The sequence below is a fragment of the Mesoplodon mirus genome, assembly GCF_964341445.2.
Source record: "Mesoplodon mirus genome assembly, chromosome: 14".
Taxonomy (NCBI): domain Eukaryota; kingdom Metazoa; phylum Chordata; class Mammalia; order Artiodactyla; family Ziphiidae; genus Mesoplodon; species Mesoplodon mirus.
The window spans coordinates 19,929,795-20,001,883 of NC_138990.1; the positions used below are offsets into that span (position 1 = coordinate 19,929,795).

The window sequence follows — 72,089 nt, forward strand, 5'->3', positions numbered from 1 at the left end:
AAATTGATGACTAATAAGAACCTGCAGTATAAAAAAACAAATAACAGCTTGAATTTTACATCTGCTTTTGCATTTGATCTGGTGTATTTCCACATATCACATATCCTCTGGAAAGCCCTGCTGTACACTTATGAGACGAGAGTAAAAAAGGAAAATATCACCTTATCACCACAAAAATACTTCTAATCTCAGGCACCTCCTGAAAGTGTCTATCTCCATGGGGTTCTAGACCACTCTTCCCAAACTGTTTATGTGTAGGATAAAAGAAGCAAAGGAGTTATCACCATTGGATAAAGCAAAACTTTCCATGTGTTTAACCAGTACTGGCTGTTTAACCTAGTATTTAAGCAGTATAACAGCCAGACTCCAGAACTGAGGTGGGTGGGATAGCCAAAACCTCCAAGCATTGAACTGGGAGTCAGTTCCAGTTCATGTGCTTTTTAAAAGTAGTTGTTGTTCAGTGTTTTTGTGTGCTATTGTTAACCAGAGGGAGAAGAAAGTTGAGCCGTATCCCTGGGGAAGAACCAAAGAATTTGAGAGAGAAAAATGACCTTTAAGAATAATCTACTCATAACATTTTAGACTTTTCAGAATTAAAAAGTACCTGAGAGGTCATCTAATCCAATCCTTCAGCTTTATAATAATTATAAGTAGTGCTTGTGATGTACAGCCTAAGTGCTTTACATACAGTCAGCCTCTCTTTCTCGTGTTATTTTGATCTTTACTGTTTCTTTTTCATGTTTTTTATAGTAGACAATGTCAAATATGTACCCCATCACCCACCTAGTACTAGCCCTACTCTCTCCAGCCTCCTCCCTAGATTATTGGATGCAAATTCTAGACATTTTATAATATCATCTACAAACATGTCCATATACATCTCTAAAAGATAAGGGCTTTGAAGGAATAAACATAATTCCATTCTTACACTTAAAAATTTAACAATAATGCTTTAATAGCATCAAAACACAGCGAGTGTTTGCATTTCCCCAATTGTGTTATACATACATATATTTATTTTCTAGTGTGTGAATTGGGACGCAAATTAATTTGTACAGTTCAGTTGGTTGATTTATCTTTTAAGACTGTCTATCTCTCTTTTTTTCTTTCGTAATTTTTTCATGTACAAACTGAGTCATTTGGCTTGTAGAGTCTCCTCAAGTCTGAACTTTGCTGATCACATCTCTGTGGTGCCTTTTAGCATGTTCCTTTCCCTTCTGAATTTCCTTTAAACTGGTGCTTAAATTTAGAAGTTTGCTCAGACTTCTTCAAGATTGATAAGTACTTCTATCAGGAGGTACTGACTCTTTTTCGTGATGTCAGTAGCTATTAATGATCTTTGCTGAGATCCATTAAATCATTAAGAGCTGCAAAATAGTGATATTCTAATCTGTTATTCTTTATTTATTAGATGGAATACTCCTATAAAGAGAAACTCTCCCTTATCTACTATGTGATTACCCAGTGGTATAGTTCATAGAAGAAAGTCAGGATGAATGCTTGATTCTTTCTTTTGATTCATCAATTTTCAGAATAATGAACTGGTTCACTAGCATTCGCCAGTGGTGACCGGTTAGGGTTTTAGGTTTTGCTTTGTTTTTGGTATCATTATGAATGCCTGTGTTTAAACATTTTTTAATATGCTTCAATACATTGCTGTTATCATTGTACATTCTTACCTAGTAATTTTACATGTTTGTTCTTCTAATAGAGTAAGCTTGAAGATGAGGACATGTCTTAGTCATCTTTGTGTCCCTGGTGCCTAGCACATGGCTTTCAATGTTTGTTAAATGAAAAAAAAAAAAGAATACAACCTCCTACAATTATGGGATGGTTTTATGTGGTTAACACCAGGCTATGGTCATTGAAGTTTAAAGCCTCCCTTATGTTGGGAACAATTAAACCACACTAAGGATAACCAGCCTAGTAACATTAGGATATTGGGCTGGGTGCCCTATGGACAACGCCAATATATAAATTCCCTTAAAGATAAGCATTGGTATAGAGCAGACTAAGTCAGATGACCTGGGATATACTGAGCTGCACCTGATGGAAGTTCTTAAATTGTTACTTATGAACTTACCAGATATATTATTTGTAGATTTTTAAAATTTGTTTTACAAAGTTGTTGTTTCTTGCATTACCAAATGCGTGGCTGAGACCTCGATAAAAATAATGATGACTAGGTGACTTGAAACAGTTGATCAGATATATAGTTCTACGTAAGATTAGTGATTGTAATAGTGTAACTCTAGATATGGGAAGAAGCAACAAGAGGAAATTTATTCCTGGGCCATAACAGACTAGCAAGACAGGTGGTCCAGAGACTTTTGTCCACTGTTAATAAGGCCTAGTCCAGTAATAGCACATTGAGTGGCCTATCAGCAAAATCCTCTCCTGACCTAGGAATGAACATTCCTAGCACCATGGGATGAAATGGTCATGAAATGCCTTCCAAACCATGGTCGAATTTATGACCATGAGGGGCCCTACCGACCTAAACTTGGCACTTGCCATATGCCTCTGCAAGGATTAAGTCACAGGCCACTGCCATTGCTGACCTTCAACACACCCTGAAAGGAGTTCAGGGTGGAGATCAGCAATGAGGCACTCCGTGTTCTGAGAAAAACTGGCAGGACAGGCCTTCAGATAGTGAGATATTCTCAGGAGAAGCTTTCATGAGCCCAAATTCTTGTATCTCCTCATATCTAGAAAAGCACTAAAATCATTAATGGTGACACTTGCTTTGTCCATTAAGGAGAGAAATGTATTTTACAGTCAAACTGGAGTAGCTGTGGTTCAGACATCCAAGGTAAAACTGGGTCATCCAAGGTAAAACTGGGTGGCCATTGTGGATGTCATTTCACATACAATTCTGTATTGCCAAGAACTTGAATTCCCTGAGTTGTGTCAGACTCAGACACCACCAACCGTTCTTAAAAGAGTGTCTGCTGGTGAAACTGAACAGCACCCTGTGGGTTCCTAGGTCAAGTTTATGATTAACCACTCTATCCAAAATGTTACTCCTTTTTGTTGTTGTTGTTGTTCTGCATCTGTCCCTACTCAGGATTAAGGACTATCAAGAAAAGGGGGGATGGAACCAATCAGAACCCTGCAGGCCACCCTCTCCACCCCAGTACAAAGGCCCCTCCATGTCGCCTGCTTCTTGTTTAGAGAAAAGCTGAGTCTCAAAAGAGCAGGCTGAAGCCACTAATGATTAGGAAAATTGGCTCACAGACTCAGTGTCTGATACATATTCCCGAGTTGTTTTACACATACTGTAACTGCCACCAGAGGGAAAAAGCCAACTGCATGATGACCAGACTGCAGCCAAGACACAAGCTGCTCCATCTTGAGCAATACTGAGTCTACTGCTAACACAATTCCAAGAACTGGCCTTAAGACAATGGAATTAACACTATTGCTCATAATCTATATATTTGTGGGCGTCTGAATAATTGCAGCTTGTTCTGCCCATATTTGTAAGTGGGCAACTACAACTCTCAGCAAAGAGATGCTACAAACCCACATTGACATCTTCCAGTCTAAGAATACAGTGCCCTCTGTCAGCAGGAAGAAGTTAAAGATGGGCCTTCATCCATAATCTCATAGAGATGGAATGATGTTCTGACAAAGGGGATTTGCAAAGCAGCTTTTGGCAGGAAAGCTCTCTCTGCAGGAGGCACCCTATTGCCTTGTTACTAACCTTAAACCAGGTGCTCCCATGCTCTACTAGTCTCTAGCCTTAGCACATCTTTCAAATATTTGATCACACAATATCTTGCCTAATCTATTGGTTCTTTCTGTAAATCAACGTAGAAAAGTAGTTAACAGATGACCAGATATCTCTCCCTTCAGTAATCTCATGAACAAACTGTGTGAAAAAGAAAGTATCTAAAGAAAAATCACCAGAAGTCAACAAGAGTGTACACAACCTTATACACACTCTGTGCTTTTCGTAGACCTCAGGGGGATAGAGCTATGACTCCTTTGCAAAGGTTTTCATGCGCACCATCTGTAGGCTTAAAGCATGTTCTGGTGGGACTCCAATGTCAAGCTGTTCTGGTGAAAAAACTTTAAGGTGTGGGCTTCCCTGGTGGCGCAGTGGTTGAGAATCTGCTGCTAATGCAGAGGACACGGGTTTGCGCCCTGCTCTGGGAAGATCCCACATGCCATGGAGTAACTAGGCCCATGAGCCACAACTACTGAGCCTGCGCTCCGCAATAAGAGAGGCTGCGATAGTGAGAGGCCCGCACACCGCAATGAAGAGTGGCCCCCGCTCGCTGCAACTAGAGAAAGCCCTCGCACAGAAACGAAGACCCAACACAGCCAAAAATAAATAAAGAAAGAAATGTGGGGTTAAAAAAAAACTTTAAGGTGAGGTCTATCAAAAAGTTAATCAGGGACTTGCCTGGCGTTCCAGTGGTTAAGACCTCACCTTCCAATGCAAGGGGTGCAGGTTCAATCCCTGGCTGGGGAGCTAAGATCCCACATGCCTCGTGGCCAAAAAACCAAAATATAAAACAGAAGCAATATTGTGACAAATTCAATAAAGTCTTTAAAAATGGCCCATATTAAAAAAAACTCTTAAAAAAGAAAAAGAAAAGTTGATCAGCTCATTCCCCACTGTCATTTTTTCCCAGGGCTCCTTTGGGGAATTAGGCACCTCATGTCCAAGGGAGCCCTTGGACTCCCTGTTCATTCATCGGAGTGTTAGTCTCTTTCTACCATGCGAGAAGCTCTCATCTTTTGTTGGTTTTCCTCTTATGTTTTAGCCTAGGGCAACCTGATTTCCAATGTTATTTCTCCTGACACTGAGGGCATTGTTTCTTCCCCGATAGTGACTTACCTCTCTTCGGGTTACTTGCCTTCCAGGAATCCAATGTCACTGCCAAAAAAGTGAAGTTTTTGTTTTGTGTATTTTTCTTCTGTGTCTGTTCTCTGTTGAACACTTAAAAGGAACATTTACCAATTGAGAAAGTGCATTAGGTTCATTCCAAAGGCACTAAATTTTGCAACTTTTCTCCCAGTATCTGAGGCCCTTTGCACCCCTTCCTCAGAAAAGGTCAAATTTACCATTCTAATATTTTCAGGGGCCTCAAGATCTGCATTAGTATCATGTCTGTAGGCCTGATAAAGATTTTCCAAAAATTCGAAAAGATCTGTTTTTTTAATTTCTTGACTTTTGTTCAAATTCTTTTGCTTTGGTTTCCCTTTTCAAAAACCTTGCACTTCTGGGAGTACTCTAATAAGGGCATTCGTCCTTTACTAGGCTCCAAATTTGGTTTACCTGTGGGCACTGCTAAGTGGGCATCAGGTGTAGAAGGTCCTCCCTGTAAGGAGGGTTTCGATCTTTCCAATTAAACAAGCCTGAGAAACCCAGCCAGCTGGTCCTTTGCATTTAGGCCCCCTATGAGATGACAGCATAAAGTACACTATCCTGCCCCGGGAGTGACTCCTGGCTCAAATTGGGTGCCCTGTTGAGTCTTAGAAGCCGATACCAGACCATATCCCTTTGCTCCAGGAACTAACACAAGATTTTCTAATTGATCCCTTTAAGGATGGACAGTCGTGAGCCCCAGTGTCAGGAGCTGAGAGACATGGAAGGCGGTGGAGGGGGTGGGTATTGTGGAATGATGGCTGGAGGGGCAGGGACAGCTAGCTCAGCTGGAGGAGTTAAGGTTGGACGCAATATATCATCACTCTCATTACCTTCCTCTTCTTATTTTCCCTGATGTAATAGCAGAAATGCTTGTAAGTATAGAATTGCATCATTCTTCCCCGCTTCTTCACAGAAGAGCCACCATAAAACCATAAATAGCAATTGATCATCTCTAACCATTAAAAGGATGTCTTTTTGCCTGGGCATCAATCAACCTGGCTGAATTCTGGGCTGGGGCTTTTGGTGATTTTAGGGACCAAGTGGAATCTTTCTCTTCTCCCTGGGAATGTCCCACAGCCAGGTCTTTTTTACTTCTATTCCTTTTCTCTATTTGATATCTGTAAAAGTTTTTAATATCACAAAATTTCTTTAGCAATAAACGTGGAAACAGTACAGACAAAGTGAAAAGTTAGAACATACCCTCACACCATACACAAGAATAAACTCAAAATGGCTTAAGGATTTAACTGTGACATGACACCATAAAACTCCTAGAAGAGAACATAGGTAAACACTGTCGAACATACATTGTACCAATATTTTCTTAGGTCAGTCGCCCAAGGCAGTAGAAATAAAAGCAAAAATATACAAATAGGAACTCATTAAACTTGTAAGCTTTTGCACAGCCAAGGAAACCATAAACATAATAGAAAGAACTTAAGGAATGGGAAAAAAACATTTGCAAATGATGTAACTGAGAAGAGATTAATTTTCAAAATACACAAACAGCTCATACAACTCAGTATCAAAAGAAAAACCCAACTGTAAAATGGGCAGACCACCTAAAAGACCTTTCTTTAAAGAATACATACATACAGATGGCCAATAGGCACATGAAAAGATGCTCAACATCGCTTACTTTTAGAGAGATCCAAACCAAAACTGCAATGATGTACCACCTCAATCTGGTCAGAATGGCCATCATTGAAACATCTAAAAATAACAAATGCTGGAGAGGTTGTAGAGAAAATGGAACCCTCCTACACTGTTGGTGGGAATGTAAATTGGTGTAGCCACTATGGAGAACAGTATGGAGGTTCCTCAAAAAACTAAAAATAGAGTTGCCATATGATCCAGCAATCCCACTCCTGGGCATATTATCCGAACAAAACTCTAATTCAGACAGATACATGCACTCCAATATTCACAGCAGCAGTATTCACAATATCCAAAACATGGACACAATCTAAATATCCATCAACAAATGAATGGATAAAGAAGATGTGGTACACATATATAATGGAATATTACTCAGCCATAAAAGTGAATGAAATGCCATTTGCAGCAACATGGATAGAACTAGAGATCATATTAAGGGAAGTAAGTCAGAAAAAGAAAGACAAATAACGTGTGATATCACTTATTTGTGGAATCCAAAATATGACTCAAATGAGCCTATCTATGAAACAGGAGAACTCACAGATGTAGAGAACAGATGTGTGGTTGCCAAGGGATACAGAGGTGGGGGAGGGATGGATTGGGAGTAGCAGGTGGAAACTATTATATATAGGATGGATAAACAACAAGGTCCTACTGTAGAGCACAGGAGACTAAATTCAATATCCTGTAATAAGCCATAATGGAATGGATTATGAAAAAGAACATATATACATGTACACACACATGTATATATAACTGAAACACTTTGCTGTACAGTAGAAATTAACACATTGTAAATCTTCTATAGTTCAATAAAATACATTTAAAAAAAACCAAAGAAGCAAATGAACTGGTTCACAAATTGGGTAAAAGCCCAGCAACTCTTTCCCCTCTCCAACAGGGTGCCCCACTCAGATACAAAAAAAAACCTGGCTCATTCCGCAGAATAAAAGCCCCAAACGGAGAGGTTTCTGGCTGTACACACCAGAGCAACTTACCCTACTGCGTGGAGTCCTTCGGCTTCCAAATGTAGATTCCTTGCTCCAATTGCCAAGCGCTGGGGCGGCCAGAATGTTGAAGGGAAGATCCTCGGACAAGCGGTCCCGGCAGTGCCCAGGGCCTTACCCCAAAATTCCCAGGCTGGGATCAGCTGGCCAGGAGCAGCGAGGCTCCTGGCGTGTTTCATCAAAATCAGTTGCCGGGGCTTCCCTGGTGGCACAGTGGTGGAGAGTCCGCCTGCCGATGCAGGGGTCGTGGGTTCATGCCCCGGTCCGGGAGGATCCCACATGCCACGGAGCGGCTGGGCCCGTGAGCCATGGCCGCTGAGCCTGCGCGTCCGGAGCCTGTGCTCCGCAACGGGAGAGGACACAACAGTGAGAGGCCCGCGTACCGCAAAAAAAAAAAAAAAAAAAAAACAAGGAAAGATCAGTTGCCAAGTCCAAACTTTACTACTCACCACGGGACAGGCCAATAAATCGAAAGTCGAGCTGTTGGGGCAAGAACTAGGGACTTTATTTGGAAAGCCAGCAGACCGAGAAGACGGCAGACTCCCACCCCCAAAGACCCACCTTGCCTGAGTTAGAATTCACGCTTCTTTTATACTCAAAGGGCGGGAGTAAAGTCAAACACTTCCTGGGTCAGGTGAGTTAACTTCTCCTGTCCTGCAGGCATTCACAGGTGGGCCTGGTCAGGATGTCTCCTCTGAGCTGAACAGAGATATTTTTAGCTTAATGATCATTACCTGGGAGGCAGGGTTCCCAGAGATGGACCATGATGTATAATTAACGCTTACAGGCAACACCTATTTAGTGATTAACTTAGAATACAAAGGTTTTTCCCTATGATAGAAAGTCTATGTCCAATATCTGAGATAGAATCTCAGAATATATTTTCTTAATTTTACCTCTTGATCAGTACAAGTAAAAGAGTAAATTCGTTTAATGCAGAATGAATCTTTTTTAAATTCTGGGGATTGGGGAGTGGAGGGAGAGGAGGGCAGATAGTCCTGGTGTCAGCTTCTAAAAATGATAATAGCTTCTATTTAATCCAAATTTAACAAGTCAGGATCTGGCTTGGTGTTTTTGATACAGCTGGTTTCCCAAACATTAAGTGAAGGACTAAGTATAAATAGCATACAGTTAGAAAATCAGAGATTTCCATAAGCTAGTTCGTCAAAAGAAAACCTTTTTCCCTTTGAGGCAAGAATCTGTGAGTGTGGTGAGTTTGGCTTAATTGGGAGGCCATGGAGAGGGTAGCAGGTGGGGAAGAGAATGATCTGCGGGTAGAAGGGGCAAGTCCTTTCTTACTAAAATAAAATGCACAAGTGAATCATGACAGTAGCAAGAATTCAAAAAACAGGGAAAAGAGAGACCACCCCTGAAAAAATGTACATGGGGAGACAGCTGGGAGGGACATTTTTGTTGTTCTAACATTTATTTTGCAACTAAAGTACGTGTGTGTGTGTGTGTGTGTGTGTGTGTGTGTATGTTGGTTTTAGGGAGGAGAGCTATAGGAAATAGATGACAATATTTTAAAGTGAGTATTAATCTTTTAAACTGAAAACATGCTCATCTTAACATGCATGGCTGAGATGCCTTCTAGGGAAAGCTTGGCTGTTTAAAGTTCATACATCCTGTACCTTCACCTTAAATCTGCTGCCCAAACACAAAGGCAGCAATCACTAAAAATTTCAGCTGTCAGACAAGTTGAGTCTGGACCACCTGAGTCATCAAGACTCAGGATCCTGTTGACTTGCTCTGGGCTCAGCCAGTGGGGAGATTAAGTTACTCAGAGTGAAAGTCAAGGAAGCTTGTTTTTCTCACAACCTTTGACCTGAAAGTGATCCCAAGTGTCACTTAGTTCCTATTTCTGGGTCTGGGATGAGCTGCACTGATACCAGTCTGCATTGTTCACTGATTTTCATTTCATTAAACACATACTGGAATGAGATTTCTTGGACGTCTTCAGTGAGAGTGTATCTCATGTTTAACGGCCATGGTGTGAACCCATTTCTGCCTTTGCTCGCGTGGTGAATCGTGCCTGGCTACCCAATTTTTCCCTCCTCAGCCATCTCACATCGTTTATCCCTCTTAGCCTGAGACAGATTCCTGCTTCCCATGTGCCTTTTAGTTGTGGACAGTAGCTGGTTAAGTACTTTATTGTTACATGATATTCCATAATCCTTCCTTCCACACTACACTTAATTGCTTCTGAAGTCTTATGTTTCCTCCAAGTGGATCCCAGTCTTTCCTCAAATTCTAAAACAGGGGAATATTTTTGCTCTCGAGTTGACTTTTGGATTGTTTTAAAAGTGCTATCTATGTGCCTAACATTTTAGACACTGAGAAAGTTTCCAAGTTCAAAACAATCTAGTCATAGACTGTAGTGTGGAGAGAAAGCAGCTCAGGAAACGAACTCATACAATAGATGGTCTTAAATCCCTGACTGAAACATTTGGACTTTATTATCTGGAGTTGGTATATGCGAGCTCTTGGAGATTTTTAAATGGGAGAACACTAAGGTGTAAAGTGTTGATGGAGGGGTGGGTATTTTTATGAAGGCAAATTAGAAGGGAGTAAAGTGTCAGAGAGGGAGGTCTTAGGTCGTTGGGACAGAAATCCCTCTCTGAGTTGATTGTATTAGGAATATTTTTCTTAAATAAATTAAAAATACTTTTTTGTATGATAGAAGCAATGTAGGTTTGAGAGAACACAGAAATTTCTGAAAAGTATAAGGAAGAAAAAACTAACAACTAGAGATAATTATTAACGTTTTATTGTAGTTTTATGGATATAATTGAGATCATCTAATATATGCAGTTTAACACCTTAACTTTTTAAGCTTAGTAAAAATATTTGCCCACATTATTATTATTTAAAATATGATCTATGAATGATCATTCAGTTTATCAAGTGGATGCTCTATACTTTAGCTTTTCTGCTTTGGTTGTACATCTAGATTATTTCCAGTATGTATCTATCAGGGGTCAAAATGAAGTAGTCATCTTTACCCAAATATCTTTGTCCACTTCCTTGATGATTAGCTTAGCATAGATTCTTAGGATCAATGGGCCAGAGTGCAATGGACCTTTTCATGTTCTTCACTAATTGTGTTCTGTAGAGACATTTGCTTTGCTTTCCCATAGGTAGTGTGTGACACTGAAAATAGTCATTTAAAAATCTTTGTGAGCTTGATAGACACAAAGGGTATAACTGTAATAAATATGGTTGAAAGGTTCAGTCAACATTCACTGTACCTGTGGGGGGCAGCCCTTGCCCCCAAATTTGTTACAATTCTCAGCTAGTTAGCAAGAGAGCTGAGAAGGGAGCCCAGATGTTCTGCCTCCCAGATAAATGACCTCTTTAACCAAACATCTTTTACCAGATGACATTGACTAAGGATAAATGTAAGACCCTTCACTTGCAGTAAGGAACATGCCTAAGCCCTGGTGGAAAAAATATGCTTAGTGGCTACAAAAGTGACAAAAAAAACATTTAGGATGTTGGTGTGCAGTAACCCCAGAATGAATGAATGATCAAAACCAAAACAAAACAAACATGTACAAGCCCAACCAGGCCATAGGTGATGTTAACACAAGCCTAACACTTAGAATGTCAGGGATGAAGGTCCTATGTCCTCCATGTTTGACTTGTGGGCTGTTGGAGGCCCTGATTTCAGGTAATAGGTCTGGAGAGATCAGTGGTTGCAGGAGCTCTGGCGACATTGCAGGTGTGGCAGTGTGGAAGACTGCATTCTTCTTTCTATGGATTCGAAGGATGGAACAAGAATCCCTACATGGCTGAGGTTTCCTCTTCCTGTTACGAAGGAGGGATTGGCTGGTGGGCCTACAATTTGGAATGGGCTGCCTTGGAGGGAATGAGTTCCCTCAAGCCTGATCTGGATAAACTCTTGGCAAGAATATGAAGATATCTGAACACTGGGTGTGAGATTAAGATGGGTGACTTGTGGGTGGGATGTCTCTAGAGGGGTGCTGTCCAGAGCCAAGTAGACTGGTGCCGGCTGGGTTGGGGGGGGTGCGATTATGGCAGTTTTGTGTGTGTGTGTGTGTGTGTGCACATACACGTAAATTGTGAGGCCTGAAAAGTGTTAATTATTGCCCCATGTGTAGGAGGGTGCTTATTACTCTGCTCAAGTGATAGCCAAACCTCAGGTTCTATTCCAACCCTGTGATGTCGTGATTCTCTGAATTTGATTTAAGATAGACTGACGTGAAGAAGGAACAGAGAGACCCTCTAATGTATCCCAAATGGGTCTCCATATGTGCATGTCCACTGACATCGGCCTACACCTGCCACATCACCTCATTCTTACTGGGAAACTAGCTGCAGTTTATGTTCAATGGGAAATGATCAGCTAGTTAGTTAGAACAAATAATATTACTATGCATTATATTATATATACATTCGTATATGAAATCTTTAATAAAATGTATTGCCCTGCTACTCTTCTGAATGTACATCACATCCTTGTCTGAAAATCAAATCAATTGAGGGTAAAATTCAACTAGTTCGAACTGAGCAATGCATCCGTTGCACTCAGAGCATTGCTTCACACCTGCTCTCAGGACGAGGTAATGAATTGGTAGAGGAATTGTTTCAGCTCATAAAAAAAAAACAATTGAAAGAGTCCATTACCTATGGCTTGTGACTAATGGCATGAATATCTAAGGATATTCTCACTGCAAAGCTATCTGCAATATTAACTACTGTGGCAAGGAAGAATTAGTCATAACATGATGGTAACAAACTCTGTGCTCATCAAGTTTCTATTACTGTCAGGCACTCTGCAAAAGAGGTTTTACAAATGTCACCTCTGAAAAGTGGGTCTAATCATTGCTATTTTATAGATAACCGGTGCTGCTGGGTTTGAGCTCCCCATCAGGGAGTGAACAGTGAGGTACACCTGTGCTTCACTTTGAAGGTAACCACATGAAACATCAGAGGTAGAATTTAATGAGTTCTCTACAAATCGATGAGAGGAAGACAAACAACCAGGTGGGTAAAATGGAGAAAACATGAGAAGTTATTCCACACAGAGGACACTGGATGAACTTAGGCAAAGATGTTCCACCTTCTTAGTAATGAGAGAATTGTAAAATAAATGTACACAATAGCTTTCCCATCATTGGACTGGCAAAAGCTGGCAAAATATAGAAGTCTGACATACCAAATATTCGCAAGAACATGAAGCAATGAAATACTTATCCTCCAAAGAATACCACATGTGGAGAAAATTAGGGTTTCCTAGTATAGTTGAAGATGCATCTACCCAGTGCCCCTGCATTTTCACTCACTGGACAATCTCTCAAAAACCCATACAAGAGGACATTACAAAAATCTTCACAGCAGCACTATTTTTAAAGCAAAACATAAATTTGATATTTAAATATCCAACTTAAATATCCAAAGGAGATAGATACATAAATTGTGAAATATTCATACAATAGAATACAATATAGTAGTTACCTTGAGTGAACTAGAATTACACTTCTCAAAATATTTGAATGTCACAAATATGATATTGAATGAAATAAAACATTGCATAAGTATATAGTACTTTTTATATAAATGCTAAAAACCCCATACACAACAATATATTGCTTAAGGAATACACACACACACATCAGAATGATAAACAAGTTTAGGTTGGTGAGTCTGGAGGGTGGGAGAGATATACACAGGAAACTTGGTAATTATGATTTCTGAGGTTGGGTCTTGCTTATATGACTTATGACTTATTGAATTATTTAGCTGTTGACTATTGCTGATGCCCATTTAAATAGAAAATTTAAAAAGTGAAAATCAGAGAGGAAGAATAAAGTGAATGAATTGAGGAAGTTTCTGCAGAAAGCAGCATTTCTCATCGTCATAACAAAGCAAACCTGTTTGGATTCCTTCCTTCCCCTTTCTCATTAGCAAACAATGTTCTCCAGTTTCTCTGATTTTTCAGGGTAGTTGAGAACCTGCAGTAAAAGTTTTGATTTTCTATTGTTTTTAATTGCAAAGGTTGCAGTCCCCAAGTCAGTTCTGCCTTCAGAGCCAAGGGGTTCATTCCCCCAGTACCGGGAAACACATTTGGTACAGAAACCATCTCTGGAAGTGCAAGTTTCGCGTCCTTAGCCTCACCGATAAAGTGAAGTGTCAGCCATGTCCCATCAGAGGGAGGCATGCAGGAGGGCTGGGACGCCCGTCTTAACTTCCTAAGCTTTGGAGCAACTATACTGATTGGACGTGGCATGCAAGTTGATCCTCAAACTATACGAAACAGGATAGGACACAGATTCCTCTATTTATAAGGTAGAAACTGAACAAGACAAAAAAAAAAGATTCAGAAATAGCTTTCAACACTGCTTATAACAATAATTCTGTATGCGAGTCACTTGATATTTCTTATAGTAATGATAGTTTGGGGACATAAACCTTGCAAAATGTGTAAGTACAGAGGAACCTCACTTAATGCTGATGCCAGGGGAAAAGTAATAAAGATCTCCACTTCTGGCTTACCAAGGGGGCCTCAGAGTAGAGAGCCCTAGGGATCCCTGAGGTCTTTTAAAAAGATCCCTGAAACCAAAACCATTTTCATTGTAATATTAAGACCTTCTCTGTCTTTTTTACTCTCATTCCCTCACCAGTGGACAGTGGACTTTCTCAGAGGCTACACGACATGTAACATCATAAGAGACTGGATATGAGAATCCAACTGTCTTCTGTTAAATTAAACGTTAAATAAGAGATTTCCAAACACTAAGTATGGGTATGCAGAGGTGTGTAGAACAATACCACTTTTCTCAATAAGTCTGTTTGTTTTGAAAAGTAGAGTTATTTTTCATAAAATGTATGATATTTATATTAATGAGTAGAGAGCTTATTATTTTAAGTAAATATGAAAATAAATGTTTAAAACACTCTCCAGTTTAATTTCTAACATAGTAAATATCGACAGATATAAACCACATAAACAAAAGCACTTTGGAATCCTCAATAATTTTTAAGAGTGTAGAAATTTGCAAACCACTGGCTTCCAGCTTATCACAGAAAGCTTTGCTGTCATCTCCCCTTGCTGCTATGGCTGCTTTTCTCAGCATGTTGGGAATCCCACAAGGACCACCAGAAATAGCTTGGCCAGAAATCTGTTGAATGGAGATCACATTTTATATTTTTTTCTAAGTCTCAGTGTCCTCCGGGATGTCTCTGGGTGTCTCCTGATGGCCAGGGCAACAGGTCCCTGTTGATATCGTCAGAGTTGGAAGTTTCAGACAGGAATAGTTTTCCTGCTCCGGGTATTTGAGGATCCCCGTGGGATGTCTGCTTTACAGAAGTTAACAGCACGACCCAGGCAGATAAATAATATTCCTTAAAAGCCATCTGGGTCAGCGTCCACTCTGAGGGTATTCTATACAGGCCAATGCAGGGCATGTAATAACTGCTCGAAAGGAGTTCGCAAAGGAAGGAATAGTTCATTTGGTAGGACAATTTGGAATAGATTTCAGCAGACAATTAATGGGGAAGGAGGACTTCTCAGCGGCCAGAAAATCCGGCAAAAAGCCTTCAAACCCACTTCCTAGTGCGATGGCACGCTCCTTCCTAAGCTACCACTGGGAAGGTAGGGCTGCCCCGCCCACCGTAGTGAGGAGCTAGCCTGGCACGGAAATGCCACGACAGGGCTCAGTCCCGGGCTGTCAGTCTCCACTTTCTACGAGCTCCTGCGCGCTCCGATCCAGTCCTACAGGTACACACCCGGCTCGCGGAGCCTTCAGCTGAGCAGGGCGCGGGCGGGACGAGGAGCTGGTAAAAACCTGCGCGACTGGGCGCGGGGGGACGGCGGTCGGGACTCCCGGGCGGCCCCTGACCGTCTGGGCGACCTTGGGGGAGCGGACTCCGTCTGTGGAAGAAGGTGTGGAGCCCGCGTCCACTGCCGGCCCGTCTTCCTCCCTCTTTTCCTGCCGGCCTTTGCCATATAGGCCTAAGCTGCCTTCTCCTGAGCGAGCAGGTTTCCGTTTAGACGGCCAGGCCCAGGAGGATCCTCAGGCTAAGGACGCGCAGGGAAGGCTACGCGCGACGCACGGTGGGCACCCGGGCGCCACCACGGGGAGCGGGGGCCGCGGGCTGAGGCGGGCCGTGCAGCGAGCTACGTGGCAGAAGGGGATGTCCCTGCGCCCCCAAGGGAGGCGACCGGGCAGCCTGGAAGAGGGGACCCGCCCCGATGCCCACACTGCGGCCCCTCCCGACCCCTCTCACTGATGCCTCTTCCCCCGGATTCTGGAGGTGGGCGCTCGGAGCAAGGGCGGGGCAAGGGAGGGAGCAGTCTTTGGGGGCGCGTCCGGATACATCTGGGGCCACAGTTGGAGGTCTCCCCATGGAGCAGGGAAGGTCAAAATCCTAGCTGGGATCTCTGAGATTCAGAGGTCGCAGAACCCCTGCCTCGTGCCGCGGGAGGGCGCGCTCCGCCCGCTGCGCCCCTTTCCATCCCTCTCTCTTTCCTCCTCGCAGCCTGTAGGGGAAATGCTGTTGTTGCTGCTCTGCGTCGTGTCCACCGCTCTTCCACGATTTATCAGAGCAGGTACTTTCGGTTGGTTCGGGTCTCAGTGGCTCCCCTCCCTCCCTGCCACCCTGCCTCCCTGGGCGAGTCCCTGTGCAGACCTCCTGGTGGATCGCGTGAGACCGGAGCCCTAGCCGGTGACGCTCGCCCCAGGGGTCCAGGCAGAATCCCGCGGGAGACACTCAGCCCCAAGCATCCCCTTTGAGCTTTGAAGCGACTTGAAGAGGGGGAGGAGTTGGGCAAATCTGCAAGTCAAGGCTCGAGTTAAAATGCTCAAATAGATCTATAATACCGTCTACTTTATATGACAAAGGGACATGTTAGACCCAAGGTAATAGCAAAGAAACCAGCAACGGATCAAATTACTTCCAAGAAATAATAAGCAATTTGTTAGAAACGAACTTTAAAGCAAGAGGATTGTTTAACAATTCTTTTGGGGAGGAGATACGTATACCTTTTATTGGGGATGGACTGAATTAACCGGGTAGCAGAGCAGAAGGAAAACAGGTCAAGTGGGGCTCAGAATAGGAACGTTTACTCTGAGGGAGGAAGGTGAAGGAATTAAGGGTCTTAGAATAGAAGGGAAAGAGGGGAATCGTTCCAAATGGGGAGATCACTTGTCGAGGGGAGGACTGAATAAATTCCCTCTTACGGACAGATGTGAAGAGGACTTCGGATTATGCTTTCACATCAGCAGACTGTTTTTAGCAAACTCCCATACTGAGAAAACTCTCACATAAAATTTCAAATCAGCAAAAAGTTGAGGTGTTTGTGGAAACCAATAAGAACCAACACTAACGCTCTCGGTTGTGATTATTTTTTCCCTTTCTTTCCCTAGATGCTTGCGAGGACGTGAGTATGCAGGAGATCGTGTCAGTAGGCCAGCCTACAGCTTTTAACTGCATATACCCTCTGCCAACATCTGGGAAGGTAGATGCAACATGGTATAAATATCCTAGAAAAATCCCAATATCCAAAAACATACAGTCTCGAATCCACCAGGACCAAAACTGGATTTTGTTTCTCCCTGTGAAAGGGGAGGACTCTGGGATCTACCACTGTGATACAAAGTAAGTTTCTCATTCATGAGAACTCTCTCTCTCATATATATATAATATATATATAAAATATATGTATAATATTTATATAATATATAATTATTTTAGAAAAACTCTTGATAAACTCTTAATGTAGAAAACAATGAGAAGAATATAGTTTTATAATTGTTATGAGGTGGTTTCAATGAACAGACTTTTAAGTAGAACAGATTTGTAAATCAGTTGTTGGACTGTGAAATGCATCTTTTCCTATCGAAATGATGTCCAAGGCCAGACCAGCTTACAAAGCCTGTTTAATCCCAATATGATTGCTGCCTTCTTTCTTGGAATGCCGAAAGTTTTTGTGACAGGTGGTACATCCAGATAGGTATAAGCCTCCTTCAAGCACTTTTTGTAAGGGTTCTGCTATAGGAATTTAGCAGTGACCAAGCATCAAGTATGTTCTAGACCTCATGCTAAGCCTTATGCTAGTAATGTAAGTAAGTGACCCAGGTCTGGTGGGAGATAGTTGAGCCTGGTTGGCACTGTGGTGAACCAGAAAGCATATGTCACACCAAAGGCGGCAGTCTATGCAGCAGTTCAAGTCCATCTTCCAAATTTTCAAGGTAACCTGGAAATTGGAATGTGTGTGTATGTGTGTGTGTGTGGTTAACTTTCCAATAAGCTTTGTGCATGTGTCCTAATTAAAACACATCTGTGGACCATATTTTGGCTGAGGGCCCCAATTTTGTTATCCTCCTTTGCTAATGTGCATGACCTTCATGAGTTATTTGACCTCCACGAGCCTTGGCTTTCTTATCTGTAAAGTGGAACTAATGCCAGCCAGATAGAGTAGAAGTAAAAATGACCCCAGATCATGTGTGAAGTAGGTACTCCAGGAACGTAGCTGCATCCTCCCTCTCTTGTGGTTCCTTGGTATTTGCCAGCCTCCTTCTGTGTTTCAGGATGGCCATGTCCTTCTCTGATTCCTGCCAGATTCCTCATTTCTGTGTGATTGACTCGAAGTACATGGTTACTCAGTGGCACAGGTGGAAGTGCCAGTAGCCCCTTCCCCAAAATTTCACTCACTCTGCAGACCAGCTGCTGACATCTTGAGGGCGTCTGCTCTCCGCTTTACTCCAGGTTATTCATTAACCGGAGTTGGAGATCGTATGCCACACAACTCTGTCTGGACGTCCAGGCTGGATTTATTTATTTTTTATTGTAACTGGGACTTCATTTTTGTTTATTTTTATTGGGATATAATTGATTTACAATGTTGTGTTACTTTCTGCTGTACAGCAAAGTAAATCAGTTATACATATATCCACTCTTTTTAGACTCTTTTCCCATATAGGTCATTACATAGTATTGAGTAGAGAGTTCCCTGTGCTATACAGTAGGTCTTTGTTAGTTATCTATTTTATATATAGTAGTGTGTATATGTCAATCCCAATCTCCCAATTTATCCCTCTCCCCCCCTTTCCCCTGGTAACCATAAGATTGTTTTCTACATCTGTAACTCTATTTCTGTTTTATAAATAAGTTCACTTGTACCATTTTTTTTAGATTCCACATATAAGCGATATCGTATGATATTTGTCTTTCTCTGTCTGACTTACTTCACTCAGTATGACAATCTCTAGGTCCATCCATGTTGCTGCAAATGGCATTATTTCGTTCTCTTTATGGCTGAATAATATTCCATTGTGTGTGTGTGTGTGTGTGTGTGTGTGTGTGTGTATATATATATATATATGTATGTATGTATACCACATCTTCTTTATCTATTCCTCTGTTGATGGACATTTAGGTTGCTTTCATGTCTTGGCTTTCGTAAATAGTGCTGCAATGAACACTGGGGTGCATGTATCTTTTCGAATTATGGTTTTCTCTGGATATATGCCCAGGAGTGGGATTGCTGGATCACAGGCTGGATTTAAAATATTTAAATATGGGAGCTGTGAAATGGGGCAAAATAATCTTTCCTAGAATGTAGACATCAATACTGTCTGTCATGGAAGAAAGTAAACATGAATTCTCACAAATCTTTAATATACAGATATGATACACGTTTAGTAAACTATATATTTTTACTTTGAAATAATTCAAATTCATATCACATTTGCAAGAATTGTATAAAGAGTTCCTGTCTACCCTTTATCTAGATTTCTATTATTTAACATTTTGCCACATATTCCCCATCATCCCCTGTGTATGTTACTCACAGTATTTTTTCTAAACCATTTTTTTCCAAATCATCTCAGTTGTATGCATCAGGTCCCTTTACCCCTTAATATTTCAATGTGTCTTTCCTCTCAGCAAGAATATTCTCTTACATCATCACAGAATAGTTATCACATTCAGGAAATTTAACCATCACACAATACTTTATCTAGTAACCAATTTGTATTCTAATTTTATCAATCTTCTCAATGATGACTTTTATAAATGTTTTTCTTCTTTTTCCTGTGGAAGATTCAATCCAAGATCATTGCATTGCATTTGGTTGTCATGTACTTTTAATCTCTTTTCATCTAGAACAGATCTTCAGCCTGTTTTGTGTGTGTGACATTGTCATTTTTAAGAAGTACAGGCAATTACTTTATATTGTATCTCTTAATTTGGGTTTGCCAGATATTTCTTCATGAGCCGGTTCAGGCTGAGCCTTCTTGGCTGGAATGCTATGGAAATGGTTTGCATTCTCTTCAGACAGCACACTCAGAGACACCTAGCATCCGTGTGTCCCTGCTTGGTGATGTTCATTTTGATCATTTGGTTAAGATGTCCTCCCATGTTTCCACCATCCAAATACATCTTTTTTCCTTTTGTAATGAATGACTTGTGAGATGTATGCTGTCTTGTTTGAGGCAGAGGGTTTGCACAGTGCTTGGAAGAGGATTTGGAAATATTTGGAGATAAACAGAATTATTTGGTTTTGTGACTGTTTGAGTTTATGAGGTTTCAATCTGTTGTTTTCTCACAGTGATACAAACGTCTGTCCCAGAATGCAAGTCAACCTCACTGTATTTAAAAAACATTGGTGTGGTACTTCCAGAAACAGTCAACTGAATGTGCCAGATGAGTACAAACAAATTTTATATGTTGGAAAATATGACATTCTTATATGTCATCTGAACTTCCCAAACAGTTTTGATTTGGATTCAGTAAAGTGGTATAAGGTAAAAAAAAATTTCCTGTTGATATTTTCCTTCCTCTTCTTTAAAACCTACTTGTTTTTTTTACTTTAAGTTGTACCTTTTGAAGCAGATTGCTTTTGATAATTGCTATTGATAATTTAACGCTGCTAATTACTTATTTTTTTAATTTGTAGTTATTAGAGCTTGGTCATAGCTTATTACTGGAATCCACCCCTCCCCCAATTATTCTTACTTTTTAGACTATCCTTCATTATTCTTTTTAATTAAGATTAATTAAGTAGTTTCTTTGAATGGGTAGTACACACATAGGGTTCAAGAATCATGAAGTATCAGAAGGCATGCCCAGGAAAGTCCCTTTCCCACTCCTGATTCATATTTGCCCAGGTCCATCTCACCTTCCCTGACATGTGGCTGCTGTTATTGGTTCCTTGCAGGCCTTGCATTATTCTTGTGTAATGCCATACAAGCAAATAAAACTATATGTCCTTGTCCTTTCTTTTTTTATGGAAACAGGGCATCCTATACTCACCTTCCTACACCTTGTGTTTTCACCTTCAAACCTTCTCTTTTCTTGACTGCACTGGCAGATAATAATGGAAAAGGCATAATCCTTGGCACAGAGGCACACAGGTGAGGTATTTAATATCTGAATTAGTTCTCCTCCAGCTCTGCTTGTTAGCGTTTGCCAGTACAACCATCTGGGTCATGAGTACTCTTTGTGGGAAGGTTTTTATCTACTGTTTCAATTTCTTTAATGGTGATAGGATTATACAAATTTCTTATTTATTCTTGAATGGGTTTTTGTAAGATTGTTTCCTAGGAAATTGTTCATTTCATTAAAAGTTTCAAATGCTCTGGCATGAAGTGGTTTATCATTTCTCTGCTTTTAATGTCTGCTTCTGTAGTAAGGTTCATCTTTTATCCCCATTACAATATGTTTCTCTCTGTCTCTGTCTCTGTGTCTCTCTCTCACACACACACACTCTCTTTCTCCTTCTCACCTGATTAGTCTTATAAAAGCTTTGTCAGTCAGTTCTATTGCTCCTTTCAAAGCACGATTTTTTGCCTTTGTCAGTCCTCTCTGTTATGTATTTCACATTCATTTAGCTTGTTTCTGTTTTCCCCTCTCACAAGGAATGTGGCAGTGAATGCCCTTATCTTGTATTTTATTTTATTCTAATAAAATATTTTTTAATAAATTATTTTTTTTCTTTCCCATTATGGTTTATTACAGAATATTGAATATGGTTCCCTGTGCTCTACAGTAGGACTTTGTTTATCTATTTTATATATGGTCATTTGTATCTGCTAGTCCCAAACTCCTAATTCATCCCTCCCCCCACCTCCCCACCCCTCTTTCCCCTTTGGTAACCATAAGTTTGTTTTCTATGTCTATGAGTCTCTTTCTGTTTTGTAAATAAGTTTGGTTGTATCATGTTTTAGATTCCACATATAAATGATATCATATAATATTTGTCTTTCTCTGTCTGACTTACTTCACTCAGCATGATAATTTCTAGGTCCATCCATTTGCTACAAATGACATTTTTCATTTTTAATGGCTGAGTAGTATTCCATTGTATATATGTACCACATCTTCTTTATTCATTCACCTGTCGATGGACATTCTTTCAGTGAAATCCTCATGTGGTGAATCAGTTGGAAGGGCTTGAGTATGGTGCCACATTGATCATTAGGCTATTTCAGAAATTGAGTTAGGAAGCGGGGATCATCAAGAGAGCATGTGAAGTAGAACGGATAGAATGAGGGGGAAGGGGAGGGTGAGCAGGGGGAGGGAACTCATTCCTGCTGCCCCCGATTGTCCCTGTCAAGTGGAGGGAGGTGTTATGTGGAGAGTGTGAAAGAGCAGACAGGCGAGCAGGTGGGAGAGAGAGTTGAAGGAAATGCAAAGACTTTCTACGATGAGGACCATGGATTTGTTTATGTCTGTGTGTTTAGCTCCTGTCGTGCTCATCTGGTTATAGGGGTGTAGGAGAGGGATGGCAGGATGAACTCAGCATGGGGTTTCTCTGGATGAATACAATGGAAGGATGAAGGGTTTCCTTAATCCTTGACTTGAGGACTTAAAAGGGGATCATTCAAGTGATGGCCACGTGAGTCTAGGTTGGACAGGAAAGGAAATGATGCCTGAAGGATACTGGTGATCAGGAGAAATTAGAGGGGTCCAAGGACTGATCCAGGTTAAGATCGAAAAATGGGTTGGATGGATAGAAAGTTCACCATATCACATGATGGATGTGGTGGGTACAGGCTCCCCATCCATGGGGAGGCTCTTTATACTATAGAGGTTGCAAAGCTATTGATAAAAAAATAAGAACAAAGCACCCAGAACCACATCCTACGTTTTCCTAACCTATAGCTAAGGTTCTGGATGTGGTACAGTTTCTCCAGCTGGCTTCACTGAAAAGCTAAAGTGAGTATGGTGATATTCTGCTTTTCTACTGGACATGGGCTTTCTGCCACAGTGTTCTGGGGCACAGTCTCCAGCTTCGTGGGAGCTGAGAAGAAGTAGGCATGTCTTCTGACTTATTGTTGGTGTGACTCCACCAAACGTTCTGGGACTTCACTTGCTACAGTTGTGTAAGTGGCAACTCACGGTCCCTGACTTGCAGGTGGTATATCTCAAAGTCTCGATTCCCCCCATCAGGATGGTGGTGGAGGAAGCAGTTATCACGTGAACTAGTTCTGCAGTGTGCTTCAGCACCTAATATTCTGTTTTAAATCCTTTTCTGCTTAAAAGAGCTAGAATTTTTTTTTCGAAACTAATCCAGTCTGGGGGACATGGCCTCATAGAATTGTTTGGAAGAGTAATTGAAATAATCTATCCACTAAGCCCTTAGTTCAGTGTGGGTACATAGTAATTACTTAATAAATAAATACTAGATATTATTACTTAGTTAAAATAAAAGAATGAAACAGGTGGAATAATAAGAAATTATCATCAGAATGGTATATTTTTTCTAAATTAACAATTTTTTATTGTGCTAAAATATGTATAACATAAAATTTAGCATTTCAATGATTTTTCAGTGTACAGCTCTGTGGCATTAAGTACATTCACATTGTTGTACAACCATCACCACCATCCACCTCCAGAACTTTTTTATCTTCCCAGATGGAAACTCTGTACCCACTGAACAATAACACCTCATTTTCCTCCCCACTCATAAGCCCTTGACAACCACCATTCTATTTTTTGTCTCTATGAATTTGACTATTCTAGGAATCTCATATAAGTGGAATCTTACAGTATTTACACTTCTGTGACTGGCTGATTCTACTTAGCGTAATGGCTTCAAGGTTCATCCGTGTTGTACCATGTGTCAGGATTTCTTTCCTTTTTAAGGCTGGATAATATTCCATTGCATGTATAGATCACATTTTATTTATCCATTCATTTTTCAATGGACACAGATTGTTACCATCATTCGGCTATTGTGAATAATGCTGCTTTAAACATGGGTGTACAAATATATCTTTGGCCCTGCTTTCAGTTCTTTTGGATATATTATCAGAAGTGAAATTTCTGGATCATATGGTAATTCTATGTTTAAGTTTCTGAGGGACTGCCATAATGTTCCCTTTTCTCCTTCCTTCCTTCCTTCCTTCCTTCCTTCCTTCCTTCCTTCTTGTCATTCTAATGATAAGAAGTGAGTTTATGTGTTCAGCACTTATTCTGTACATGGCACATTACTTTCCCAATAATGCTTTCAGTGGTGTGTGTGTGTGTATTTGTGTGTGCAAGACAGACACACACACATAAGCTGTCTGGCTATAAAGCCATGGAAGGGACCGTGTCTTATTTATTACTCTCCCCCTAAAGTCTATCGTAGTGTCTTCACTCTATTAAAAAAAGAATGAGCTCTTCCTGATTTCAGCTGAAGAGTTTGATTGATGTTGCTTTCATTGATGTTTGAATGATGTCTCCAAGTGACTGTCAGTGTTCAGACAAATCACATTTCACTGTTCTCACCAGACTGGATGAGGCACCAACGTGTGAGTGCAATGCAGTGAGATTTCTCTGTACAGTGACACAGCAACTTGGAGAAAGTATGTGACCATATGGTAGTTGCTGTGCTCAGTACGTCTAAGTTCCTGACATTTCCAGTTTCTATTCATTCCCAGCAGAGATAAGAACGGCATGAGGAGGGAGAACCACAGCAGTATGTCTGAGTTCCTCCTCCTGGGGCTCCCCACCCTTCCAGAGCAGCAGGGCATGTTCTTTGCCCTGTTCTTGGGCATGTACCTGACCACGGTGCTGGGGAACATGCTCATCCTCCTGCTCATCAGGCTGGACTCTTGCTTCCACACCCCCATGCACTTCTTCCTCAGGCACTTGACCCTCACTGATATCTCCTTTTCATCTGTCACTGTCCCAGAGATACTGATGAACATGCAGATTCAATACCAATCTATCACATACACAGGATGCATTTCACAGGTGTATTCTTATATAATTTTTGGTTCTGTTGATAATCTCCTCCTCGCCGTGATGGCATATGATTTATTTTTGTATACAGTGTTAGGAAGTGTTCTAATATCTTTCTTTTACATGTAGCTGTCGAGTTTTCCCAGCACCACTTATTGAAGAGGCTGTCCTTTCTCCACTGTACATTCCTGCCTCCTGTATCAAATATAAGGTGACCATATGTGCATGGGTTTATATCTGGGCTTTCTATCCTGTTCCATTGATCTATATTTCTGTTTTTGTGCCAGTACCATACTGTCTTGATTACTGTAGCTTTGTAGTGTAGTCTGAAGTCAGGAAGCCTGATTCCTCCAGCTCCGTTTTCTTTCTCAAGATTGCTTTGGCTATTCGAGGTCTTCTGTGTTTCCATACAAATTGTGAAATTTTTTGTTCCAGTTCTGTGAAAAATGCCAGTGGTAGTTTGATAGGGATTGCACTGAATCTGTAGATTGCTTTGGGTAGTATACTCATTTTCACAATGTTGATTCTTCCAACCCAAGAACATGGTATATCTCTCCATCTGTCTGTATCGTCTTTGATTTCTTTCATCAGTGTCTTATAGTTTCTGCATACGGGTCTTTTGTCTCCTTAGGTAGGTTTATTCCTAGGTGTTTTATTCTTTTTGTTGAAATGGTAAGTGGCAGTGTTTCCTACATTTCTCTTTAAGATTTTTCATCATTAGTGTATAGGAGTGCAAGAGATTTCTGTGCATTAATTTTGTGCCCTGCGACTTTACCAAATTCATTGATTAGCTCTAGTAGTTTTCTGGTAGCATCTTTAGGATTCTCTATGTATAGTATCATGTCATCTGCAAACAGTGACAGTTGTACTTCTTATTTGATTTGGATTCCTTTTATTTCTTTTTCTTCTCTGATTGCTGTGGCTAAAACTTCCAAAACTATGTTGAATAATAGTGGTGAGAGTGGGCAACCTTTTCTTGTTCCTGATCTTAGAGGAAATGGTTTCAGTTTTTCCCCATTGAGAATGATGTTGGCTGTGGGTTTGTCATATATGGCCTTTATTATACTGAGATAGGTTCCCTCTATGCCTACTTTCTGGAGAGTTTTTATTATAAATGGGTGTTGAATTTTGTCAAAAGTTTTTCCTGCATCTACTGAGATGATCATATGGTTTTTATCCTTCAATTTGTTAATATGGTGTATCACATTGATTGATTTGCGTATATTGAAGAATCTTTGTATTCCTGGGATAGAACCCACTTGATCATGGTGTATGACCCTTTTAATGTGCTAGTATTTTCTTGAGGATTTTTGCATCTATGTTCATCAGCGATAGTGACCTGTGGTTTTCTTTTTTGTGTGTGTGACATCTTTGTCTGATTTTGGTATCAGGGTGATGGTGGCCTCATAGAATGAGTTTGGGAGTGTTCCTTCCTCTGCTGTATTTTGGAAGAGTTTGAGAAGGATAGGTGTTAGCTCTTCTCTAAATGTTTGATAGAGTTCTCCTTTGAAGCCATCTGGTCCAGGGCTTTTGTTTGTTGGAAGATTTTTAATCACAGTTTCAATTTTGTGCTTATGATTGGTCTGTTCATATTTTCTATTTCTTCCTGGTTCAGTCTTGGAAAGTTGTGCTTTTCTAAGAATTTGTCCATTTCTTCCAGGTTGTCCATTTTACTAGCATATAGTTGCTTGTAGTAATCTTTCTTGATCCTTTGTATTTCTGCAGTGTCCGTTGTTACTTGTCCTTTTTCATTTCTAATTCTACTGACTTGAGTCTTCTCTCTTTTTTTCTTGATGAGTCTGGCTAATGGTTTATCAATTTTGTTTATCTTCTCAAAGAACCTGATTTTAGTTTTATTGATCTTTGCAACTGTTTCCTTCATTTATTTTTCATTTACTTCTGATCTGATCTTTATGATTTCTTTCCTTCTGCTAACCTTGGGTATTTTTTGTCCTTCTTTCTCTAATTGCTTTAGTTGTAAGGTTCGGTTGTTTATTTGAGATTTTTCTTGTTTCTTGAGGTATGCTATAAACATCCCTTTTGGAACTGCTTTTGCTGCATCCCATAGGTTTTCGGTCATCGTGTTTTCATTGTCATTTGTTTCTAGGTATTTTTTGATTTCCTCTTTGATTTCTTCAGTGATCTCTTAGTTATTTAGTAGTGTCTTGTTTAGCCTCCATGTGTTTGTATTTTTTACAGTTTTTTTTCCTGTAATTGATATCTAGTCTCATAGCATTGTGGTTGGAAAAGATGCTTGATAGGATTTCAATTTTCTTAAATTTACCAAGGCTTGATTTGTGACCCAAGATATGATCTATCCTGGAGAATGTTCCATGCGCACTGGAGAAGAAAGTGTATTCTGTTGTTTTTGGATGGAATGTCCTATAAATATCAATTAAGTCCATCTTGTTTAATGTGTCATTTAAAGCTGTGTTTCCTTATTTATTTTCATTTTGGATGATCTGTCCATTGGTGTAAGTGAGGTGTTAAAGTCCCCTACTATTTTTGTGTTACTGTCAACTTCCCCTTTTATGGATGTTAGCATTTGTCTTATGTATTGAGGTGCTTCTGTGTTGGGTGCATAAATATTTACAATTGTTATATCTTCTTCTTGGATTGATCCCTTGATCATTATGTAGTGTCATTTGTCTCTTGTAATAATCTTTATTTTAATGTCTATTTTGTCTGATATGAGAATTGCTACTCCAGCTTTCTTTTGATTTCCATTTGCATGGAATATCTTTTTCCATCCCCTCACTTTCAGTCTGTATGTGTCCCTAGGTCTGAAGTGTGTCTCTTGTAGAGAGGATATATATGGGTTTTGTTTTTGTATCCATTCAGACAGTATGTCTTTTGTTTGGAGCATTTAATCCATTTACACTTAAGGTAATTATTAGTGTGTGTGTTCTTATTACCATTTTCTTAATTGCTCTTGGTTTGTTTTTGTAGGTCTTTCCCTTCTCTTGTATTTCCCACCTAGAGAAGTTCCTTTAGCATTTGTTGTAAAGCTGGTTTGGTGGTGCTGAATTCTCTTAACTTTTGCTTGTCTGTAAAAGTTTTAATTTCTCCATCAAGTCTGAATGAGATTCTTGCTGGTTAGAGTAATCTCAGTTGTAGGCTTTTCCCTTTCATCACTTTAAATATGTCTGCCACCCCCTTCTGGCTTGCAGAGTTTCTGCTGAAATATCAGCTATTAACCTTGTGGGGATTCCCACCACAGGGGCTCAGGCCTGACACCAGGCCAGAGCACCAAGACCCTGTCAGCCACACAACGCAGAAGAAAAGTGAGACAAAAAAATAAATAAATGAAAAAATTATTAAAATTAAAAAATTTAAAAAAAAAATAATAATAAAAGAAGAGAGCCACCAAACCAATAAACAAATCCACCAGTGATAACAAGGGCTAAAAACTAAACTAAGATAAACATAAAATTCAGAAACAAATCAGGCACAGATAGTAAAACTCAAGTTTACAGTTGCTCCCAAAGTCCACTCCCTCAATTTTGGGATGATTCGTTGTTTATTCAGGTGTTCCACAGATGCAGGGAACATCAAGTTGATTGTGGTGATTTAATCCGTTGCTCCTGTGGCCAGACAGAGAAATTTCCTTTTCTCTTCTTTGTTCGCACAGCTCCTAGGGTTCAGCTTTGGTCTTGGCCCCATCTCTGCGTGTAGGTCACCTTCAGGCATCTGTTCCCACCCAGACAGGATGGAGTTAAAGCAGCAGCTGATTAGGGGGCTCTTGCTCACTCAGACCATGGGGGAGGGAGGGGTAAGGTAGTTATAATTGGAATGCAGGGCGAGCCTGCAGCAGCAGAGGCCAGCATAACGTTGCAACAGCCTGAGTCACGCGTGTATTCTCCTGGGGTAGTTGTCCCTGGATCATGGAACCCTGGCAGTGGTGGGCTACACAGGCTCCCGGGGGGCGTGGTGGTGTGGATAGTGACCTGTGCTTGCACACAGGATTGTTGGTGGCTGCAGCAGCAGCCTTAGCGTCTCATGTCCGTCTCTGGTGTCCGTGCTGATAGCTGTGGCTTGCGCCTTCTCTGGAGGTCGTTTAGGCAGTGCTCTGCCTTCTGTGGGCAGTAGGGAAGGAATCCCCTCTCCTCAAGCACCCCAAAGCAATGGTCTCTCACCTCATAGGCAGTTCCAGACTTTTTCCCGGTCTCCCTCCCAGCTAGCTGTGGTGCACTAGCCGCCTTCAGGCTGTGTTCATGCAGCCAACCCCAGTCCTCTCTCTGGGATCTGACCTCTGAAGCCCGAGCCTCAGCTCCCAGCCCCCGCCCACCCCGGCGGGTGAGCAGACAAGCCTCTCAGGCTGGTGAGTGCTGGTTGGCACCAGTCCTCTGTGCAGGAATCTCTCCGCTTTGCCCTCTGCTCCCCTATTGCTGCGCTCTCCTCCATGGCTCCAAAGCTTCCTCCCTCTGCCACCACCCATCTCCGCCAGTGAAGGGGCTTCCTAGTGTGTGGAAACTTTTCCACCTTCACAGCTCCCTCTCAAGGGGCAGGTCCCGTCCCTATTCTTTTGTCTCTGTTTTTTCTTTTCTCGTTTACCCTACCCAAGCATGTGGAGATTTTCTTGCCTTTTTGGAAGTCTGAGGTCTTCTGCCAGCATTCAGTAGCTGTTCTTTAGGAGTTGTTCCACATGTAGATGTATTTTTGATGTATTTGTGGGGAGGAAGGTGATTTCCATGTCTTACTCCTCCACCATCTGGAAGGTCCTCCCCAGAATGGTATATTTTTATTTTTAAGAATTTAGAGACAGAGTAGTTCTGGATAATGACAAAATCTGGCTCATGGCAGGGAGAATTGAAGACTCATAGGAGTAGAGGTGGTCCTTGAGATTGAAGGTGTTCCCGAGGAGAAAGTTCAGGTGTTAGAACATCCATGTTCATAGACTCTGAAGTATCCATATTTGGAAAAGCAGGAATGTCTCCTTTTTTTTTTTCAATTCCAAATTACTCCTCAATACAATGGTTTCTGCCCCACCACCATACTCGATCTATAGTTGCTGAGTTACTACTGGCTTCCCAGCTGCCAAATCTAACATTCATTTCCAATCTTGATCCTGAGCTTGATCTCTTGTGGTGTCCATCACTGCTGGACGTGCCCATGAGCTGAGAGCTTCATCTTCTCTCCCTTCTGAAACTTACTCATTCTTTATCTCCCCACTCCCTGGCTTTTCCTTAGTAATCATTACTGTGTTCTCATTCTCTGTGTTTGGATCTTAGATTTTAGGGGTTCCCAGTTTCAGCCATGGTCATCTTCAGTTCTTGCTTTGATTGCATTCAGGTGGAAGGCTCATAGGACCATTGCACACAGCTGGCTCCCAACTCTCCTTTCTCCCATCTCCAGATACTTCATCCAACAACCTAACATACATTCCATGTAGACATTCCCATCACACAACTCACCAGATTCACCATGTCTAGAGCCACTTTTTTATCTTAACCTCAAATCTGATCATTCTTCTGTATTTTCTTTGCATTCCATATCCTATCTAAGGACACTTTTGCATCCCTAAGCTGGGACCATACCAGTCCTGTTCCCTCTCCATAGTCCAAATTTGTCACTAAGGCTGTGAATTAGAACTGCTTAAAATCACTGTTTTTTGTTCCCTTCTGGTTATCCCCAGTGTACTGCCTTAGTTCATGTTCTATTCAGCCTTAGTGTATGGAAATAACTTCCTAAATTGTTCCCTAGTCATTAGGATTGCCCCACTTTAATCCTTTCCCACACAGCAACCAGACAGATTGTGCTCAAAGGCAAATATGCACACCTTGGTCCCTTGCACAGACAGCTTCAGGTGCTCCTCCCCTTTTCATGGTTTTCTATGATTGGGCTCCTGACTCCCTCACCAGTTTCATCTTCATCACTCTCCTATGACCACTACAGCTTAGCCAGGATGGTCTCGTCTATTTTGTACCTGTGAACCATTGTACGTGCTGGGTCAGAATTGTTCTTCTTGGTGCTAGAAAGACAAAAATTTTCAAATGTTGGCTGCTAATATTACTAATTAAAATCCTATTAGTGAGATATCACCACTCATTTTTAACTAAAAATCAAAGCCTTCTGAGAATTAAAACTCTAAAATAATGCAGCGGATTACAATAGAGACAGTTGTAGTTACTGAAAAAGGACAGAATGGCTCTTCAGCTTTCCAGGCTAAACTTTAATATGATTAAATGTTTGTATGTCTTGAATGAGTCAATCAGAAAGGGGACTGATCATGATCATAGCATAGAAATAGAGTCCCAGAGATTGCGCCCACACAAACCCCACCCAGGAACGAGGTTTCCATAATCCAAACACTCACACTTTTTGTTTGTCCCTATTCTAAAGAAGGCAACATCACTCATATTATCAGCATCTGACTCTCACTAGTAATTCCCATTCTACTCAGTAAGCAATTATCTGATTATAATTTGGTTTCCCCTATAGGGTGTTTACAGAAAAAATAATATGACTTCTAGAAAGTTATTGTTCACATGATAAATAAATAAACAAATGTTCATTTTGGCATTATTGAGTTTCACCTTCCACGATGGATGCATTCACACTGTTCCAATGGTGGAGAGTGAGTTCTGACCATGGTTGACTCAGTGAGGAGAGAGCTCAAAACTTGAGTGATTACATCTTTATATAATTAGGGGTTGTATGTTTGTCTTCTTTATTATAAGGATTGTGAGCTTTCTGAGGAGAGGTACTGCATCTTATTCCTGCATGACCAGGGCCTCTCATAATGCTAGCAAAGAGCAAGAAAAATACTTGAATGAATAAATGGACTCAATTATCCCTGATGTTATTTTGTAGATTGGCACTTCCTTTAGAAACGGGAAAAGGTTTGAGAAAGAGTTCAGGAGTGGGCCTCTGAGATGGAAAAAATGATTCACATGAGAATGTGAACTTATGACAGGACAGATGAATGGTCAGGCTTGCCCTCTGGGTGGAAACTGAGGAGAACAATGAGAAAGGCCTTCCTGAGACTAACCAGCCTTCAAGTTGGTTTTGTGTGAGGCTGTTTCCTTGTTGATGCAGTGGAAGCCTGGGTGACTTAAGAAGTGACATGATATCTGCTCCCCTTAACCTTGCCACGTACTTTGACTATTGCTTAGGCCTCCAGATAGAAGGTTGGTGAAGAGTTATTTTGGACCTCGGCAAAGTCCAACCCCTGATAGGTGGGGAAGGTGTGATTGGACCTGTAACACAGAGAACACAGTCCTTATTCACCTGGGCTTGCAGTCTTGCAAAGGGGCTTGGTGCCATTAGACAGTGGTCCATTGAGAGATGTGGAGGACCTTCCTGCCTGTTCACATCCTCCTACCAAACTCCTTTATGGACTAGGTCCAATCCTTCTCCATAAAGTCTTCCTTCCAGCCTTCATAGGCCTCTCTCCTCTCAACTCCCAGTAGACCTCTTATTTATAGCTCTCACTGTAACCTGTAGAATATTCTTTATCAGTTTTCTGGGGAGATATGTATATATCTTATATAAATATACATATGTCTTCAATTAGATTGTAAATTACCTAAGGTCTAGAGATCACATAGGTTTCTTGTCTCCCCATGGTTCATGGAATGGTGCTAACTAGGAATGTAACTGATACCCCAAAATACTCTTTGAAATGAAAAATATATTTTTTAAATTTAGGACTGTAAAGAGATTGAAGGAGAACGATTTATTTCTTGGAGCAGAAAGCTTTTAGTGAAGAATGTCTCGACAGAGGATGGAGGGAACTATGCATGTCAAGCCAGGCTCACATATGCAAAGAAGCAGCACACTGTTTTAAATAGCATTTCTGTGAACATCAGTAAGTACACTCTTACCCATCACATTAACTGCCTCTTGGCTTTGTGTGAGAGGTTGGCTTTGGGCAGAAGGGATTCCCGATCTTGATTTTCCTGAGGGTTAGCAGTCCCTCAAACACGTCATTATTAGAATCAGAGGGTAGGAAGCGTGAGGCGAAAGGGCATGGGCTGTTTAGTTTTCTCATCTGAAAAAAAGGAAGACTAAAATTCTTGGTTTATTCATGAAAATTAAATGAGATCATGTCTATGGAGTAGCACCCAGGGTGCCTGGCGAAGTATAGGTATTCAGTAAAGGGCAGACATGAATACCTCAATGATCTTATGCTCTAGTCTTACATTGGTTTCTGAGGGAATTCTTTATAAGATGGAATTTCAAAGGCAAAATGAAGAATACCTTAAGAGATCATTGAGTCCAATAATCTGTATTTTATGTCATTGCAATAAATGTTTATTTATAATCTGTTATATGCCAAAATTTGTTAAAACCTATAATTAAAAAATTAAAAAAATTCTTTCTTGTATTGAGAAGCTCTCAGCCTGGTTGTAGTGGTGCTAGAAATGTAAATGGATCATCTTAACATTATGTGGTAAGGAGAGTGTTATAGACAGTGTCCAGGGGAGCAGGAAAAAAATCAGAAGTAACTGCATAGGTGGCAAGTAAATAAATGGTCTTGGAAGCTTTTCAAGAGGAAATGTCTTCTCAGCTGAATTTTGAAGGACGAGCAGGATTTACAGAAGTAAAGAAGGGGGAGGAGGGGCAGAGAGAAGTGTCTAAGGCAAAGCATGGAAGTGTCTACCATGATAGTTTATGTTGGATCTAAAAGTAATTTTGTTAGAGCATAAAAAACTGTGAGCTGAGGAGTTGTGGGAACTGAAGTCATGGAGTTAAACAGGGGAAAGGTCAAGGGGGCTGATTATACGCAGGTTTTACCATGAAGCACTGAAGAGCCCTTGGATAAGTGTAAATGCAGAGCCACGAGGCTGCATTTGTGATGGATGAGATCAGTCCTAAGATGGTTTGAGCAGGAATTGAAGGGGGTCTTGAGGCCTGGAGCCCACTTAGAAGGCTGCTGCAACATCTGGATGTAACCATCTGAACTTTGCTGGAAGTGGTAGGAGATTCTTCTTCAGGCAGTAATTTAGTGACCCTTTACTGAGTGCCCATCAAGGTCAGGTCCTGTGCTGGGTAGGGAGAACATGATGGTGAGGAAAACAGCCATGACCGCTGCTTGGATGGAACTTTGAAGTCTGAGCAGAAAGGAAAATATGATATCAAACAGACAAGGATCTGTTGAGAAGGAAGTGGGTCAGGGAAATCTTCCCAATAATAGTGATGCTGATGGTCAGGAAGCATTAACTGCTGAAACGAGTGAGATTTTTCTAGACTGAGGGGTCAGCCAAAGTGAAGGCCCTACAACAAGTCAGACCATGGTATGTCTGAAGGATGGGAAGTAGGTAGGGTGGTGGGATGATGCTGAATAAGGGAGATCACAGTAGGTAAAGAGGTTGGAGAAGCAGTCAGGGGCCAATGTTAGGTAGGAACATTCAGTCCAATGTTGGGAGCATGGATTTTCTCCTAAGGACAATGGGAAGCAGCCAGAGCAGTTGAGAGCAGGAGAGTAGCATGGTGTAATATGTTTCTGAGAGCTCACTGTGGCCACTGTGCACAGAATGATCCCTATAGATAAGAATGGCAGTTAGAAGGCAGGTGCAGAAATGCAGGTGAGACATCAGGTAGGCACAGGTGGATGAACTCCAGGCATTCTAGGAGGTAAAATCCACAGGTCTTGGTGTCAGATTGAATGTGGGGTGAGAGATGTGGCAAGATCCAGGAAGCTAGGCCTTTTGGATGGTGATACTATTCAAGGAAAAAAGATAACTCTGGAGGAAAACTGGATTTAAAAGTGAGATCATGAGTTTGGTCATGGGTGAGCTGAGTAGTTGGTGACTTGAGATGTCAAGTAGGTCATGGCCTATATGGGTCTGGAGCTTAGAGTTACACCTTGCAAAGTCATTGAACTTTAGACGGTAATTGAACCTAGGACCCAGGCCAGAGCTTTGCTTATCACCACTGCTTAAGACGTGTACTGAATGACTAGGCAATGGGAATTTATTACACAATCTCATCAGTTTATATTTATGTCAAATATATAATGATGATGTGAACTCTCTTAGTAGCCCAGCTTTTAGATTTTCCCCTTAGCAATTCAATTATTTCTGGTTGAAAACTATGCACTTATGGAGTGATATTTTGTCACATCATGAGTTTTGTTTTTTCTTGACCAATGTTTATCAAACGTCTGCTCAGTACCATGTTTTCTTTATGTTATTATTTCATTCAAGTAGTTGGGAATGTTTCTAATACAATTTCATGTGGGTTTGATTTCTTAGCAGGAAAAGTGGGAAATGGAAGAAGAATCCCTAAGATCATTTATCCAAAAAATAATTCAATTGAAGTAAAACTTGGTGAGTAAACTTATTGAAGCCACTGAAATCCTCAGGGCAGGAATCAGTAGGTCCACACATCCTTGTGAATGTTTTTGAATTTCAGGAATGAAGACAAATCCCATACAGGTGTATCCAGTTTCCAGCTTTGGATATACCTGAATTCATCAGGAGAGGTATCAAAATAAAAAATCACAGAGCAAAAGGCTGGGGAGGTTGTGCTATGAAAGGTCTGGCTGCGATCACTATGGGTCTGAAAGATTACTGTAAATCTGTTCACGCAAAGATAAATACTTCCTGAAAGACATGATATGTAATATCAAACTACTATTAAGTAATGTTGATCAAGAGTCCTGGGTTATATTATCTCACACTAGGAAGGATATGAAAGGAGTAGGGCAAGTTATCATGTTATTTTCCTTATTTACATAGGAAGGGATCAATAAACACTGCCTCAGTTTGTGATCTAAGTGGAGAAAAAGGGACTCAAATAATTTTTTTAAAATTTAAAGGTAATAACTAGTAAGGTAAAAATGTGTTGAGTACCTTCTAAAGAAAAAATAAATTAAACAAAGTTTTTATTAAAAGACAGATGCTCGGGACTTCCCTGGTGGTGCAGTGGTTAAGAATCCTCCTGCCAAGACAGGGGACACGGGTTCGAGCCCTGGTCCGGGAAGATCCCACATGCCATGTGGCAACTAAGCCCGTGCGCCACATCTACTGAGCCTGAGCTCTAGAGCCTGTGAGCCACAACTGCTGAGCCCACGCTGTACAACTACTGAAGCCCCCTGCCTAGAGCCCATGCTCCACAACAAGAGAAGTCACTGCAATGAGAAGCCCATGCTCCACAACAAGAGAAGTCACTGCAATGAGAAGCCCATGCACCACAACGAAAAGTAGTCCCCACTCGCCACAACTAGAGGAAGCCTGCATGCAGCAACAAAGAGCCAACACAACCAAAATATAAAAAAAATTTTTTTAAAAAGGCAGATGTTCAGGTTGAGTCAAATATTAAAATCCAATTATATGCTCTCCTCAAAATACACAGATCTAAAAATACATGTCCTAGAAGATTAAAAATCAGTGCATAAGCAAGATATGCATAAGATTTGCATACAATAGAAATACAAAGAAATCAGATTCACAATATTAATCTTTCAATCTGATAATATATCTTTCAATGCAAAAAATTAAGTGACAAATTGAATCATTTTATACTAATAAAAATTATCCTTCCCCAAATAAAAATGTTTATGTGTCAAATAGCCATGCATCAAAATAAAATATATAAAGCTGAACTCTCAGAAATACAAGGACAATACAACAAGACAGTACAATCGTTTCAGTTATAGTGGGAGATTTTAACATACTCTGGCTTTGACAAATTTGCTAGTCAAATAAGGATTTAAAATACTCTAGTAATATATTAAGAATAATGTATTTAATGGATAGTACTCATAAACATCTATGAAAAACTCAGAGACCCAAAAGAGGAAATTATACAGACCACGTGGTATAATCCCCATGTAGGTAATCTAGAAATTTACAGCTAAAGTCAAAACAATGATAAACCCAACAAAAAATAAATCCACTAATTAAAAAAATTAAGCAACAATAAATTTAGCTTCTAATTATTTACTTTCTTGGTTAGATTAAGCCAAAGCCATTGGTACAGAATATTTAGAAAATAAAGGCAGAGAGAACATATCAAATTTCATGGAATGTGACCAATGGTGAGTTCTAAACAAGCATGTATCTTTAAATATCATTATGATTAATAATAAGTGTAGAAAACATTAAAATCCATAATCTAACCATTTAACTCTATAAAAAAGAGCAACTAAACAACTATACATGAGGTATATACACATGTGACCTGGGAGACATGCAGAAGAGAAGAGAGTTCAAATAGGCCATAGGCATAGGAGTTAAATAATAGAAACCATGCCAGTGCGTATATAGCAACAGTAAGAGAAATGAATACGAACTAGTATGTTGGAGACCTTCAAGATGGTGGTGGCGTAAGATGTGGAGATCACCTTCCTCCCCACAAATACATCAAAAATACATCTACGTGTGGATCAACTCCTACAGAACACCTACTGAATGCTGGCAGAAGACCTCAGACCTCCCAAAAGGCAAGAAACTCCCCACGTACCTGAGTAGGGCAAAAGAAAAAAAAGAGACGAAAGAATAGGGACGGGACCTGCATGTCTGGGAGGGAGCTGTGAGTGAGGAAGAGTTTCCACACACTAGGAAGCCCCCTCACTGGCAGGGATGGGGTGGGGAGCTTTGGAGCCACAGAGGAGAGCACAGCAACAGGGGTGCAGAGGGCAAAGCAGAGAGATTCCTGCATAGAGGATCGGTGCCGACCAGCACTCACCAGCCTGAGAGGCTTGTCTGCTCACCCGCCAGGGTGGGCAGGGGCTGGGAGCTGAGGCTTGAGCTTCAAAGGTCAGATCCCCAGGGAGAGGACTGGGGTTGGCTGTGTGAACACATACTGAAGTGGGCTAGTGCAACACAGCTAGACAAGAGAGAGTCCAGGAAAAAGTCTGGGTCTGCCAGAGAGGCAAGACACTATTGTTTCAGGGTGCATGAGGAGAGGGGCGTCCTGCTCCGTGAGCCTGCAGACAGAAAAGCACTGCCTACGGGAGCTCCAGAGATGAGCATGAGCCGCAGCTATAATCTTGGATGCCAGAGACAGGGACAGACTGCTACCTCTGCCACCACTGCCATCAAGAGTCCCGTGTGCAGGGGCTTCCCTGGTGGTACAGTGGTTGAGAGTCTGCCTGCCGATACAGGGGACACAGGTTCGTGCCCTGGTCCAGGAAGATCCCACATGACACGGAGAGGCTGGGCCCATGAGCCATGGCCGCTGAGCCTGCACGTCTGGAGCCTGTGCTCCGCAACGGGAGAGGCCACAACGGTAAGAGGCCTGTGTACCACAGGAAAAAAAAAAAGAGTCCCATGTGCAAGCACAGGTCTCTACCCATACCCTCAAAGGAGCCTATGCAGCACACCACTGTCAGGCTCCTGTGATCCAGAGTCAACTTCCCCAGGAGAACACACGGCACACCTCAGGCTGTTGCAACATCATGCTGCCCTCTGCCACAGCAGGCACTCCTGGCATCCCAATTGTGACTACCATACCCCACCCTCTCCCAGGTCTGAGTGAGCAAGAGAGCCCTAATCAGCCACTGCTTTAATCCTGTCCTGTCTGGGTGGGGAACAGATGCCTGAGGGTGACTTACATGCAGAGGCGGGGCCAAAACCAAAGCTGAACCCCAGGAGCTGTGGGAACAAAGAAGAGAAAGGAAATCTCACTGTGCAGCCTCAGGAGCAGTGAACTAAATCCCCACAATCGGCTTGATAAACCCTGCATGTGTGGAATACCTGAATAGACAATGAGTGTTCCCAAAATTGAGGCGGGGGACATTGGGGGCAACTGTGAACTTGGAGTTTGCTTTCTGTATTTGATTTGTTTTCGGTTCTATGTTTACCTTAGTTTAGTTTTTAGTGTTTGTTTTCATCTGTGGGTTTGTTTATTGGTTTCGTTGTTCTCTTCCTTTTTTTTTTCCTCTCTTTTTCTGAGTGTCTGTGTGTATGTTTCTTTGTGTGATTTCATCTGTATAGTTTTGCTCTTACCGTTTGTCTTGGGGTTTTGTCTGTTCGGGGACTTTTCTTTTTTTTTTTCTTTGTGTGTGTGTGTGTGTGTGTGTGTGTGTGTTTCTGTGATTTTGTCTGTTTAGTTTTGCTTTTATCATTTGTTTTGGGGTTCTGTCTGTTCTTTTTTTTTTTTTTTTTTAACCTTCCTTTTTTTCTGTGCTGTGCGGCTAGCAGGGTCTTGGTGCTCTGGCTGCGTGTCAGGCCTGGACCTCCGAGGTGGGAGAGCCGTGTCCAGGATGTTGGACAACAAGAGACCACCTGGCCACATGTAATATTAATTGGTGAGAGCTCTCCCAGAGATCTGTCTCAACACTAAAACCTAGCTCCATCCAATGGCCAGCAAGCCCCAGTGCTGGACATCCCATGCCAAACAACTAGCAAGACAGGAACATAACCCCACCCATTAGCAGACAGGCTGCCAAAAGTCATACTAAATTCACAGACCACCCAAAACACACCACCGGACGTGGCCCTGCCCACCAGAAAGAGAAGATTCAGCCCACCCACCAGAACACAGACACCAGTCCCCCCCACAAGGAAGCCTACACAAGCCACTGAACCAACCTCACCCACCAGCAACAAGAGGAACTATGAACCTGCAGGCTGTGAAAAGGAGACCCCAAACACAGTAAGTTAAAAAAAAAAAAAGAGAAGACAGAGAAATATGCAGCAGATGAAGGAGAAAGGTAAAAACCCACCAGACCAAATATATGAAGAGGAAATAGACAGTCTACTTGAAAAAGAATTCAGAGTAATGATACTAAAGATGATCGAAAATCTCAGAAATAGGATGGAAAACATACAAGAAACGTTTAACAAGGAATTAGAAGAACTAAAGAGCAAACAAGTAATGATGAACAACACAATAAATGAAATTAAAAATAGAAGGAATCAATAGAAGAATAACTAAGGCAGAAGAATGGATAAGTGACCTGGAAGACAGAATAGTGGAAATAACTGCTGCAGAGCTGAATAAAGAAAAAAGAATTGAGGACAGTCTCAGAGACCTCTGGGACAACATTAAACACACCAACATTCGAATTATAGGGGTCCCAGAAGAAGAGAAAAAGAAAGAGTCTGAGAAAATATTTGAAGAGATTATTGAAAACTTCCCTAATATGGGAAAGGAAATAGTCAATGAAGTCCAGGAAGCACAGAGAGTCCTATACAGGATAAACCCAAGGAGAAACATGCCAAGACACATATTAATCAAACTATCAAAAATTATATACAAAGAAAAAATATTAAAAGCAGCAAGGGAAAAGCAACAAACATACAAGGGAATCCCCGTAAGGTTAGTAGCTGATCTTTCAGCAGAAACTCTGCAAGCCAGAGGGGGTGGCAGACACATTTAAAGTTATGAAAGGGAAAAATCTACAGCCAAGGTTACTCTACCCAGCAAGGATCTCATTCAGATTCGATGGAGAAATTAAACCTTTACAGACAAGCAAAAGTTAAGAGAATTCAGCACCACCAAACCAGCTTTACAACAAATGCTAAAGGAACTTCTCTAGGAGGGAAACACAGAGAAGGAAAAGACCTACAAAAACAAACCCAAAACAATTAAGAAAATGGTCATAGGAAAATACATATAGATACTTACCTTAAATGTAAATGGCTTATATGTGCCAACCAAAAGACACAGACTATCTGAATGGATACAAGAACAAGACCCATATATATGCTGTCAAGAGACCCACTTCAGACCTAGGGACACATACAGACTGAAAGTGAGGGGATGGAAAAAGGTATTCCATGCAAGTGGAAATCAAGAGAAAGCTGGAGTAGCAATACTCATATAAGAAAAAATAGACTTTAAAATAAATACTATTACAAGAGACAAAGAAAGATACTACATAATGATCAAGGGATCAATCGAAGAAAAATATATAACAATTGTAAATATTTATGCACCCAACATAGGAGCACCTCAATACATAAGACAAATGCTAACAGACATAAAAGGGGGAACCGACAGTAGCACAATAATAGTAGGGGACTTTAACACCCCACTTTCACCAATGGATACATCATCCAAAATGAAAATAAATAAGGAAACACAGCTTTAATGACACATTAGACCAGATGGACTTAATTGGTATTTATAGGACATTCCATCCAAAGAAAACAGAATACACTTTCTTCTCAATTGCTCATAGCACATTCTTCAGGATAGATCATATCTTGGGTCCCAAATCAAGACTTGGTAAACTTAAGAAAATTGAAATCGTATTAAGTATCTTTTCCGACCACAATGCTATGAGACTAGATATCAATTACAGGAAAAAAACTGTAAAATATACAAACACATGGAGGCTAAACAAGACACTACTAAATAACCAAGAGATCACTGAAGAAATCAAAGAGGACATCAAAAAATACCTAGAAACAAATGACAGTGACAACACGATGACAGAAAACCTATGGGATGCAGCAAAAGCAGTTCTAAGAGGGAAGTTTATAGCAATACAATCCTACCTCAAGAAACAAGAAAAGATCTCAAATAAACAACCTAACCTTACACCTAAAGCAATTAGAGAAAGAAGAACAAACAAACAAAAAAAACCCCCAAGTTAGCAGAATGAAAGAAATCATAAAGATCAGATCAGAAATAAATGAAAAAGAAATGAAGAAAACAATAACAAACATCAATAAAACTAAAAGCTGTTCTTTGAGAATATAAACAAAATTGATAAACCATTAGCCAGACTCATCAAGAAAAAAGGGAGAAGATTGAAATCAATAGCATTAGAAATGAAAAAGAAGTAACATCTGACACTGAAGAAATACAAAGGATCATGAGAGACTACTACAAGCAACTATATGCTAATAAAAGGGACAACCAGGATGAAATGGACAAATTCTTAGAAAAGTACAACCTTCCAAGACTGAACCAGGAAGAAATAGAAAAAATTAACAGACCAATCACAAGCACTGAAATTGAAACTGTGATTAAAAATCTTCCAACAAACAAAACCCAGGACAAGATGGCTTGACAGGTGAATTCTATCAAACATTTAGAGAAGAGCTAACACCCGTTCTTCTCAAACTCTTCTAAAAAATTGCAGAGGAAGGAGCACTCCCAAACTCATTCTACGAGGCCACCATCACACTGATAACAAAACCAGACAAAGATGTCACAAAAAAGAAAACTACAGGCCAATATCACTGATGAATATAGATGCAAAAATCCTCACTAAAATACAAGCAAACAGAATCCAACAGCACATTAAAAGTGTCATACACCATGGCCAAGTGTGGTTTATCCCAGGAATGCAAGGATTTGCAATATATGCAAATCAATCAATGTGATATACCATATTAACAAATTGAAGGATAAAAACCATATGATAATCTCAATAGTTGCTAAAAAGCTTTTGACAGAATTCAACACCCATTTATGACAAAAACTATCCAGAAAGTGGACATAGAGGGAACCTACCTCAACATAATAAAGGCCATATATGACAAACCCACAGCCAACATTGTTCTCAATGGTGAAAAACTGAAACCATTTCCTCTACGATCAGGAACAAGACAAGGATGTCCACTCTCACCACTATTATTCAACATAGTTTTGGAAGTTTTAGCCACAGCAATCAGAGAAGAAAAAGAAATAAAAGGAATACAGATTGGAAAAGAAGAAGTAAAACTGTCATTGTTTGCAGATGACGTGATACTATACATACAGAATCCTAAAAATGCTACCAGAAAACTACTAGAGCTAATCAATGAATTTGGTAAACTTGTAGGATAAAAAATTAATGCACAGAAATCTCTTGCATTCCTATACACTAAAAATGAAAAATCTTTTTATTAGAGAAATTAAGGAAACACTCCCATTGACCACTGCAACAAAAAGAATAAAATACCCAGGAATAAACCTACCTAAGGAGACAAAAGATCTGTATGCAGAAAATTACAACACTGATGAAAAACATTAAAGACAATACAAACAGATGGAGAGATATACTGTGTTCTTGGATTGGAAGGATTAATATTGTGAAAATGACTGTATTACCCTAAGCAATCTACAGATTTAGTGTAATCCCTATCAAACTACCAATGGCATTTTTCACAGAACTAGAAAAAAAAATTCACAGTTTGTATGGAAACAAAAAGACCCCGAATAGCCAAAGCAATCTTGAGAAAGAAAAATGGAGCGGGAGGAATCAGGTTCCTGGACTTCAGACTATACTACAAAGCTACAGTAATCAAGACTGTACGGTACTGGCACAAAAACAGAAATATAGATCAATGGTACAAGATAGAATGCCTAGAGATAAACCCACACACATATGGTTACCTTATCTTTGTCAAAGGAGGGAAGAATATACAATGGAGAAAAGACAGCCTCTTCAGTAAGTGGTGCTGGGAAAACTGGACGGCTACATGTAAAAGAATGAAATTAGAATACTTCCTAACACCATACACAAAAATAAACTCAAAATAGATTAAAGACCTAAATGTAAGGCCAGACACTATCAAACTCTTAGAGGAAAACATAGGCAGAACATTCTATGATGTAAATCACGGCAAGATCCTTTTTGACCTTCCTCCTAGAGTAATGGAAATAAAAACAAAAAAAATAAATGGGACCTAATGAAACTTAAAAGGTTTGCACAGCAAAGGGAACCATAAACAAGATGAAACGACAACCCTCAAAATGGGAGAGAATATTTGCAAACAAAGCAACTGACAAAGGATTAATCTCCAAAATATACAAGCACCTCATGCAGCTCAATATCAAAAAATCAAACAACCCAATCCAAAAATGGACAGAAGACCTAAACAGACATTTCTCCAAAGAAAATATGCAGATTGTCAACAATAACATGAAAGGATGCTCAACATCACTAATCATTAGAGAAAGGCAAATCAAAACCACAATGAGGTATCACCTCACACCAGTCAGAATGGCCATCAACAAAAATTCTACAAACAATAAATATGACCCAGCAATCCCACTACTGGACATATACCCTGAGGAAACCATAATTCAAAAAGATACATGCACCAAATGTTCACTGCATTTACAATAGCCAGGACATGGAAGCCACCTAAGTGTCCATCGACAGATGAATGGATAAAGAAGATGTGGCACATATATACAATGGAATATTACTCAGGCATAAAAAGAAATGAAATTGAGTTATTTGTAGTGAGGTAGATGGACCTAGAGTCTGTCATACAGAGTGAAGTAAGTCAGATAAAGAAAAACAAATATGGTGTGCTAACACATATATACGGAATCTAAAACAAAAGTGGTTCTGATGAACTTAGGGGCAGGACAGGAATAAAGATGCCAACATAGAGAATGGACTTGAGGACACGGGGAGGGGGAAGGGTAAGCTGGGACAAAGTGAGAGTGGCATGGACATATATACACTACAAAATGTAAACTAGATAGCTAGTGGGAAGCAGCCGCATAGCACAGGGAGATCAGCTTGGTGCTTTGTGACCACCTAGAAGGGTGGGATAGGGAGGGTGGGAGGGAGATGGAAGAGGAAGGGGATGTGGGGTTATATGTATACATATAGCTGATTCACTTTGTTATGCAGCAGAAACTAACAGAACAGTGTAAAGCAATTATACTCCAATAAAAATGTAAAACAACAACAACCACAAAGAACTAGTATGGTCCATTGTCTGTATGGACTATGGTGACGTCCAACAGCATGGGTGAGCATCACCAACTAAACATCGATCACTGGAAGCCAGGGTTCAGGGATGAGTAGGAAGTGATAAAATATAAAATAAGGAAAGCAAGTGGGCAGCTTCTGGGGTTTTGGCAATATGCTATTTTCTTGATGAGGTGAAGATGATATGGATATTTGATTTTTAATAATTCGGTAACTTTACACTTATACTCTATACTTCTTACCATAACTGTGTTATATTTTACAAATTAAAAAAAAAACTTAATACCACCTAGAATAAAGAAACTTAAAGTAGACTGTTAGAAGTACAGTAATATTTTTACATGTAGTAAATAGATCGAATTTATTAGGCTTTAGGGGCAAAATAAGATGAAATGTAAATTTATTTAAGATAATTTTTGAATGCATGTGGAGGCAGGATAAAGGAAAGAGGGAAAGGGTAGGGGTCACAAATGCTGAAGTAGAAATATCACTGCATTTGGAATTAGGAAACCAGAGACACATCTCTTTCCTTCCTCTAATGTGTGACCTTGGGCAAAGCACTTGATCTGTCTGAACCTCAGTGTTCTCATCTATAAGATGGGGATAATAGCTCTGCCCCTTTTCTGCCTTGTAGGAGTGTCTGAAAGATAAGAAGACTGAATGAGAAAACGTGTGTGAAATACTTTGTAAACTTTGCTAAGTTTACTGAGAGTAGAAGCAGTATGTGTGCCCCTGATATTGTGGGAAAATTGGTCTGAAGCTGGTGATGTTTGACAGCTTATTACTGTCTCTGTACAGTAGGCATCCTGGAAGATCATGTGTCCTTGTCATCTCCATCCAGGGAGAGAATAATGTACAGTAGGTGAACATTGACCTCAGGGGGACATTTTTGGTAATTGAATATATTCAAGGCTCAGAAGCAAGGTGCCTTTGTTAAGCAGGTCACTTTGGTAGTGTTTTCATTGTGTGTTTATGAATTTGATTGTACAGGCTCCACCCTCATCGTGGACTGCAATATAACAGACACATGGGGTAACACAAACCTGCGCTGCTGGAGGGTCAATAACACATTGGTCAATAGTTACTACAAGGAATCCGAACGAATTCAAGAAGGAATCGAGTAGGTGTTTTGCTTTTCTGGCTTCCCTAAAACCTAGCAAGAATTTCTCCATCTAAATGATTTTGGTGCTGGTACTGCTTTATTTTAGGGGGCTCTCACTGTCTCTCCCCTCACTCCTTTTGGTTGTAGCTTTCAAAGCCCTTTTCAGTACTGTGGGGTCAAGCATCTGGTTCAGAGAAGATGCTCATGTTATTAATCCTGCTTGGATCATAGAGAGAGGAGGCAAAACAACAAAGTATAGCTTCAAGCAGCAAGATCAGTTTCTCTCCGCTACTCCTTTCAATGAGTCTCATTCCTATTTAGGAAGGCCATGGGCCTTCAAGGCTTAAATAGCAAAATGGCCACAACACAGGGATTCTTGGGAGAGGCAATGCATGATCATTAGCTAATGGAGTGGCGTAGACCCAATTTATGGTGGTTTAAGTTGAGTGGTATGAAACAAGACTAATGAAGCCAAAAGGCAGAAGAACTTGTGTTGGGCTTTTCAGTGTAGGTAGGTTAGGATGAGTGGAGAGGGATAGGGGAAGGCCCCTTTGGGCTGAGGATGGTGTCTCTAATGAAAAGGACTACACTTCTGCATCACAGTCCAGAAGAAAATGCAAATTTGGTGCTACACAATCCATCACCTTATTGAGCCAGCAGGGTATTCTTAGGGTGAAATGATGGCCCCAAGTGTTCTCCAGGAAAGAATGTTATTCTCCAGACAAAAGGTTATAAAATATGTTGGTTAAATACAACTCATGTACATATTAATGACTGGCTCTTCTTTCATAGAAACTACACTGTTTTTCCAGGACATATTTTTTACACAGTGAACATAACCTTCTTAGAAGTGAAAATGGAAGATTATGGCCACCCTTTCACATGCCACGCTGGAGTGTCTGCAGCTTACGTTATACTAAAACTCCCAGGTAATACTCTAGTGGGATGTATTCTGCTCTGAGTGTTACAGGAGATGTCAAGGAAACAAATGAAAGAGGAGTGACTTTAAATGTTTGGTGTGAGGCAGAAGAGTGGTATTAAATAGGGAAACTCAATATGAAATCTAGATAAAAGTGGATACCCTGTCTGATCATGTTCTTGGGGTCAGGTTGTGGCTTCACTACAGTGTCCTTAGAAAGCTCCCTATTAACATGCATTGAGATTTTATGCATCAGAACTCTAGAAAACAGAAGTATTCTTTTATTAAACTCGCTTGCTCAACTTTTATAATCATGTACTTGTGATTTTCAGCTTTTAGGTTGTTTATTATAAACCATGTGATGTAAAAATAAAGTGCTAATGTATATTTTTATCAGGTAACTTTGTAAAATTATCTGTAGAGGCTGAATTCTCATATCTGAGCAGGAAGGCTTCAGATTCCATGTGTGTACACAGATTGTGCACTTAACACTGTACAGAGTGTGCTGATTATCCACTGGAGGTGATGGAATCAGAGAGTAAGTAGTGAAGGATGAAATCATAATCTCAAGAAAAACCTTCAACTCTTAAATGTATCTGGAAAGGTTTGAAGTACCTTGTAGGAGGTTTACCAAGCCTGTAGTTTACCAAGACAGCTTTTTTATATTCTATTGATATCACCTTTTTTTTTTTTTTTTGGATAGCTACACACAAGAGAGAGGGCTTGAATTTTCCAGTGTCCCTTAAGGATCAGTTAAAGCCATGTTTGCGTGCATCTAGCTAAATTCCCACTAGTGCCCATCCCCTCCCTTTGAACAGCAGTCAGTAGGTGTGTGTCCACAGCAGCCTGCAGTCCTGACTGTGCTCTTTCCCTACCTCACTTCCATGCCCGGAGGCCAAGGTCACACTGTCCCCAGGTGCCTTTCCTGTGAATGAGCACACAGCACCTCCCCCTTCTCACTCGGGACCAGGGGGAGACCTCTTGGGTGCCTCAGGTAGAAGGAGTTTTGGCTCATCTGCCATCACTGTCCATTTTTCCTCTTCTCAGTGGCTTTTCTTTGTCACAGAAAGTCATTTGGGATCCCTTTCCCCCAATCAGTCATGTGCATCCCATCTCCCTCTATGGCACATCCGGGCGATTCTTGAGATTCTGTCCTCAGAGCCACTCTTTCTATACCCTTCTCTCTGATACTATCCCTCTTCCTCATGGTTTCAACTGCCATCCCCGTGTGCGTGAAAACAAATTCCACATGTCCAATGACATTTTCCCTTCCCATGTGGCAACTCTGCATTTCCAGCTGCTTACTGGACAGATTCTGAACTTTATGTAAAGAGAGTTACATAGTAGGTTTTCTTTGATGTGTTGCTTCTCTTCTTAGGTTCGTGGGGTTCACTGAGGCAACGGTGATGTAGCGTGTAGCAGAAGTTCATTCATTTTCAGTGCTGAATCCTGTTCCATTGAATAACTAGGTTACAGTGTATCCATTCCACTGTAACTATGTGGTCATTTGAGTTGTTTCCAGTTTGGGACTGTTAACAAATCATGATGCTATGGAAATTCTCGTGTGTTGGTCCTGGTGCTCATGTAGAAGCATTCCTTTGTGATACATCATTAGGAGTAAAATTGCTGGAGAGAGTGCCTCAGGGTCCACACCAGAGAAAAGAGGGGAACCTGATTGTGGGAAGCCTTGGAAATTGCACAAGACCTGAAGTGGTTATAACTGAAATCTGCCCCAACCTAGACGGAGGAAGACCAGTGTCAATTTCTATGTCAATACTGCCTTATAGGTAATAACCACGTGGAAGCACTGTGTTCAGAAGGATTCTGAGGCAAAGTCCAGGCTCAGAGCAATGAATGATGTTATCGATTAACACCTGCTGATCGTACAGGAGGGGGGGACATGTCCTTAATCTCCTTTGTTTTAGGTTAGTTAGGAAACCTACGCTTACTAAACTCATCTTTGTTCTTATCAACACTTATCTCATATCTCACATGCAATGTGTATTTGGACATGTGCACTCTGTTTTGTTTTCCCTAAATTCTTAGGAACAAACGCTCTTAAATCCAAGCCTCTTGTTGGTTTCCTTGGGACCTGAAGTAAGGTTACAGCTTCTCCGTTGGACTTCCTGATTTTTGTTGAAGACACCTTCAGATGTGAATCATATTTGGATTATCGGAAGCAGGCTCTCTAGAGAGTTGTTTGGGTTGGGTGTGCTCTTCTATGCATTTCCTTTAATCACTTGTTCTCAGCTACCATCTCAGTTTAAGGCTGGTAGTAGCCATGTGGACCCAAAAGGTAAATACCCCCTTAAATAGGGCCTTCAATAGGGCACCTGATGTCTCAACAGAGAGTTTTCCACTTATTTCAGTTTCAAAGCCAATACTTCCTTTGAACTTATTCATTAACTTCCTGTTTGGAATTTCATTGTCTTTTAGCTCAATTATAGAGCAGAGGGTATCGACACTCCTGAATGCAGTGAATGATCTACCCAAGAATTTCAGGCCAACACTCCTGTTTACTTACCAGAGGCTTTTTGAATCTCATAAATATTGTGGCCATGGTCTTTTTATCACGACCATTTGCAATGCCAAGATCCCTGATGTTTATAGTAAAGGTCCCCAGACACAGGTCTTCCCGAGGGGAGAGGTGGCACTGTTGCTCCAAGAGCTGGTAAAAAGCACAGAAGTGGGAGGTGGCAGTGGGGAGGAGGCGATTCCATCAACAGATAGAAGCTAGAGGTTCAAACACACGGTCAGGACCAACTGGCACCAGCGTGCAGAGCAGATCCACTTGGCTATGCTGGGACTTAATCGGTGGATTAATTTTGGGGACACAGAATGTGTTTTTAGTTATTGTGCTTTATTATGCCATGTATTGGAAGACATACAAGCACGCAAAGAGATTTCTTTGCAAAAGGTTTGCAGCACGGTGTGGCCTAGGGCAGGTTGTGATCGGCTCTTTAGTAAGTTCCCCTCCGCCCTCCCGCCCACCCTCCTACCCACACACACTTTCCCGTGGGGACCGGAGGACCAGGGAGGGGGCCAATGAAGGAAGTGGTGGATGTGCGGTGGATCCTAAGAATTGGGAGGATTTCTCTTCCGCTCTCCCTCTTCCTCTTTTCTAGTTCTCTCTCCTTCCTAGAGCCTCCTTCTTTGACAGCACTGCTTTGGGCTGTGGTAAGGCAGAAAGCTGTGCTGTTCCTCTTCTCAGATATGTAGGAGCATGTTCTGAGGGGACTTGGAGTTCCAGAGAAAGTGCTTCTTCTCCTTGGTCATCTCTTGCCCACTGCGTTTGCTTTAATTGCTTGGCAATGTGCTCACAAAACAGAGCAGAGTGTAAACGCCCTTCCTGAGACCATGTCTTGCAGACAGGTGCCCAGCCCGGCCTCTGCTGGCCCAGAGGGGATGAGGTGGGAGTTCGGCTCTCGGCCAGTCTTATGAAGCCATGGAGATGGCTTCCAGGGGAGGCAACTGAAGGTTCTTTATTTATGACAAGGGTCCTGCTGCTCAAGTTTGAGTAACTGGGAAGGCAGTAATAACAGTAATGTAATCAAGAACATGCAGAAGAACCACCTGGGGAACTTTCCCAGTAAAGGTTCTCAGGTTCCACCTATGGAGAGTCTAGGGTTGAGTAAGGAGGACCTGGCCATGTGTGCTTTGATAGGTGAGCTGTCTTCCTGCAGTCAGAGCCATGCCACATCCACCGTCTGGAGCTAGGGGTCTGCAGAATTTCCCTCTCCAGATTCCCAAGAGCACATTTTCTTCCCCAAATTCATGATCAAGACCAAATTATTCTACTCCCCATACCTATTACTTAACTGTAAAGGAATAATTAAGTGCTCCCCTCTCTGTCATCTTATACCCATCTGGCGTATGTAATGGGACTTGTGTAAGTTAGTGTATAATTGACTCTTTGTAGTATTATTATTTTATTATTTATTGGGGTTTTTTTTGCTGTCATTTGTAGTTCCAGATTTTCGAGCTTACTTGATAGGAGGGCTTCTTGTCTTGACCAGCGCGGCGGTATCTGCTGTGTGTATCTACAACGTTTTTAAGATCGACATTGTACTTTGGTATCGAAGTGCCTTCCATTCTGCAGGGCCCATAGAAGGTGAGTAACCATTGAAAAATGCATTGTCCTGGAATCTGCTCGTCCGTATAACCATTGTAAATATACTTGATCATCTTTTTTTTTTTTTTTTTTTTTTTTTTGCGGTACATGGGCGTCTCACCGTTGTGGCCTCTCCCGTTGTGGAGCACAGGCTCCGGACGCGCAGGCTCAGCGGCCATGGCTCACGGGCCCAGCCGCTCCGTGGCACGTGGGATCTTCCTGGACTGGGGCACAAACCCGTGTCTCCTGCATCGGCAGGTGTACTCTCAACCACTGCGCCACCAGGGGAGCCCTACTTGATCATCTTTACTAGCTTGCCTTTCGTGTTGTTGGCAACTTTAGAGGAGAGCGTCTCCCTGGGGCTTCTCATACTTTAGAGAAAGGATTTGCCCATAGCCACCAGCACTGTACGATTGCATAAGGCTTGCGAGCTAGGAGTGACCTGGCAGATCATCTTCTGGCTCCCAGTGCAACTGTTTTAGGAAGGCTCTCACATCCACTGGTGTTGGCAAAAGACAAAAATTTCTCTTGGAGCAGCGTGAGCTCTGTCCACGGTACATCTTCAACACAGCACATGTGCATGCAGAATTTATGTCACAGAGAGCAAGGAGTTGCCTGTGTTTGCAGCTCCTTCTGGGCCTGGGCTTGGTGCCCAAAAAGATTTGTCTCCAACTCTCAAGTTTGGAGAGAGACAGACCTGGGTTTGAACTTGAGTTCTCCACTTACTCCCTGTGTGATTTAGGTATTTAATTCTCTTCTCTTTCTCAGGTATAGGTGGAAAGAAGGGAGGGAGGGAGGGAGGAAGGGAGGGAGGGAGGGGAGGGGAGGGGAGGGGAGGGGACAATGATCAGAACCTGCCTCACAGAGTCCTGTAGGAATAGCAGAGTTGAAGCTCAGGAAAGCACTGAGGGTCCTGGGGTGCAGGGGGCTCCCATGTCTGAAAGTCCAAGCAAGCTGCCCCTGTTGCTCTGCCTGTGGGTTTATTTTGGCGTGGGGAGCCGTGTCCTGCCAGCGCTTGTCACCAGAGAAGTGCCCTGTGATCCCAAATCTGAGGATCCGGCATTTCCCATCACTGTGCTGCTTTTTTTTTTTTTTTGCGGTACACGGGCCTCTCACCATTGTGGCCTCTCCCGTTGCGGAGCACAGGCTCCGGACGCACAGGCTCAGCGGCCATGGCTCACGGGCCCAGACGCTCCATGGCATGTGGGATCTTCCCGGACCGGGGCACGAACCCGTGTCCCCTGCATCGGCAGGCGGACTCTCAACCACTGCGCCACCAGGGAAGCCCCCATCACTGTGCTTTTAACTCTGTGCTATTTTCTTTGTATCTCAGAATAGATGTGATCAATCAAGGCCTCGCAAAAAAGTAATACATCTGCTTTAACGTGTCCTAACTGGATAGAAAAGTCACACATGGCTGAGAGAGGTCTGTGCAGCTTTCCTGCACGGAGATACACAAACGTATCCCTTTCAAGTCCATAGACTTGCAGGGTTGACGGGAACTCAAGGAGGTGGGGTGAGTCCCAGCACGTTTTAGGAATCCCTATTTCACAGAAGGGTGGTAGTCACACTAAGTGCCTGCTTGGCATATAAAACCACATGTTTGTCCACATGTTTGATAAAGCGTAAGTGTCCTAACTTGGAGTTTAAGTTAAATTTCAGAATTCAAAATCGGCGGCCGTTGAGCAACCTGGAAAAAAACGGATTCTTTTTTTTTTTTTTCTTTAACGGCACAATTCACTTGTGGAAATCGGTGTTGCATGTCCAATGCAGCCTGAAGCTCTTTTAGTGTTGTAGGCGCTGAGCTGGGCCGGGGCCCCTGTAGAGCCTGCTCTGCGTAAGCCCACCTCTGCCTGTGGTCCTCCTGCATCTGTTTGAGAAGAGACCTCAGGGCAGCACTACTGCTTGTCTTTTCTGACACAGAGACGCTTCGTTTGTTGACTGACAGGGGACTGCGTGGGTTCAGTGTTGTCCCCAGAACTCCCTCCCTGACTTACCACGATCCCCGGAGCGTGAATGCGGAGTGTGTGGTGAAACTGCCACGAGTGAGGTCAAGTGTAGCAGGAAGAGAAAAAAAGAATCGTGCCTCACCCTGAGAAGGGGAAACTGGACAGTTGATTGACTCAGGGAGCCCCACCCTCTGCTTAGACCGGGCTGCTGCCCAGATTTGGTATCGGCGGGCTGAGGATTTGGAGATGGGAACCTACAGTCAGCCGGCGGTCTTCTTCCTTTTAAGTCAGAAAAGTACACGCGCCCTTTGTGATTAAATTTCCTCCAGCTCAGTCTCTGAGAACTGCCCTGTGAGCCCCCTTTGAGTGTGACTTCAACAGTGAGTTAGTGATGAGACCCTGAGATGAGTCCCGGATGCCGTTTCCAGCTTTGTGTCCCTTGAGGATATTTTCTGGTTAGTTGGGAACGTGTGGAGTAATGGACAACAAATACAAGTGAGGGAGAGAGAGAACATGTGTCCTTCTTGTGATGAGTTGTTTATTCCAACCAGATTAGTCAAGCTGCAGCTGTGATTAATAGTGAGCTGTGTATAACTCACAGTTTTATTAAGAGTCATGGACAGGCCTAAGTCCACGAGCTCTATGTATTATTGTCTGTTAAATCACAGGAGGGAGTTTAAAAATTCTTATTCCAGGTGTGCATGTGTGTACACAAATATAAGGGTTAGTTTACAAATCTACACGAGAGATATGTCTATGCCTCCCCTTATTCCAAATAGGTTTGTGGGGAATGTACCTGTAGAACAGATGATTAAAAACAAAAACAAGGGCTTCCCTGGTGGCGCAGTGGTTGGGAATCCCCCTGCCAATGCAGGGGACACGGGTTCAAGCCCTGGTCCAGGAAGATCCCACATGCCGCGGAGCAACTGAGCCCGCGAGCCACAACCACTGAAGCCCTCGTGCCACAACTGCTGAAGCCCATGTGCCTAGAGCCCATGCTTAGCAACAAGAGAAGCCACTGCAATGAGAAGCCCGTGCACCACAACGAAGAGTAGCCCCCGCTCACTGCAACTAGAGAAGGCCTGCACGCAGCAACGAAGACCCAACGCAGCCAAAAATAAAATAAATTAAAAACAAAAACAAAACAGGTACAGTGAACAAAGGGTAGAATGATAACATAAGCAGGGCAGGGGACAGTTAATGACCCACCTTGGATGGTTTTTAAAGATGCTCTTGCTTTAAAAGTGAAGGCAAAGCCATGACAAGGTTCATGGCACTGTTTACACAAACTTTTCATTCGCTCATGAGAGCACATGGCTTTTTCTGGGCCAATCCCCCAGGAAAATTGTTTTGTAGGGAGATCTTGTTTTCAAAGCATGTGATGTAATGAACTTTGCTTGCAACAAAATTCCCATGGTAAGTGTAAAAGCATGTTTAATGTGCCTTTTCTCCCAGTGTCTTCATGCTAGGGCAAAAATGCCAAAAACTCATGCAATTCAGTTAGCGCACTGACCTGAAGGTCAAATTGATTCCATCTGGTTTTTCCACAGGACCAGTTTGATCAGGTTTAAAATTTAGCAACATCGTCTTGTGAGAAGTAGGGAATCAAATAATCTTTAGGCAGCTTTCATAAACATTAAGTTGTGCAAATAAATGAGTGTATTTTTGCCAACAGCCAATGAGGTTGTACGCAGATGCTTTAACATCAAAAGTAGGTATGAATCTCCTTAGAAAATGAAAGGAACTTCACCAGAACCTGGATGCCCTGTTTCCCCACCATTACACAGAGAGCAGGGCCCACTTTCCTTAGGAAACTCACTAGTAGATCTGTGTCTCTGTAATTTTCTTGATGATGTAGACAGTTGCGGGGGGTGGTCCACCTCATTGTTATTTGTTGCTATTCATTGTTATTTCCCTAATTCTGGCCCAGTTACTGTGGCTGGGAATCAAATTACCTCAAAACTTTATGGCATAAAACCATCACTTATTTTGCTTATGGATTCTGTGGGTCAGGAGGGTGGACGGGCAAAGCGGAGGTGGCCTATCTCAGCCCCATGATGCCTGGGACTTCAGCTGGGGGACAGGCAGCTCATTTGGGCTGTTGACTGGTGGCCTGGGCTCCTCTCCAAATAATCTCTCTATGGGGGCTACTACACTGGGCTTCCTCACAGCAAGTGATGGCTTCCAAGGGCTAGTGTTTCAAGAACAGCAGAGCTAGGTAAAAGCCATTATTTTTTTAATGACTCAGACCCTGAATTTCTAGTATCAATTCTACCTTGTTCATTTGTCAAGGCAACTTCAGAGTCTTACCCAATTCTAAGGAAGGCGAAATAGATTCTGCCTCTTTGTGGGGTGTGGCAAAGTGCAGAAAGAACATGTGGGACTGGGAATACTGCTGGGGCTATTTTTGGAAAATAGCATCTGACACAGTTGCACAGGATGAATCAGGGATGAGCTTTGTGAAGCTTCCTTCTCCTAATTTAATCAATCAAGCCTATGTAATGAAGCCTCCATAAAACCTGGAAGGACAGGCTTTGGAGAATTTCTGGGCTGGTGAGCAGGTAGAGTTTGGGGAGAGTGGTGCCCCCCAGAGAGGGCATGGATGCTCTGCACCCCTTCTCCATCCGTTGCCCTGTACATCTCCTCATCTGGCTGTTGATTTCATATCCTTTAAAATCCTTATATAATAAGTCAGTGGTCTAGTAAGTAACATGTTTCTCTGAGTCTGTTCTAGCAAATTAATCGAACCCAAGGATGGGGTTGTGGGAATCTGGTTTATAGCCAGTTGGTCCGGAGTACAGGTGACACCCTGGACTTGCTACTGGTATCCTGAATTAGTGTTACCAAATTCAGGTTCAGCTGCTCATCACTCGAAAGCCAATACTCGAGAGACAAGGGTTGGTTGGAAAAGGAAATGTTGCTTTATTCAGGAGGCTGGAAACCCAGGGAGAAGGTGGACTGGTGTCCCAGAACCAACTCCAAAGATTCTGCGTGGCCATGAAAGTGTTAAAGGGAAAAGGGAAAATAATCTCAGTTAATCTCTGAGAAAGGGGGTCAGATTCTTCACCATCTCCCACTGCGCGCAGGCTTGTTGACTCCGCATGATCTTTCTTTAGATGCTATCTTGTTCACACAGTCTGCTTGTGAGATTACTGAAAGGGAAGCTGGGGAAGAGATGTAGTCATCTGTTAATTATTTATTCTTCATTTCTACTTCTAAGAAAAGAATCAACAGGTTAGGCAAGGCATTGTGTGATCAAAAGATTTGAAAGGTGTGCTTTGGCCAGAGGTTAGTTAAGCTCGGAGGCACTAGGTGTAAAGGTTAAGTTAAAATATAGCTTTGCTAGAGTGACAGGACAAAAGGGCCTCCTGCAAAGAGCTGCTTCCTGCTAGGAGCTGTTTACATTGGGGTGGGGGGAGTCGTTGGAACCTCCAGTTTGGAGCGCCTTGGTCAGAAGCACAGGTAACAGCTGGGCGTCTGAAGTGGAATGTGATCTTGTGGGACTGAGCCCTTTCCCTGTGCAATCTGATTCTATCTCTGGGTAGAAAGTGTCAGAATGGAGTTGAATTCTTAGACACCCTGCTGGCATCCAAGAATTGCTTGTTGGTGTGGGGAAACCTCCACACACACATATTGCAGTTGGGTCTGGGAACCCTCTTCAGGGACCCAATCATAAAGGGGCCCTCACACTTTCATGAGTTTTACTTCCAGGAGCCTGACCAAGCTCTGATGGTAAATAACAGATAAAAATTCCTTTATGTGCTTCCAGCAGGGAGAGGGGAAAAAGAACTATTTTGAAAGATACCAGAACATTCTGTTCTTAACAAGGACTGCCCTCAGGATACACTAGTAAATGAGAGCCTAACCTGCTGGGGTTTTATCAGGGGCCTGACTGGCCTGGGCAAAGGAAAATAACAAACTCCAACCCTCTCTAGCCATCCTGCCCAACCTAAGGGGGGAGAAAACACTGAGAAACGTTTGTGAATTTCATAGTCCAGAGGCCCAGGCTCACTAAAAGACTGAGATCTAATCATAGGACTAGAGAATACTTCCCCTCTCCCCATTCCTCACCACATGTTGCTAAAGACCTATTTAGAGCAATTCCTTTTACCTGGTAGATCACATCCAGCTATCAAGAAAAACTATAAGGCCTATTAGAGGGCAAAAAAACCCCCACAATTTGAAGAGACAGACCAAGCATTAGAACTAGATATGGTGGGGATGTTGGAATTGTCAGACTGTGAATTTAAAACAACTATGATTACTATGCTTAGGACTCTAAAGGATAAAGTAGGCAGCGTGCAAGAACAGATGGGCAATGTAAACAGATGGGAATAGTAAGAAATAACCAAAAAGAAATGCTAGCAGAAAACAAACAAAAATGAAGAATGCTTCTGATGGGCTTATTACTAGACCAGACACTGCTAAGAAAAGACTCTCTGGGCTTGAGGATACCTCAGTAGAAACCTCCAAAACTGAAAAACAAAGAGAACAAAGACTGGAAAAAAACAGAACCAAATATCCAATGACTGTGAGACAACCACAAAGAGCGTAACATACATGTAATGGGAATACCAGTAGGAGAAGAAAGAGAGGACCAGAAAGATTTCAAACACTAATTACTGAGAATTTCTCCAAATTAATGTCAGATACCAAACCACAGATCCAGGAAGCTCGGAGCACTCCAATTTGGATAAATACCAAAGACAAACAAACAAAACTACACCTAGGCATATCATTTTCAAACTACAGAATAAAAGATAGGGAAAAAATTCTGAAAAAAGCCAGGGGAAAAAGACACCTTACCTCTAGAGAAACAAAGATAAATTACATTCAACTTATCCTCAAACAACCATGCATGAAAGAAGAGATTGGAGTGAAAATTTAAAGTGTTGAAAGAATGAGATGCAGTGCTTGGCAATGAGTCAGCCAACTGGGCACCCTGAAGTCATTGAACCCAAGGAAGAAGACATCATGATAGCAACTCAGATTTTCACTTTGTTCACATAATTTGGTAGGAATAATTTCACGAGCTTGTCCCATTTCCTTTTCAGATGGGAAGCTGTATGATGCATACGTCTTGTACTCCAAGCCTCAAAGAGAAAGCCAGAGCCGTGATGTGGACACTCTGGTGTTGAAGATTCTCCCCGAGGTGCTGGAGAGGCAGTGTGGATACAAGTTATTTATATTTGGCAGGGATGACTTTCCTGGACAAGGTATGTTTTAAATGAGGTATAAAAATAAGAAATGAATAAAATAGAAAGGAACCAAAATTCCCTGATGGTCCAGTGGTTAGGACTACGTGCCTCCACTGCGGAGGGCACAGATTCAATCCCTGGTTGGGGAACTAAGATCCTGCGTGCTTCAATGCAGCCAAAAAAAAAAAAAAAAAAACCAAACACCTCCCTCTTCTTTGACTTTACAAACAGAAAGAGCTATGCTTGCCTTTCCCACAGAGCCACAGGGAGCCTTCCACTCCCCTGCCCACAGCCCCTGAGCTGCGGCGGTAGGACCAGGCGCTCTTCTCTCATTAGGCTCATCCCTACAACAGGATAACTGGGATTCCTGGTTGAAATCATGTGACTTTCACGTTGGGTAAGGATATAGTTGACCCATTTGTATGAACCGCTGGATGATGACATACACAACCTTGACCAAGAGACTAAAAAGGGACAACGGGTCCTTTGCTGTCACATCTTTGAGACTAACCGCTGAGTATTTTCTGTCAATTTGAATTTGTAAAAGAGCTCATGTTTCAGGCTGGTTTTATAAACTTCAACTCTCGCCAACCCTGCCCTACCTAAATAAAATAGAAGTTATTTATTTCCCCCTTTTAATAGGAGAGTAGCTTTGGGAAATGCAGTTAACATCACTGAACCTCAGTTGTCTCGTCTGTCAAATGGGGTTGAGAATGCTTCCCTGACTCAGTTGAGAGAATTAAATGAGGTAAAACCTGAGTAGGGACCAGTATGGAGTTTAGCACATATTAGATACTCAATAGATGAAAACATCCATCTTATCCTATACTTTCTCTTTCTTAGAAGGCGATACAGTAAACAGCTGATATTTGAAATATCATCAGGAAACCAAGATTACTACCTAGTGGCCTGTTCTGGGTCATTTTAAAAGGTTTCTAAGAACTTTGAATTTGTAGGCTGCTTCTATCCATAGCTTATCACACCTTTTCAAGTTATGAAATCATCCTCCATGAGGAAATGAAAATGTGATCCAGTGCTTGCTATAAACCTGCAGAAGAGCTCTCATTTCATAAGCATATCAATATTTATTCATTCATTCACTTCTTCAACAAATATTTATTGAGCACCTGCTGCGTGCCAGGTAATGTTGTAGGCACTAGAAATATTAAAATAAACCAAAAGAGAAGAAGGAAGTGCTCTTGGGGAAGTTACAGTCTATTCTTGTATCCTAAGAATAAGGAGCATATAAAACTTGGCCTTTAGGGCTTCCCTGGTGGCGCAGTGGTTGAGAGTCCGCCTGCTGATGCAGGGGACACGGGTTCACGCCCCGGTCCAGGAGGATCCCACATGCCGTGGAGCGGCTGGGCCTGTGAGCCATGGCCGCTGAGCCTGCGCATCTGGAGCCTGTGCCCCGCAACGGGAGAGGCCACAACAGTGAGAGGCCCGTGTACCGCAAAAAAAAAAAAAAAATAATAATAATAATAATAAAACTTGGCCTTTGTTTTGAAAAAAGACCAAGTTTTATCCATAGTTGGATATTTCAAGAACTTTCCGCTCCCCTTCCCAAGAAATCATTAGGATATGTTATTTGGTTTCAAGTTAGTCTTATAAGTCCTGGTCATTTAAATAGCTATGAAGCACAAGAGGAAAACACAAATAAAGATTAGTACAATATTTGAGCTAACTACATGTGTCCTATCCTTTTAAAGTCTGTTATTTTTTTTAAAGTATTTATCCTCTAATATATACCAGACCTTCAGCTCAGTTTGGAGATACAAAGTTAGACATGATAAGATCCTTGTTCTGAGTAGTGCGTGGTCTGTAGCTCTTTTAATCATGAGATGTTCTGCATCTTCTTTCTTTATTTCCAGATGTGGTCAATGTCATTGATGAAAATATTAAGCTGTGCAGAAGACTGATCATCATCATAGTTCCTGAAGCACTGAGCCTTGACCTATTAAGGAACATGTCAGAAGAACAAATCACAGTCTACAATGTTCTCATCCAGGATGGGATAAAGGTCATTCTGATTGAACTGGAGAAGGTCAAGGACTATACAACCTTGCCAGAGTCCATTCAGTACATCAAACAGAAGCATGGGGCCATCCAGTGGAGTGGGGACTTCACAGAGCAGTCACAGTGTGCAAAGACCAAGTTCTGGAAAAAAGTGAGGTATCTCATGCCACCCAAAAGGTGGCCACCTTCTCCTCCTGTCCAGCTGCTAAAGCACACGCCCTTCGACCTCATGGACAGCAAGTGGGAGGCCAACGTGGCGTTCATCACCCCATGATGGACAGTTGGTTGTCATGTGGTGGCTCACATTTAAATAAGGATGTATTGCATTTGGGCCATTTGCTTAAAGCTTACAGTTGTGTACTTGAGGAAAGGACTGTGTTTATTTGCTCATTTTGCTCAGAGCTACTTCTTTAGGGAAAGACATTACCTCTCCCGAAGCCCTCATTAACTGACTGGCTCTGAACACTCATGAGCACTGATGAGCATGGAGCATTAGCGTTTGAGCCCCTGGGGATGGGACATGGAGGGTTGTAGAGTGGCAGTTCAGCTGTCAGGTGGTTTGGCATGTGGTGTGGCCCCGGTGGGGCTGGGTAACCAGGATACAGGAGGGCAGTGTGGGCTTGGGTAGGGCTGGCAAAGGTAATGGCCCTGACTCTTCATGCCTGAACAGTGTTCAAGGCCCTTGTCCTCAGGGAATATTTGCTGTGTCTCTGAGCCCCTCTCACTCCTCAAATGTAAGTAAATACCTGTGACCCCGCAGTCTGAGCACCTTGACACTGGAAGCAACTTGGAGGTCACCTAGACCTGTGGGGACCAACTCTGGTGCCACCGAGATTGCCCATTAATCACCCTGCCGGTGGGCCCCATGCTTTGAAAGACTTTACCTGTCAAACCAAAATAAGTAATAACTCATTATTTTTCCAGCTGGCCTACATCAGCCAGAATTCTGAGCCACATATGATAGACGCAGTTACCACACCAAGAGGATATACTTCTAGTCCAAGTAAACAAAGCCATCTTTCAGTTAGCCAGCACACTCTCATCACAGGTCAGTCTATGACTTAACAAGTCACAAAGATTTTTGACACTAAAATTTAGCTGTAAACTCTTATCATTACTTTCAAAGACCCTAACTGTTGGAGCTTATATATAGTCCAACTCTCTTATTCTGTGGTTGACAACAACAGCATTCAAAGGTGGCTGCTATGGTGAGAATGTTCCTGTCCCCAAAGTTCATATGTTGGGATCCTAACACCCAATGTCATGCTTTAGTAGGTGAGGCCTTGGGAGATGATTAGGTCTTGAGGGAGGATCCCTCATGGATGGGATTGGTGTTCTTTTTTTTTTAACATCTTTATTGGAGTATAATTGCTTTACAATGGTGTGTTAGTTTCTGCTGTATAACAAAGTGAATCAGCTATATGTATACATATATCCCCATATTCCCTCCCTCTTGCGTCTCCCTCCCACCCTTCCTATCCCACCCCTCTAGGTGGTCACAAAGCACCGAGTTGATCTCCCTGTGCTATGCAGCTGCTTCCCACTAGCTATCTATTTTACATTTGGTAGTGTGTATGTGTTCATGCCACTCTCTCACTTCGTCCCAGCTTACCCTTCCCCCTCCCCATGTCCTCAAGTCCATTCTCTATGTCTGCGTCTTTATTCCTGTCCTACCCCTAGGTTCTTCAGAACCTTTTTTTTTTTTTTTTTTTTAAGATTCCATGAATATGTGTTAGCATACAGTATTCATTTTTTGGTGTTCTTGTAAAAGAGATCCCAGATGCTTCCTTGCCTCTTCCACCACATGAGGGTATAATGAGAATTCTGCAATCTGGAAGAGGGACCTCACCTCTTCCAGAGCCTGGTCTCAGACTCCCAGCCTCTAGAACACTGAGAAATAAATTTCTGTTGTTTATAGGTCACCCAGTCTATGGTATTTTGTTATAGCAGCCGAGCAGATGAGGGCATGGCCCTAATGAAGCGTCATAGAGACTGGAGGTGGTCAGTCTATGGGCAACACAAGAGATGTGTCAGGGCCGGGGTAGGGGGGGCAGCAGGTGTTAGTGGGGACAGCAGAGCCCCCATGTGTTGGGGGAGCAGGGTCAGGTGGGCCTGTGCCCTTCTTCACAGGCCGTGGATGGCACGGAGTGCCTGGTGGGATCTTAGGTGCCAAGGAGCTCACTCTCGTCTGTCAGGATTCATATTCCGAGATGACCTAGCTTTACACATTTGTTATCATCATACTCAGGTCCGGAATGAACATCAACCCACTCTTTATTTTATTTACTATTTGCTCTTTAAATGTTTTTAAGTTATGGGAAATATATATAACACGCAAACGTTACCATCTTAACCGTTTTGAAGTGTGCAGTAGAGTGGCATCAGGTACATTCACACTGTTTTACAACCCTCAGCATGATCTGGCTCCAGAACTTTTTCATCTTCCACAACTGAAACGCTGTCCCCATTAAGCATTAACTCCCCATTCCCCCTTCCCCCCAGACCCCCTGCTCTCGGCTCCTGGCAACTTCCTCTGTCTGTGGTACCTGTGTCTATGGTACCTGTGTCTATGGACTGTTCTAGGTACCTCACGGAAGTGGAATCACAGGGTATTTGTCCTTTTGTGACTGGCTTATTTTCCTTAGCATTCTGCCCTCAGAGTTCCATAATATTTGCTTTGTGTTCATTACTCTCACCTCGTCCCTCCCTCCTTATTTTCCTTCCCTACTTGAAGGGCACAGTGAGGGCAGGGCAGATTCTCTGTTTTATTACAGGGAGAGGGATGACCACCAGAAGTCATAAGCTCATTAGGGCCCTTCTAATCAGATGTTTATAAATTTTTTGCATCTTGGTTTATCTCTCCAAGCTGGGAATCATAGCTCTTCATGGAGGATTTTCCAGTTTAAGTCAAATAAGCTGTTTCTCCTGGTGCCCCCAAGAGCGCAATGATGACCACCACATATGCTTCTCATCCTGTTCCCCTCACCTTCCATCAGTCCTCTCCTCTCTGCTTTGTCCCTTGTTACCTGCAATGCTGGAGAAGTCTTCTCACCTGTAGGACGGCTGACGCTTTGTCCTTCGATTGGTCTTATGTGGAGCCCATATGACAGTGCCTATTTCACCATGGAGGAAGACAAGGCCCAGAAAAGCGAGGTTGATAAACCAGAGACGCAGTCATTTGTCGGGCAAGCACTGTGGTCAGCTACCTGTGCTGTGGTTCTTACCCTACAGCAACTTTTTCTGACTCTCTCTTTCCTGTGAGACCAACTGCTGGTTGGAACTAACTTCTAGAAACCTGGACACTGACTTCTGGAAGTACACAGTGAAGGCTTCTGAATGATTTCCCTTGATTTACTCTGGGCTTTCTCGGGAGCGAACACACTTTTGTTTTGTTTTGCCTTGTTTTTGCCTGGCAGTGAAGAAAACTATAGCATTTAGGTGCATGTGAGATTTAACATTCAAGATGGAGAACTCCTTCAATGAGTTTTACATTTCTTGAATGGATCCTTTCGCATGGCTGGAGATCTTAAGATGAGATTGATGAATGAGGCTACATCTCAATTAATCTCCTTTCTTCCTGGGACAACTTTATCTGAGACACTCCTCCAGGGGGGGAACATTGGAGTTAATTTCACCTCTTTCCTGGAGCCACATCGCCTCCTAGGAATCTGAGCATCTGAGGCTGTGTCTAGTGGTTAAGAGCAAGAGGGTTTCGAGTCTGAAACTTCTCCACTAATTACCTGGATGGGTCTTTGAGAAGCTGGTCAACCTCCCTGAGCTTGTTTCCTCATTTTGTGATGATGTGAGCAGAAGAGATGACATACGTGAGGCACAGTATGAAAAGCAGTTGTTATTTATGGACAGGTTGGATGCACTTGAAATAACTCAAGCCATAATATTTAGGGAAAAGGTTTAATTGAAGGGGAAAAAAAATCGATGTTGAATGTTTTGCAGTAGGCAGCTCATAAAAATTTCTACTAGCTTCTTAAAGTCACACACACAAAATGCCCCTGGAGACGGGGTTCTCCATATTGGGGTCTATGGGGTCCATGACTGTACACCCCCGCTGTGCACGTTCAGCTGGAGTGACTTTCCAAACCACCCTGCCCTGTGTGCTAGCCGGTGTTCCCTCCCACTTCCGCAAGGACCTTGGCCTTCCTGCTCGCCTGGGTACACATGCAGCTCCACTCTGATGTGGTCCTGGGTGACTCTCCTTACTTGCTGCTTGTTGGTGATTATGGGGGCTCAGGAGTAGTGAAGCCTGGACCTGGGAGGTGGGAGCCAGGAATCACCTTCACCTGCACTCACTCAACCACGCAGGATCCCAGGCCAGGAGAGTCTTTGAAGGAAGTACCTGAAATGGGGAGACCCCATCGACAGAGCCATCCCTACCCTGGGCTCCTGGGGACTGCGCCGTGGACCCCTCCTCCAGCCTCTACCACCTCTCAGACCAGGATCCTTTCTTCCTCAGACACTCAGTGGCTCTGATTCCAAACAACCTGTCAGGTCCTCTAGTTTGCTCACTTCTCCTGTCTGTTTCATCCCAGCACTCCCAAAATGAGACTTGCCAATTTTCCCTGAAGACTGTGCTTCCCTTAGAGCCGTCTGGAATTTCTACAACAGGGGCTCAGAGGCACCCTTTATTTGGGGTGATGGTGGGAGGAAAAGACTTGCTGCAGCATTTGTATAGAAAGCCCTTTATCTAAGACGGAGACACCGCTAATTATCCATGTCAGAGAGTGGGTTGATTCCCAGTGGAGATTTGAGGGAACTGGTGACATCCACAATACAGTCCTTAAAATGTGCATTTCCACTAGTTTGGAGACATTCTTTAATATTTTATCTCAGCAACTAAACAGATCACTAAGCTGCTAAAGATAACGAAGTGGAAACCTCACGGGAAATATTTGCCATGTGAATACCCAGTGATTTCCAAGTCATTCTCAGTTTTATTACTAGTAGTTTAAGCACTTTCACTTTTAATTTCCACTCATTTTTAATGAAATCGCTGGGATGCAATAAGGTAAAAAGAAAAATAAAGGAGTTAGCCTGGCTTTGCCACTGAAATGTAGGTTGGCCAGTAAGGGCTGAGAATGTTCATTTGTCGGCTGACACGGGCTCATGCCCAAATGTGCATAAGAAAGAAGGTTTAAGTGCCAATGGAAATGGACAAAAAGGCAGGTTGTAGGAGAGCTGAAGGCCACCACTAATTCATTCACTCATGTTTCAGCCACTGGGCTTAGGGAGGTAAAAGGAGGTTTGTCACCTGTCCTTGGGAGTGGGCCCCATGTCCCCTGGGTGAACCAGAGGGGACAGAAACTGGCCTGGAGGTAGGGGTGATGTTAACGCAAGTTCGTGTGCCTGACGCCAAACAAACTGAAACGTCAGACTTTGGAGCAGAGAAAGGTTTATTGCAGGGCCATGCAAGAAGACCGGTGGCTCATGCCCTAAAAAGCCCAAACTCCCCAAAGGGTTTCAGAAAAGCGCTTTTATTTTTATTAAAAAATTATTTTTTATTGGAGTATAATTGCTTTACAATGTTGTGTTAGTTTCTGCTGTACAACAAAATGAATCAGCTGTACGTATACATATATCTCCTCCCTCTTGAGTCTCCCAAAGCCCGTTTAAAAGCCAGGTGAGGGAGGGGTGTTGGAGGGTCTGTGATCAGCTTGTGCACAATTCTCTGGCTGATGGTAAGGTAACAGGACGGTGTCACAGGGGTTCACATGATCAGTCTTGGGACTTCCCTGGTGGTCCAGTGGTTAAGACTCCGTGCTCCCAATGCAGGGGGGCCAGGTTCGCTCCCTGATCAGGGAACTAGATCCCACATGCCCCGCATGCCGCAACTAAGACCCTGAACGGCCAAATCAATAAATATTTAAAAACAAAACAGAACAGACTTCCGGGTAAGATGGCGGAAGAGTAAGACGCGGAGATCACCTTCCTCCCCACGGATACACCAGAAATACAGCTACACGTGGAACAACTCCTACAGAACACCTACTGAACGCTGGCAGAAGACCCCAGACCTCCCAAAAGGCAAGAAACCCCCCACATACCTGGGTAGGGCAAAGCGGAGAGATCCCCACACAGGATCAGTGCCGAGCGGCACTCACCAGCCCGAGAGGCTTGTCTGCTCGCCCGCTGGGGCGCGCAGCGCTGGAAGCTGAGGCTCGGGCTTCGGTCAGAGCGCAGGGAGAGGACTGGGGCTGGCGGCGAGAACTCAGCCTGAAGGGGGCTAATGTGCCACAGCTAGCTGGGAGGGAGTCCGGGAAAACTCTGGAGCTGCCGAAGAGGCAAGAGACTTTTTCTTCCCTCTTGGTTTCCTGGTGCGCGAGGAGAGGGGATTAAGAGCGCTGCTTAAAGGGGCTCTACAGACGGGCGCGAGTCGCGACTGAAAGCGCGGAGCCCAGAGACGGGCGTGGGACGCTGGGGCTGCTGCTGCTGCCGCCAAGAAGCCTGTGTGCGAGCACAGGTCACTGCCCACACCGCCCTTCCGGGAGCCTGTGCAGCCCGCCACTGCCGGGGTCCCGGGATCCAGGGGCGGCTTCCCTGGGAGAACGCACGGCGCGCCTCGGGCTGGTGCAACGTCACGCCGACCTTTGCCGCTGCAGGCTCGCCCCGCACTCCGTGCCCCTCCCTCCCGCCCGGCTTGAGTGAGCCAGAGTCCCCGAAGAGGCTGCTCCTTTAACCCTGTCCTGCCTGAGCGAAGAACAGACGCCCTCCGGCGACCTACACGCAGAGGCGGGGCCAAATCCAAAGCTGAGACCCAGGAGCTGTGAGAACAAAGAAGAGAAAGGGAAACCTCTCCCAGCAGCCTCAGAAGCAGCGGATTAAAGCTCCACAATCAACTTGATGTACCCTGCATCTGTGGAATACATGAATAGACAACACATCATCCCAAATTGAGGAGCCCGGAGTCAGTGCTGTGCCTCTGAGGTGGGAGAGCCAACTTCAGGACACTGGTCCACAAGAGACCTCCCAGCTCCACATAATATCAAACGGCGAAAATCTTCCAGAGATCTCCATCTCAACACCAGCACCCAGCTTCACTCAACGACCAGCAAGCTACAGTGCTGGACACCCTAAGCCAAACAACTAGCAAGACAGGAACACAACACCACCCATTAGCAGAGAGGTGGCCTAAACTCATAAAAAGTCTGCAGACACCCCAAAACACACCACCAGACGTGGACCTGCCCACCAGAAAGACAAGATCCAACCTCATCCACCAGAACACAGGCACTAGTCCCCTCCACCAGGAAGCCTACACAACCCACTAAACCAACCTTAGCAACTGGGGACAGACACCAAAAACAACGGGAACTACGAACCTGCAGCCTGCAAAAAGGAGACCCCAAACACAGTAACATAAGCAAAATGAGAAGACAGAAAAACACACAGCAGGAGAAGGAGCAAGATAAAAACCCACCAGATCTAACAAATGAAGAGGTAATAGGCAGTCTACCTGAAAAAGAATTCAGAATAATGATGGTAAAGATGATCCAAGATTCTATTTCCCAGATCCAAAATCTTGGAAATAGAATAGACAAAATGCAAGAAACAGTTAACAAGGACCTAGAAGAACTAAAGATGAATCAAGCATCGATTAAAAACACAATACATGAAATAAAAAATACTCTAGATGGGATCAATAGCAGAATAACTGAGGCAGAAGAACGGATAAGTGAGGTGGAAGATAAAATAGTGGAAATAACTGCTGCAGAGCAAAATAAAGAAAAAAGAATGAAAAGAACAGAGGACAGTCTCAGAGACCTCTGGGACAACATTAAACGCACCAACATTCGAATTATAGGGGTTCCAGAAGAAGAAGAGAAAAAGAAAGGGACTGAGAAAATATTTGAAGAGATTATAGTTGAAAACTTCCCTAATATGGGAAAGGAAATAGTTAATCAAGTCCAGGAGGCACAGAGAGTCCCATACAGAATAAATCCAAGGAGAAATACGCCAAGACACATATTAATCAAACTGTCAAAAATTAAACACAAAGAAATCATATTAAAAGCAGCAAGGCAAAAACAACAAATAACACACAAGGGAATCCCCATCAGGATAACAGCTGATCTCTCAGCAGAAACTCTACAAGCCAGAAGGGAGTGGCAGGACATACTTAAAGTGATGAAGGAGAAAAACCTGCAACCAAGATTACTCTACCCAGCAAGGATCTCATTCAGATTTGATGGAGAAATTAAAACGTTTACAGACAAGCAAAAGCTGAGAGAGTTCAGCACCACCAAACCAGCTTTACAACAAATGCTAAAGGAACTTCTCTAGGCAAGAAACACAACAGAAGTACAAGACCTACAATAACAAACCCAAAACAATTAAGAAAATGGGAACAGGAACATACATATCAATAATTACCTTAAATGTAAATGGACTAAATGCTCCCACCAAAAGACACAGATTGGCTGAATGGATACAAAAACAAGACCCATATATATGCTGTCTACAAGAGACCCACTTCAGACCTAGAGACACATACAGACTGAAAGTAAGGGGATGGAAAAAGATATTCCATGCAAATGGAAACCAAAAGAAAGCTGGAGTAGCAATTCTCATATCAGACAAAATAGACTTTAAAATAAAGACTACTAGAAGAGACAAAGAAGGACACTACATAATGATCAAGGGATCGATCCAAGAAGAAGATATAACAATTGTAAATATTTATGCACCCAACATAGGAGCACCTCAATACATAAGGCAAATACTAACAGCCATAAAAGGAGAAATCGACAGTAACACACTCATAGTAGGGGACTTTAACACCCCACTTTCACCAATGGACAGATCATCCAAAATGAAAATAAATAAGGAAACACAAGCTTTAAATGATACATTAAACAAGATGGACTTAATTGATATTTATAGGACATTCCATCCAAAAACAACAGAATACACATTTTTCTCAAGTGCTCATGGAACATTCTCCAGGATAGATCATATCTTGGGTCACAAATCAAGCCTTGGTAAATTTAAGAAAATTGAAATTGTATCAAGTATCTTTTCTGACCACAATGCTATGAGACTAGATATCAATTACAGGAAAAGAGCTGTAAAAAATACAAACACATGGAGGCTAAACAATACACTACTTAATAACGAAGTGATAACTGAAGAAATCAAAGAGGAAATTAAAAAATACCTAGAAACAAATGACAATGGAGACACGACAACCCAAAACCTATGGGATGCAGCAAAAGCAGTTCTAAGAGGGAAGTTTATAGCAATACAATCCCACCTTAAGAAACAGGAAACATCTCGAATAAACAACCTAACCTTGCACCTAAAGCAATTAGAGAAAGAAGAACAAAAACATCCCAAAGTTAGCAGAAGGAAAGAAATCATAAAAATCAGATCAGAAATAAATGAAAAAGAAATGAAGGAAACGATAGCAAAGATCAATAAAACTAAAAGCTGGTTCTTTGAGAAGATAAACAAAATTGATAAACCATTAGCCAGACTCATCAAGAAAAAAAGGGAGAAGACTCAAATCAATAGAATTAGAAATGAAAAAGGAGAAGTAACAACTGACACTGCAGAAATACAAAAGATCATGAGAGATTACTATAAGCAACTCTATGCCAATAAAATGGACAACCTGGAAGAAATGGACAAATTCTTAGAAATGCACAACCTGCCAAGGCTGAATCAGGAAGAAATAGAAAATATGAACAGACCAATCACAAGCACTGAAATTGAGACTGTGATAAAAAATCTTCCAACAAACAAAAGCCCAGGACCAGATGGCTTCACAGGCGAATTCTATCAAGCGTTTAGAGAAGAGCTAACACCTATCCTTCTGAAACTCTTCCAAAATATAGCAGAGGGAGGAACACTCCCAAACTCATTCTACGAGGCCACCATCACCTTGATACCAAAACCAGACAAGGATGTCACAAAGAAAGAAAACTACAGGCCAATATCACTGATGAACATAGATGCAAAAATCCTCAACAAAATACTAGCAAACAGAATCCAACAGCACATTAAAAGGATCATACACCATGATCAAGTGGGGTTTATTCCAGGAATGCAAGGATTCTTCAATATACGCAAATCAATCAACGTGATACACCATATTAACAAATTGAAGAAGAAAAACCATATGATCATCTCAATAGATGCAGAGAAAGCTTTCGACAAAATTCAACACCCATTTATGATAAAAACCCTGCAGAAAGTAGGCATAGAGGGAACCTTCCTCAACATAATAAAGGCCATATATGACAAACCCACAGCCAGCATCGTCCTCAAAGGTGAAAAACTGAAACCATTTCCACTAAGATCAGGAACAAGACAAGGCTGCCCACTCTCACCACTCTTATTCAACCTAATTTTGGAAGTTTTAGCCACAGCAATCAGAGAAGAAAAGGAAATAAAAGGAATCCAAATCGGAAAAGAAGAAGTAAAGCTGTCACTGTTTGCAGATGACATGATACTATACATAGAGAATCCTAAAGATGCTACCAGAAAACTACTAGAGTTAATCAATGAATTTGGTCAAGTTGCAGGATACAAAATTAATGCACAGAAATCTCTGGCATTCCTATATACTAATGATGAAAAATCTGAAAGTGAAATCAAGGAAACACTCCCATTTACCATTGCAACAAAAAGAATAAAATATCTAGGAATAAACCTACCTAAGGAGACAAAAGACCTGTATGCAGAAAATTATAAGACACTGATGAAAGAAATTAAAGATGATACAAATAGATGGAGAGATGTACCATGTTCTTGGATTGGAAGAATCAACATTGTGAAAATGACTCTACTACCCAAAGCAATCTACAGATTCAATGCAATCCCTATCAAACTACCACTGGCATTTTTCACAGAACTAGAACAAAAAATTTCAGAATTTGTATGGAAACACAAAAGATCCCGAATAGCCAAAGCAATCTTGAGAACGAAAAATGGAGCTGGAGGAATCAGGCTCCCTGACTTCAGACTATACTACAAAGCTACAGTAATCAAGACAGTATGGTACTGGCACAAAAACAGAAAGATAGATCAATGGAACAGGATAGAAAGCCCAGAGTTAAACCCACGGACATATGGTCACCTTATCTTTGATAAAGGAGGCAGGAATGTACAGTGGAGAAAGGACAGTCTCTTCAATAAGTGGTGCTGGGAAAACTGGATAGGGACATGTAAAAGTATGAGATTAGATCACTCCCTAACACCATACACAAAAATAAGCTCAAAATGGATTAAAGACCTAAATGTAAGGCCAGACACTATCAAACTCTTAGAGGAACACATAGGCAGAACACTCTATGACATAAATCACAGCAAGATCCTTTTTGACCCACCTCCTAGAGAAATGGAAATAAAGACAAAAATAAACACATGGGACCTAATGAAACTTCAAAGCTTTTGCACAGCAAAGGAAACCATAAACAAGACCAAAAGACAACCCTCAGAATGGGAGAAAATATTTGCAAATGAAGCAACTGACAAAGGATTAATCTCCAAAATTTATAAGCAGCTCATGCAGCTCAATAACAAAAAAACAAACAACCCAATCCAAAAATGGGCAGAAGACCTAAATAGACATTTCTCCACAGAAGATATACAGACTGCCAACAAACACATGAAAGGATGCTCAACATCTTTACTCATTAGAGAAATGCAAATCAAAACTACAATGAGATATCATCTCACACCAGTCAGAATGGCCATCATCAAAAAATCTGGAAACAATAAATGCTGGAGAGGGTGTGGAAAAAAGGGAACACTCTTGCACTGCTGGTGGGAATGTGAATTGGTACAGCCGCTATGGAGAACGGTATGGAGGTTCCTTAAAAAACTACAAATAGAGCTACCATATGACCCAGCAATCCCACTACTGGGCATATACCCTGAGAAAACCATAATTCAAAAAGAGACATGTACCAAAATGTTCATAGCAGCCCTATTTACAATAGCCCAGAGATGGAAACAACCTAAGTGTCCATCATCGGATGAATGGATAAAGAAGATGTGGCACATATATACAATGGAATATTACTCAGCCATAAAAAGAAATGAAATTGAGATATTTGTAATGAGGTGGATAGACCTAGAGTCTGTCATACAGAGTGAAGTAATTCAGAAAGAGAAAGACAAATACTGTATGCTAACACATATATATGGAATTTAAGAAAAAAAAATGTCATGAAGAACATAGGGGTAAGACAGGAATAAAGACACAGACCTACTAGAGAATGGACTTGAGGATATGGGGAGGGGGAAGGGTAAGCTGTGACAAAGTGAAAGAGCGGCATGGACATATATACACTACCAAACGTAAGGTAGATAGCTAGTGGGAAGCAGCCGCATAGCACAGGGTGATCAGCTCGGTGCCTTGTGACCGCCTGGAGGGGTGGGATAGGGAGGCTGGGAGGGAGACACAAAAGGGAGGGGATATGGAAACATATGTATATGTATAACTGATTAAATTTGTTATAAGGCAAA

General features: G+C 42.0%; 1 protein-coding gene across 1 annotated transcript; it reads left to right on the forward strand.

The window, feature by feature from the left end:
* Positions 1 to 16,050: 16,050 nt before the first annotated feature.
* IL1RL2 (interleukin 1 receptor like 2) lies at positions 16,051 to 59,877 on the forward strand (the record flags this gene model as incomplete). Its single annotated transcript, XM_082642788.1, has 10 exons — positions 16,051 to 16,120; positions 16,938 to 17,169; positions 20,123 to 20,318; positions 32,398 to 32,557; positions 34,947 to 35,021; positions 45,299 to 45,428; positions 46,203 to 46,339; positions 50,297 to 50,440; positions 57,444 to 57,605; positions 59,459 to 59,877. Exons 1-10 carry the CDS (start codon positions 16,063 to 16,065, stop codon positions 59,875 to 59,877), a joined length of 1,713 nt encoding a protein of 570 aa, XP_082498914.1. The 5' UTR covers positions 16,051 to 16,062.
* Between the last annotated feature and the right edge of the window lie 12,212 nt (positions 59,878 to 72,089).